At 46.6% G+C, this 69,220-nt stretch overlaps 5 protein-coding genes across 6 annotated transcripts; all 5 read left to right on the forward strand.

The window, feature by feature from the left end:
* Window positions 1–2,383: 2,383 nt before the first annotated feature.
* IL36G (interleukin 36 gamma) lies at window positions 2,384–10,022 on the forward strand. Of its 2 annotated transcripts, XM_010985664.3 has the most exons (5): window positions 2,384–2,698; window positions 3,117–3,184; window positions 3,655–3,762; window positions 4,477–4,616; window positions 7,143–10,022. In XM_010985664.3, exons 1-5 carry the CDS (start codon window positions 2,679–2,681, stop codon window positions 7,374–7,376), a joined length of 570 nt encoding a protein of 189 aa, XP_010983966.1. In that variant the 5' UTR covers window positions 2,384–2,678; the 3' UTR covers window positions 7,377–10,022. The 2 variants fall into 2 exon arrangements, with proteins under 2 accessions (XP_010983966.1, XP_064337996.1); XM_064481926.1 differs by lacking the exon at window positions 2,384–2,698 and having other exon boundaries at window positions 2,870–3,184.
* A 10,022-nt stretch (window positions 10,023–20,044) lies between these two features.
* Window positions 20,045–24,484, forward strand: LOC105093768 (interleukin 36 alpha). The gene is made up of 5 exons (XM_064481711.1): window positions 20,045–20,185; window positions 21,352–21,432; window positions 21,763–21,844; window positions 22,352–22,491; window positions 24,272–24,484. The coding sequence occupies exons 1-5, from the start codon at window positions 20,045–20,047 to the stop codon at window positions 24,482–24,484; spliced, it is 657 nt and encodes a 218-aa protein (XP_064337781.1).
* Window positions 24,485–28,163: 3,679 nt separating this feature from the next.
* IL36B (interleukin 36 beta) lies at window positions 28,164–32,786 on the forward strand. Its single transcript, XM_010985688.3, has 4 exons — window positions 28,164–28,179; window positions 28,773–28,880; window positions 31,538–31,677; window positions 32,439–32,786. The coding sequence occupies exons 1-4, from the start codon at window positions 28,164–28,166 to the stop codon at window positions 32,649–32,651; spliced, it is 477 nt and encodes a 158-aa protein (XP_010983990.2). The 3' UTR covers window positions 32,652–32,786.
* Window positions 32,787–47,220: 14,434 nt separating this feature from the next.
* Window positions 47,221–51,066, forward strand: IL36RN (interleukin 36 receptor antagonist). The gene is made up of 5 exons (XM_031441264.2): window positions 47,221–47,249; window positions 47,417–47,473; window positions 48,849–48,934; window positions 49,940–50,067; window positions 50,254–51,066. The coding sequence occupies exons 2-5, from the start codon at window positions 47,445–47,447 to the stop codon at window positions 50,476–50,478; spliced, it is 468 nt and encodes a 155-aa protein (XP_031297124.1). The 5' UTR covers window positions 47,221–47,249; window positions 47,417–47,444; the 3' UTR covers window positions 50,479–51,066.
* Window positions 51,067–60,507: 9,441 nt separating this feature from the next.
* On the forward strand, window positions 60,508–63,056 carry IL1F10 (interleukin 1 family member 10). The gene is made up of 4 exons (XM_064481712.1): window positions 60,508–60,520; window positions 61,505–61,747; window positions 61,989–62,116; window positions 62,408–63,056. Exons 1-4 carry the CDS (start codon window positions 60,508–60,510, stop codon window positions 62,618–62,620), a joined length of 597 nt encoding a protein of 198 aa, XP_064337782.1. The 3' UTR covers window positions 62,621–63,056.
* Window positions 63,057–69,220: the final 6,164 nt, after the last annotated feature.

Raw genomic sequence — 69,220 nt, forward strand, 5'->3', positions numbered from 1 at the left:
ATAGGCATATTAAGTGAGCAAACGGGCAGGACTTGGTACCAAGCAAGCGTGGATGCTGACACCTTAGAGCTTGGAAATTGGAATCTGGACTTAGTGATCTCAAAAATATTTGCATGTCTCAGATGTTTGGCTTTATGAACACTTACTCGAATTCAGTTCCAGTCGCACTGAACCGTGTGCATAACTTTCGTTGTTCCAGGTGACAGTGAAACATTCATGGAAAGAATCTGGCAAACTGGGTTATGTTCACATAGCAGAACTGCCTTCTTTACTTTTTATGACCGGCACGAAAATTGATAGTCTGCTCAAATATAGCTGAGGTATCATGTAATCGTCCATTCTGCTCCAAGACAAGTTCTGGTCTCTTTCTTCAGTCGGTGGGCTCTCTGCTCTGCAATTATCCACCCCAATGGGTCAGTTCTTCCTTCTTACCACCGTCACTCCTATTCCTTCTAATTTCTCTGATCCTCATTCACACCAGAGTTTAAACTGGGGACTTCAGAATGGATGCTGCTTGCTGAGAATTCTGGGACTGCTGGATCCTCTGAATGTTGGGAAGCTGGGAAAGGTCAGGGTCAAGTGGAACAAGAGGCTGAGGCTAAGCAGGACACACGTCACCATGACACGTGGGGTTTTCAAGCCTTCACCTGGGCATGGAAGATTCAAGCTATACCCTAAGGCTTTTGAGTCAATGAAAATATAGCTCTCTGGGTGGTGTTCCTTGGGCCCTCTGAACATCACTGGGGCTGACCCCTCATCTCCACCTTCGTGGTTCATGCACCCAGCAGACTACACTCTCTTTTCAGAATCTGGAAATCAAGTTTGGGAGAGGAACGCCTCCTGCGTTCGAAGCGTCGGTCCTCCAAACTTCCTCCTTTGAGCTCCTAGGTTCTTTTGTCCCCTCTTGACTCCTTCCTGCATTTGGTACTATCTGGGGTACTTCGGCAGCTCCTTTTGACTCTTTGACCTTCTAACATGAGTGTAACCCGTTTCTTGTGTTCAGTTCCCTTTGTTTGCAATTCCTTGTGTGTGTTCTGCTTTCCAGACTGGATCCTGATTGGAACAGAGACCTAGGGAATTGGGGGGCCAGATGGTGAGGACTTTTAGATGCTGTATTGTGGTAAGCATCCCAAGAAAGGGGATATGTTGACTGATGGAGAAACTCTTCAACCGGGTAGAGGGGACTCAAGAGGTAACGCTGGCTGACCCTAGCTTTGAACAGAAGTGTGTCTGAATTCATGACCACACTCTCTCTCCTAGGATAGCAGATAAACTGGAAACCCAAAGTGATGGGATTGGGGTCTCAACAGGAAAAGATCATGTTCCTCTAACTCCCAAAAGGAGATGGGGGTGAGAGGTTGAGCAAGGAGACTCTTTTCAAGGGTGGGAAGAGGGGCTCATGGAGCTGCTTGCCTAGAAGCTTCTGTCATATTCTTTGCACTTTTTCTTTTCCAGCTAGATAGATGACTTTGAAGCTGTAGGCTGCTAGTCTGTTTTCTTTCTTTTTTTTAAATGTCTTTTTTCCAACAGTAATTATTTTAAAATTTTTAAATTAATTAATTAATTTTGGGGGGGTAATTAGGTGTACTTTTTTTGCCATGGGAGCACTGGGGATTGAACCCAGGACCTCGTGCATGTTAGGCATGTGCTCTACCACTGAGCTGTCTTCTGAAATTCACTTTAGTCAAGTTAACCTGTGTCCCGGAAAAATTTTTTGTGTGACCTCAACAGATAGGACTGGTGTGTGTGTGTGTGTGTGTGTGTGTGTAACAAACACGCAGAAAAATAACTGTTACCATTTATTAAGAACCTACGAATGTCCTGCATTACCAGAGCAGAGGATGAAGGATGGGCTGGCATCCAGGGCTCAGTTTTTAGAGAAATCACTGCCTACCTCTTTAGTCCTCAGGCAGCTCTGGGGTCCACTGTATTTTGGGGGCACCAGGGACCAAGGTGGCCTCAGTTACAGGTGTGCTGCCCAATATCTGCAGCTTCCAAGGAGATGGAGTGCATCTCTGAGGGGCCGAAAGAGTGTGTGTGTGTGGGGGTGGGGGCTTCTAGCCTAACCCTCCGTTCGAGGGTGACCGGAGATGGAAGTGCTGGGTGGGCAGGAATGCCCTTTGGCTCCTGCCTGAGCACACAGCTAATTTTGCAGTCCCAGGACTCTCTTAGTGGGACTGCAGCGGGCAAATTCCTGGCCCCGGAGGATGGATTCCCTTCGCTTAGATCTTGCATTTCCATTCTTAGCCTCAGAGTGACATGGCAGGAGAACTGAGTCCTGGGGAAGTCCCTCAGTCTCCCCTTCCTGAAAAACCCAGGGTTTGTTATTAACCGTGTCGGTGAGACTTGACTTGGCACTTACGTCTCAGAGAGCCCAGGCAGGTCACACTCATGCTGATGCTGCAGTTTCTTTATCTGAGCCTCCCGGAATCTCCCAGAAGGAAGACCTGGCAATTTTTTCAGGTCATAAGATTGTCACGCCCCATTGAGGAAGCTAGCACCTCCCTGTGATCTCAGATAAATACCGTCCGCTCTGGAGCCGTCAGCGCTCTTGGTTGCTGCTGGAGCTGTGATTCGGTTCCTTGCACTTTTGATAAAAGTCCTTGACAGCTGATAGCCGGACGGTCCTCGACTCTCAAGCCTGCTGTCTTTTTCATGCTCCGCGGCTTAGTGGAAGGATGAAGCCACGCCGGGCTGGGTCCGTGTCCTGTCCTGTGTGGGGCTGCTGCTTCTTACTGGGGAGTTCCTGGGATCCTGGCTCTGCTGCCCTGGCACGGATCCCTCCCCTGCTTCCAGGCAGAAGAATTTGCCAGCAGGAGTGGGGAGGGCTGCTGGGAGAAGGGGACACAGGCATCAGGGAGCTGGGGGCTATGTGAGGTCAAAAGTCATCCGGGGGGACACTGTCCCCGGCTGGAGCTCTGGGTGGAGGAAAATTCTGCTTGATATCCTCTCCCTAAGGTTGGTTGCCTTGAAGTTTTGCCCCAGGTCTTCTGACTAGGGCTTGGCATCAGGCCAGACTTCAGCTCCCCGTCCAGAATAAGGACCTTAGGAACCGGTCCTGGGAAGGGTTTGGAAATGTCTCCTGAGGCTCAGATCTTCTATCCCTGTCCCCACAGGTACCAAGACAACCCCCTTAGGGTAGGCAATTGGAAAGGCTCTACCCATGGAGGACACCATACAGCAGGTAATGTTGGGATCTGGAGGCTGGGGACACCTGCACTCAATGCCTGTCTCTTTGGACGTCCATCTTCTCTGTCCCTCCCTATATGGCACTTACCACCCAGTGCTGTCCATCTTCCACTGGACATGAGCTTTTGAGGGTGGGGACCATGGCTTGTTCACTGCTCGAGCTCCAGACCCAACCTTGGGTCAAGCACAGCATGGGCATCAGGGAGAGTGGCTGGACCTTGACACACGTGAGCTCGTGGGGCTGCTGGGTGACTGTCTTAGACCAGTTACGGCCCCAGGCCTCTGCACCAGAGCCCACAGCTTTACGGAAAGAGAGGCTGGGTTGATAGGTCACGTGAGACCTACTGGTTTTGGTGTGTAAACCCTGGACCATCCTTCCTGAAAGGCCTGGATTAGATCTGTCTTCTAGCATCTGCTGAAGCAGCCTTGCTCATTTTTTCTTCGTATTCTTTTCTATTTAAACAGCAGTGGATAAACCTCAGACTGTGGACATCTCTGACTTGAGTCAGCAGATGTGGGTCCTTCAGGGTCAGAGCCTCGTGACCGTCCCACGGAATAACAGGGTGGCTTCAGGTGAGAGGTTGTCGGGCAGCTGCTCCCTCGGAGGCAGCCCCTTACATTCGTGCAGCTGGAATGTTGGGACGCTGGGACGCTGGGAGGTTGGGACACTGGCGCCTGCCTTCTTGTTAAAGTGTGGCATTACAACAGGGCCCCCCTTGAGGGGGAAGAATTCCACACCCGCCTGAGAATGGGTGTCTCCAATCAGGACAAAGAAAGCAGAGAGCGTGGAGCACCATCCTGTCCCCAGGACAGAGAGCTGCTCTCAGTGACCTGAAGGCCTGTCCTCAGGAAGAGGCGGGCTTGTTCTTCCGAATTCTGGTGTCCTAAGAGGACTAGTTGGTTGGATCCCAGAGGAAGGCAGATTTCACCATCACATTAGGCAAAAGGTGCTGATGAGCTGAGCTCTCCAAGGATCAGAGGGGTTGCTTGGGGTTGGGGCTTCCCTCCTCCAGATGTTCAGACAGACGTGTGAGAATCTCAGGGGTAGGCTCTGCCCTCTGTTTAAGGCTTCGCGTTTGCTCCATTTCCTAGGGAGGTGATTGGCGCTTGGTGTGAACAAACGAACGAACGAACGAATGAATGAATGAATGAATATGGGGCTGGCTGTGTGGTAGGTCTGGACTAGCGGCAATTATACTCTCAAGGTCTCTTCTGGACCTACTGGAAGATTCTGGTCTTTCCTGACTTGCAAAGGACACTGACACCATCTCCCCTCTTATCCAATAGTCACTGCCACTATTGTCCCATGCAAGTATCCAGAGGCCCTTGAGCAAGGCAAAGGGACTCCCATTTACGTGGGAATAGAGAATCCAGAAATGTGTCTGTGTTGTGAGGACATCGGAGGACAGCCCACCCTGCAGCTGAAGGTGAGTGACTAAAAAACATAATGTGGGAAAACCCCAGTTTTTTTCCTAAGAAGCTGATTTGTTAGGAAATCTAATTTTATAGTCAAAAAAGAAATCGTCTCCTGTTCTTAAGCATGTTTATTTCTAGCTCCTTTAGAGTCACGTGCGTGCAACAGGCTTTTCTTTGATTTGTCCTGCCCCTCGCTAGTTGAGGGCTTTTGTCTTTCTTGAATATTGAGAAGAGATATTCTCAGCCATTGTTTAAGTACATTCTCTCCTTCCTTCTGCTTTATCTCCCCTTTTGGAATTCCTATTCATCTGTCATTGGAACTTTCAGATCTCACTTTAATATCTCACCTAATTTGTCATACTTTCTGTCCTTGTGTGTGTGTGTGCTGCATTCTGGGAGAATTTCTTGGTTCCATCTCCCAGGCCACGATTACCTTTTATTCTCATCCTGTCTGCTCAATGATTCTCTTGTGTTTTCTGAACTTTTGATCTTTGCTGTGTTACTTCTCAAGCTCTCCAGTTGGTTTTATTTTTCTCTCTCTCTTTTTTTTTTTTATAATCGCCTGTTTGAAAAAAACCTGTTTCTTACACTTGAGCTTACTTCAACCCAATTTAATTCAACCCCAGTCCAATTCAAGGCAGTAAATGTGTGTGCGCGCTTCCTGGCCCCCCTTCCCTGTTAGGGGCATTTGAGAACCATCAGTGCACAGAATGGCAAAGAGCTCTGCCCTCCTGGGGCTTGGATTCTGATGGGAGAAGAGACGTGGTCACAATAAGCATACAGATAGGTTGACTTGTGATGAGTTGAAGGGCGTTCTGTCTCCTGGGAACGAACAAATAGAGCAGGATGGAGAGACTGGTGGTGCCAGGAACAGCTGGGGTCCGGCTGGCTGCCCCTGTAGAGTGCGGTGGGCGTTCTTGTGAAGGTGAGATTTTTACAGAGGGTAGAAGGGGCCAGGGAGTTAGCCAGCAGGGGATACGGGAGAGCAAGTTCAAGGTCTAGTGAAGAAACTGATGTGGAGGAGTGAACTGAACGGGGAGGAGGAGTTCAGGGAGAGGAAGGCAGACCATGAAGGGCATTGCCCACCTTTGTGAGCATTTTCTCTTTCAGTCGGGGTGAAATGGGAAATTATTAGAGTGTCTCGAATAGAAGAGTGACATGAATGGAGAAAGGTTTAAAAGGGATTATTTTGGCTGCTCCTTGAGAGCAGAGTATGAAGGTTGAAGGCGAAAGTCTGACCAGCGGAGGCTGTGAGGTGACCCAGATGTGATCTGATGGAGGAGGGGGAAGCAGGGAGGTAGAAAGAAAATGGTCAGATTCCAGATATATTTTGAATTGAGGCCACGAGATTTGCTGATAGAGTGAATGCGGCGTGTAATTAAGATGAGGACTAAAAAGTACATTTTCAGCCACGCAGGCAAGAGCTGTTGGGTGTAGATCCTGCGGGCTCTGTTAGAGATTTTGGATTTTATTATTATTACAAGGAAATCATTCAATACATTTCAGCCAGGAGGGAACACGATCTTATGTATTCAGTTATTTCAGTTTGCAGTCCACTCAACTGCTTGGTGGGAAATGGATGGTAGGAAAGGAGCAGGAGATGGACTGGGGTTAGCTGTGTGTGGGGGAGGGTGTGCGAAGCGACTCAGTTCAGGAAATATTTTGGAAATACTGCTCCTGGGCTGTGCTGCTGGCTTAGAAGTTGAGAGATCAAAGAAAGCGGTTATCAGGATGACGCCTATATTTCTGGCTGCCCGAGAATTGGATAGACTAACTGGAAGTTATTAACTGAATAAAGCGATCGTATGGGAGAACTCCCCCGACTTAGGGTGGGATGTGGCTGAATCATAGGCCATTCCTGTGTGTCTCTCTGGAGATCCTGGACATACGTAATTGACTTAGAAACATTTCTCTTACCTAAATATAACAATATGTGAATATACAAATCTATACACATACAAATATACTTCTATGTACAATATAGAAGACCTTTCCTGATTGATCTATATATTTTGTTCTTTGGGTGCAAGTCCTTTGATCTGTTAGACCATCTTGTGTCTTCTTCATGTCACTGAACTTTCTAATCTGTTTGGGATTGATCAGAGACCCATATACCTCTGACTGGGTGGCCCTTTGTCGGAGGTCGGAGGTCAGAGGTCGGAGCAGTGGTTCCTGCAGGATGGTGCCCTCCCTGATGCAGTTTTGGTGAGGGGGGTCCTCGGCTTCCTGCTGCAAATGAGCATCTCCTTCATTTCCCTTGGGGGTGCCCTTAGCCTTTTGTGTGAGGAGAGTTCCAGTTTGTCGTTCAAGTGTGGCCACTGGTTTATTGGCCCTGTGTCACCTCCGCGCCATCTCTGGATTTGAGAGTGGGGGCTGGGAAGGTGAGATCTGCTGTTCCTTTGGAATGTGTTTTTTCTAGGCTTGCTCTGAGTTGGATAGGGTTTCTCAAACTTTGGGACATTTACTGACCATGTACAAGGACGCTTGAACCACTCAAACAGACTCTCCTTCTTCTGGTGTCTTCTGTCCCTTTTCAGGAGCAGAAGATCATGGATCTGTACAACCAAGCCAAGCCTGTGAAGCCCTACCTCTTCTACCACACCAGGATGGGCAGGACCTCAACCTTCGAGTCCGTGGCCTTCCCTGGCTGGTTCATCGCCTCCTCCGAGAAAGGCCAGCCCATCATCCTCACATCGGACCTGGGGACAACGCACAATACTGCCTTCAATTTAGATTTCAAGACTCAAACTCAACCTAGAGGTGGCAACTAGGTCTTAAAATATCTAGTTCTCAGCGTGTTTTCATCTATCTTATCTCAGTGTCATTGCCCATCCGTGCTGAGGTGGGCTCGACTCTGTTCTCATCTTATCTTATGAGTGGAGAAGAAGTGATGACTTCGTGGCAACCAAGGAGTAGAACGTGGGCTCAGAAGCAGGAGGGAGGGGGTGATGTGAGGATCCCCTTTCAAGCCTGAGCTCTCCACCCCACAAGCCGCCTGTACAAGGACGTCAGGACCGAAAAACAACACAGTGCCCTCCTGGGGATAGTTCTGAAGACACCACAGAGCTCGTGAACCTCACCCGAGATCCTGGGACTAGCGTGGAGCTCATCCTTGTTCTTGTTTTGTTCTGTTTTCTTCCCTAACGGGATGACGTCTTCCACATTCTTTCTATGTTGCGGGTATATTGCAAGATGTGTGATACATCCTTTTAAGGGTCAGGAACTTGTAAAGAAGAATAATTCTTAATTAAATTAAATTATTTTTGTCTAATTCTAATGTGTTAGCATAAAGCCAGATATAGAGTCCATGTGTTTAAATAATTAAAAAAAAAAAGCCAAAATAGATATAAAATGAAATAGGAAACAAAGAGTAAGTTGAAATTAGCGAGAGTCATTGAATGAGGACACCACGGTGGGTGAGCCTGGGACTGGGGCTTAGCTCTGGGGAGAAGGGCCAGTGCTGAGAGGGTGGGGTGGGGGGTTATGCACGTAAAAGGGCACTGTTTGAGCACTTTCTCTATAGTCTCATAGCCAGGCTTGCTTTTCCTCTTAGACATGCTGACTAGCCACGTACTCCCTTTAAAAATTGCAGTAAAGTGGAGTCTTCTTGGAACAGAGAGCCCAGCTTTCCCCCCAGCCGTGCTTCAGATGATACACTCTGATGAAATGAAATAACTGACTGTGGGTGTAACTGTGAAAAGATGTTGCTGAGATCTGGTCCTGTGTATAACGGATTTCTTATTTCGACACATGCTGCAAATGTAGAAAATTATGTTTGCTTAAATACAATCAACACAATTGCACCAGTAACAATATATATATATATTTAACTTTTGGACAATCTCTACTAGGCGTGCTAGTCAGCAATCAGTAAGCACCAATTTAATACAGTGTGTCTTAATTTTTAAAAGTTTTCTTCTTCAATTAAGCATCTTTTGAGCATGCAGTTTTATAAAAACCAACATTAAAGTGGGCACTAAGCTAATTAGTTCTGGAATATCAAATCGAAGAGTTAGCATTGGATATTTAGTGCTATACCCACTGCTAATAAATGGTGACAGGTTGTTACGTCTGCTGGTTGGTATTGTTACATTGTCACATTGTCAATTGTTACATTTGACAGTTGGGATCTGATGACACATTTGCTTGGGACATGATGATGGTTCTGAGTGCTGCAGTATCTCCACCCTACCAGGCTGTGGGATGATTCAGCTCCCCCATCTCCTTTCTCTACTGTGAATTCTTTGTTCATGTAGGCACTCTGCCACCCTGGAATGTCATTTATCTGGGGTGGGAGCTTACAGACAAAAGCTCAGATATGAGTCCTGATGTCATTCTGGCAGTCCAGAAGGGTTCTGAGAGCATATTTAGAGCGTTCTCAAAAAGAAAACCCAATAATCTCACAGTTTGTGGAACTGGGAGAAAGACTTCCATGGACCCCTGCCTTACACATCACGTTTGAGAACTACCACACACAACATGGAACAGTGTGTGAAATCCTGGAAGGCCCCTGTGAGGAGGAGCACTCTCATGTTTGGGTAATGGCCTGGTGTATACCTGCTTTTCACATATTTGGGAATTAAGCATCTTGCCACCCCAAATCACAATTACAGAGAAGACAGTTGACTGGGCTGTTTTCCTGTCCAGCTGCTTTGGGGCTCACATCTCCTGGCACCAGGACTGCTTAAGAGCAAACAAAGGCTATTTCCTGAAGACTCTGCCTTTGACTCATGAGCTCCTGGGCACGGGGACTAAAGTTGCTGCCCCAAGACCTCGAGAACAGTGGTTGTTAATAATTCTTCATGTCAATACATTAATTTTTATTTGTTAGACTTCAGAAAGTTGTCTAAAGGACAGTTCTTACTGAAATAATACAAATCTGTGGTTAAAAGCAATACTCTCCTGCCTCAGTCCTGTTTCTGAGCCAACTGCTTTCTGTTTCATGAGGCAAACGCTAAGTCCTGCAGCTCCTTTCCTGTTTCCCTCTGTGTGTCTAGTAGGACGCTTTTACTTGTCTCTTGAATGACAAACTTCATACGTTATCTTTTCTATCAGACTGATGTCATTTGCATATCTCTTGGACAAAAATCATACGCTCTTTATTTCCTACAAGTTAACAGTAAGTAGTAAGCCAAACAAAGCTGTGTTTATAGAGAGTGAGATGACCCTTGGGTGAGCCTGTTAGATGATGTTCTAGAGTGACACCGAAAAGCCACACGGGGGGAGGATGTAGCTCAGTGGTAGCATGCACGAGGTCCTGGGTTCAATCCTCAGTCCCTCCATTAAAAAAAAAAAATGAAATAAGTAAGTAAAACCTAATTACCCCCTCCCCCAAAAAAGTTAAAAAAGGAAAAAATATATTTGTATGTGTATGTATAACTGAATCACTTTGCTGTACACCTGAAATTAATATTGTAAATGAACTACACTTCAATAAAATTTTTTTTTTAAAAGGAATGAAAGCATATGTCTGCTTAAAGACTTTTCAGGAATGTTCATAGCAGCATTATTCATAATGCAAAAAACGGTGGGGTGGGGGAGGGTATAGCTCAGTGGTAGAGCGCATGCCTAGCATGCACGAGGTCCTGGGTTCAATCCCCAGCACCTCCATTAAATAAATCAATCAATAAACCTAATTACCTCCCCCCCTTCCAAAAAAGAAAAGAATAATCTTTTTTGCCCCATCCTCTCCCGCTCCCACCAAGAACTGGATAATTCTTCTGAATGACATCATCTCCCTCAGCCTTTTCATTTTATGGGTGAGGAAAGGGAGGTCCACAGAGTGGATGTGACTCACCGAGGGTGGCACTGACATTCGCTCTTTGACCTGGAAATGATGACACTTTTAATTTTGGGTCTTTTAATTTCTGTCTCCCGGAGTTGAGTTATTATGAAACGCTGTCCAAGAGATCAGCAGTAATGATGCAGAGCAAGACAGCAACAGCTGAGCCACCTCACTGCCGCCGCTGGGGCTGTCTCACCCAGCAGGGTGTCAGCAGATGATCCGCCCAGGGTGGGGCACTCCTGGCTAGCGAAACATCCTGAGGTAATGACATAAGTGCTGAACTGTACTGTGCACGTTTCTCAAAGTTGAAGCAGCAGCAGAAGCACCTGGGGGTATAAACTGAAGGCCCAGGTGTTTGGGCTAACTTAGACCTTGTACTTAAATCCATTTCCCTCAGATTTCCAACTTACTAGGTTTAGAGCAGGGCCTAAGATGGAAGAGAGGCACATGGCAAGATATGGAGACAGAGTACAGGGCTCCCATGATCTCTGAGGGTGCCAGTCTCTGCAAAACTCCCCATTTCCACCAACCCAGAAGTTCTCCAAACCCATCTTTTTTGGGCTTTTGCACAGGCTTCATTACATAGATATGATTGATTAAATCATTGGCCATTGGCGATTGATTCAGCCTTTAGCCCGTCTTCCCTCCCTGGAGGTCAGGAGTGGGTGGAACTGAAAGTTTCAACCCTCTAATCAAATGATTGGTTTTCCTGGCAATCAGCAAAAGTCACCTCATTAACAGACAAAAGACATCTTTATTGTTGTGAGCATCTTGGAAATTCCAAGGGTTTTAGGAACTCTGTGATGGAAATGGGGGACAAAGGCCAGATACGTATTTCTCGTTAGAGATCACAACACAGTTCCATATTGCCTGGGCTGTGTCTTGAAGAGGCAAAACAATATTTAGCTGAGTGCATGAACTGTCAGGAGGCAAGGTTCCACGTACGGGCTTTTTTCCTTGTCACTCTGAAATCTCTCTTGGTCCTATGGGTTGGTAACCAAATCTCATGCCCAGGCTGCAGGGGAACAGGCATGTGCTATCTGCAGGGATCAGGGCGGAGTGCGGGTGGGTCGGGGAGGACAGAAAGGCCAGCTCATACCAGCATTATAGTGGTGAGCCACGCCCTCCCCACATGGTTGCGTTAAGTCAGCTCATACAATTGGGTCATCATTGTTGGTGGGACCCCTTCCTAGGAGCTGGTAAGGCCTGGAGATACATTGGCTATATTGAAGCAAAACTTTTGTTTTTGGAAGGAGAAAGGTCAGAGGTAACAGCATTGGTGAGCAATTTTATTTTTCAATGTGGAAAACTCAGGTTGTTTTCATGGCCTTCTAACAATGATGCTTTCCAGTACATCATCAGCTGTCTAACCTTTAACATTTGAATTTAAAATCATTTTCCTTCGTCAGTAGCTCTTTTTCTGTTTTAAGCAAATTGTGATTGTTAATTTTTCCAACGGGCCTGGAGCCACAGACCTTCTTTTTCTCCCTCTGGGAAGATGCACCATCTCTCTGCCTGCAGGACCTTGCCTTGAAGTTGCCTAGATTATTGCCCAAGTCTATGACGAGAGATGAGGCTAAATGATCTCATTCTTCATGGGGCCATATTTGGAGGGACTGCAATATCTGGATATTTATACTTACAACTTTCATAAATGATTTTTTCCCTCTTTGTAAAATTTAGATAAAAGAACGACTGCCTTTTCCATATGACTGAATTTATTTTTTATCTTTTTTTCTTTTACTGGTTTATTTCTACCTTGTAATTAATATTTTATTTTTTTTTATTTTACACATGGCTTTTAAAATAATTGTTCTATATGGCTTTTAAGAAATTGTTATGAGGATTTAATGAAGGAATGAAATGATGGTAAACAGTACCTGATAGATTTTGTTATATTATTCCTATTTTCAGAAAATTCAGGAAATCTCTTTGGGACCCACTTTCTATTTTCAAAATAAATATTGAGTACAAATATTTATAACAAATATATCCAAGATATAAATAAAAGGGATCCACAGGAACTCATCACTCAGCTAAAGAAACAGCAGACCTTTAGGACCGCCTGTGTGTTCACTTTCCATCCTGTTCCCTTCCCTTCCTTCCCTCGGATGTGACTGTGAACCTAAATCTGATGATTGTTATTCCCTTGCATTTTGTTACAGTTTTACCGCGTACAAATACGTGCCTAAAATAGATGTTAATTAGTTTTCTATGCTTTTAAACTTTATGTAAGTGGAATTATACCACTTCTATTCTCTTACAAGCCTCCGGTTCCTGAGCTTCACTCATGGTCACGTCAGTCAATTTGGGTGCTCTGACGAGACGATGCCAAAGTGAAGTGAGACATGCAGTAAGTTTATTTGGAGAAATGCACCTGAGAGATATCCGGGGGGAGGGGTCAGGAGTAGGCAGGCAGAGCCTTGAGGTCATAATGCAAGACTGACAGCAATGATAGGAAAGAGGGAAGAAAGAGTGAGCAGGGGGAGACTCAGACTGTTGGGGGGCGGCTGTGAAAACGCTCAGGAAGTCTTGGCCAGACTGAGGAGGAACCCCAGAGCAGAGCTGACCTGTGGAGGCTTCCCCGCCCCAAGGAAAGGCTGGGCTCCGGTCCCCCTGCTGCTCTCAGCCATTGGCTGGGAGCAGCCCAGGCAGAGAGCAGCCTTGGCAAGAAGACTGCCGTGGATCTGCAGTGGCGGCAGCCTGAGGCTGCCTGCCAGCTAGTCTCCTTATAACAGGGCCTCTTAAAAGGGGACCCGAGAGGCCCACCTCTGAGGCCACCACACTTACGAGTCTTTGTATTTCTGTAGTATCCGTTGCCACGTCTCCTCTTTCATTTGGTTTTATTTATTTACGCCCTTCCCCTTTTTTTCTTGCTGAGGATTGAGTCTTGCTAAAGGTTTGTCCACTTTGTTTATCTTTTCAAGGAACCAGCTCTTAGATTCATTGATCTTTCTTATTGTCTTTTGAGTCTCTATTTCATTCATATCCACTTTGATCTTTGTTATTTTCTTCCTTCTGCTAACTTTGGGCTTTGTTCTTTTCCAGTTCATTTAGGTATTGTGAACGAAAAATACTGCAGACCACATCAGTAAACAAAGAATGCTGAAACCATCAAGTCACCTGAGGCTGCCCCCCCCCCCCCCCAGGGAAGACCAGCCTGCAGCCAGGCCTCTGCAGCCAATCGCATTGGTGCCCTATGAGGGGACTCAGAACAAGAAAGGACAGGTCACTGGCCCTAGGCAGCTAGGTGCTTTTCAAAGAAATGAATTCAGTGAGCCCAAATGTTTGCTTCCTCCCATACATAGAAAAGCACTAAATTCTTTAACTTGAGATGCCTGGTTTTCTTTAGATAACAAGTCATCTTTTATTGTTCCAACTACCTGGTCTTTGTTGTAAAGCTCCTATATGTCGTAGCTCCTCCCCTACCTCCTTGGACCAGTCCCTCAGAGCAATCTGAGAGGCTGTCATCCCGGCTGGAGTCCTCCCGCCAAGTAAAACATAACTCTCAACTTTTAGGCTGAGCATTTATTTCAGTCGACAGTATGAAATTAGATCACTTATTTAAGAATTTTCTTGCTTCTTGAGGTAGGACTATATTGCTAATAACTTTCCTCTGAAAACTGCTTATATTGCATTCCACAGATTTTTGGGTTGTTATATCTCCATTTTAATTTGTCTCAAATTATGTTTTGATTTTACCATTGAACCTTGATTGTTCAGTAGTATCTTGTTTAACCTTCACATATTTCCTGCATGGGTTTTCCAGTTTCCTGCCTGTAATTGACTTCTAGTTTCATACCATTGTGGTAGGAAGAGATGCTTATACAATTTCAGTCTTCTTAAATTTATTAGGGCTTGTTTTGTGGCTAAATTACAATCTGTTCTGGAAAATGTTTCACGTGCACTTGAGAAGAATGCGTATTCTGATGCCTTTGGATGGAATGCTTTGTATATATCTCTTAATTCTATGTGGTCTAATGTGTTGTTTAAGGCTGATATTTCCTTATTGAATTTGCGTCTGGGCAATCTATTCATTAGTGTAAGTGGGGTATTAAAGTCCTCTGCTGTTACTGCATTGTTGTTAATTTCTCTCTTTAGCTCTCTTAATATTTGTTTTACATAGTTAGGTGCTCCTGTGTTGCATAAATATTTACAAATGTTGTATGTTGTCACTAGACTGACTCCTTTATTGTTATGCAATGCCCTTCTTTATCTTGCATTACAGTCTTTGTTCTGAGGTCTTTCTTGTCTGATGTGAGTATAGCTACCCCAGCTTTCTTTTGTTTCTATTTGTATAGAATATCTTTTTCCATCCCTTCACTTTCAGTCTGTGTGTGTCCTTAGCTCTGAAGTGAGTCTTTTGTAGACAACATATAGTCGTATTTCATGACTTTTATCCGTTAAGCCAGTCTATGTCTTTTGATTGAAGATTTTAGCCCATTTATATTTAAAGTAATCATTGACAGGTATGTATTTATTGCCATATTGTTAATTGTTCTCTGATGGTTTTTGTAGTTCCTCTCTGCCCTTTTTTTTTCCTTCTCTTGCTTTCTTTCCTTGTGGTTTGGGGCCTTTCTTTAGTGTAATGTTTAGTTTTCTTTCTTATTGTTTTTTGTGTATTTATTGTAGGTTTTTGCTTTATAGTTACTATAAAGTTTACAGACACATATATATAGCACCTTAAGTTTGAACACATTCTAAAAACTCTACATTTGTATCCCGTACTCCATGTTATGTTTTTGATGTCATATTTTATATATTATAGTTTGTGTGTCCCTTAACTAATTATTGTAGTCATAGTTAATTTTTGCTACTTGACTTTTATCTTTTAACCTTCATAGTAGCTTTTTAATAGGTTATACTCACAAATAATGGTTAATCTACGTTTACTATATATTTACCTTTACTAGTGAGATTGTTATCTTCATATATTTTCTTGTTCTAGTCAGTACCTTTCCTTTTCTGCTTAAGGGAGTCCCTTCAGCATTTCTGGTAGGACTGTTTTAGTGGTGACAAACTCCTTTTGCTTATCTGGAAATCTCTTAATCTTTCCTTTAATTTTGAATGATAATATTGCCAGGTAAGTACTCTTGGTTGGAAGTTTTTTTTTTTTTTTTTCTTTTTAGCACTTTGAATATATCATGCCACTCCCTTCTGGCCTGCAACATTTCTGCTGAAAAGTCAGCTGATAGTCTTATGGGAGTTTCCTTTCATGTGACAAGTCATTTTTCTCTTGCTGTTTTTAAGATTATCTCCTTAACTTTTGACATTTTAATTATAACATGTCTCGGTGTGGATCTCTTTGGGTTCAACTTATTTGGAACTCTCTGTACTTCCATGACCTGGATGTCTGCTTCCTTCCCCAGGTTAGAGGTTTTCAGCCATTATTTCTTCAAATAAGTTTTCTGCCCCTTTCTTTCTTCTTCTGGGACCACTACAATGTGGATGTTTTCCCACTTATTGCCGCATAGGTCTCTTAAACTATATTTACTTTTTAAAATTCTATTTTCTTTTTGCTGCTCTGCTTAAGTTATTTCCTGTGCTGTGTCTTCCAGGTTGCTGCTCTAATCTTCTGCCTCATCTAGTTTGCTTTTAACCACCTCTGATGTGTTTTTTCAGTTCAGCTATTGCATTCTTCAGCTCTGTATCATGTCTTCTTATATCTTCTATCTCTTTGTTGAAGTTCTTACTATGTTCATCTATTCTTCTCTCAAGTTTCTTAAGCGTCTTTATGGCCATTACTTTGAACTCTTTATTAGGTAGATTACTTATCTCTGTTTTGTTAAGGTCTTTTTCTGAGGTTTTATCTTGTTCTATCATTTGGAACATATTCCCTTGTCTCCTCATTTTTCTTGGCTCTCTGTGTTTGTTTCTGTGTGTTAGGTGACAGAGTTACCTCTCCCAGTCTTGCAAGAGTGGCCTTGTATAGAGATGACTCATGGGGCCCAGTTACGCTGTCTCCCTGGCCACCAAAGCCAGGCACTAAAGGGATATTCCTGTGTGGGCTGGGTGTGATTGCCAGCTGTAGGAGGGCTACAGCTGTTGCATGGTGGAGTAGGGTGTGCCCACTGGCTCCAGCAGATTAGAGGTGAGTGCCAAAATGGCACCCACCAGCTGACACCAGGAAGGGAGAAAGAACTCAAAGACGATGCCAACCAGGGCCTCCAACCCCAGAGAGAGTCTCAGCAGGTTCCTGCCCCTCAGAAGTCACCTCAAGACTAGCAAGTGGGTCTCTTCCACACACGGTCCATATGTGCCCTTCAACCTGCTGCTCCTTTGTCAGGTCCCAGGGCGAGTGAGTCAATGCCTGAGCCCCTTAAGAGCAGATTCTCATTTCTGTGGTTCTCCTGGATTAAAAACCCCCATGGTTTTCAAAGGTAGAAGTTTTGTGGACTTGTTGCTCTGGCAAAGGTCCCAAGGATTTGGGGGGCCTGATGTGGAGCACAAACCCTTCACTCCTTAGGGAAAACTTTATATTATTTTAAAATTAAAAAAAAATTCTTTAAAAATTTTGTTTATTTTTTATTAAATTTAAAAATATGTATATTCTTTTGAGATCTCTCTCAAAAGAGAGAGCTTATGGGTTGATCTATGGGTTCTTGGTGAGAATGAGTGTCTGCTTCTATCCTTCTCAGTGTGGCCCTTTTGTCCTTTGTCATGGATGCACTGTTCAGCTAGTTTTCATGTCTTTTTCAGAACATACTGTTGCACGTGAAGTTGTTGATTTGTTGTGCCCACGGGATATGCTGGAGTCCTTGGACATGCAGGTTGGCTCCTGGGTCAGCAGGTAGCCAGGCCTGGTGCTTGGATCCATAGCATCCGCCTTTTTGCCTGAGTTCCCTGGGGTTGACCTGGTGCCCAAGTCTGTGGTGGTGAGACGGGGCCCTGGGTCTTGGTGGATAGGCCTGGATCCTGGGTCTGTGCGGGCCAGTCAGGTGCTGGGGGCCACTGGGGAACTCCTAGCTTCTGGGCCCATAGAGCTGGCCTGGAAGCTGGGCTACCTGGGCCAGCCTGGCACCGGATGAGCCTGCTACCTAGGGCTGTGGGGGTCATCCTGTAGCCCGAAGTCACAGGAGCCACTGGGGCTAACATGGCGGTTGGATCCATGGGGACCAGTTTGAAGACTGGGGCTGTGGGGACAGCCAAATCCTGGACTGGGAGCCCATAACCATAGAAGCCTGCCAGGACCCCAGGTCCAGGGCAGCCTGCCTAACGCTTAAGGCCGTGGGGGCTCGCCTGGTTCTGGCACGGATTGGGAGCCTGGGTCCATAGGAACCTGCCTGGAGCCTGGGTCCAATGGTACCAGCCTGGCATTGGGGCAACCAAGAGTCTCATTTCATGGAAGCTCATCTGGAGCCTAGCTCTGCGGAAGCCATCCCAGTGCTGGGGCAGGCTGGAAGCCTGGGGCCATGACAGTCAGCCTGGTGCTGGGGAGGCTCAGGAGTCTACCTGGAGCCTGGGTTCCTGGGAGTCTGCCTGGTGCTGGGGTGGGCTGATAGCCGGGGTGTGTGTGAGGCTGCCAGGAACTGGTCTGGTGCTGGGGTAGGTCAAGAGTCTGGGGCCACAGGAGCTGGCTGGTTGCTGGGGTGGGCTGATGGTGGAGCCAACTGTGAAATCTGAGGTCCTTACTTCACCTCCTTCTCCCAAAGGTTGGATGTCTCTTTCTGGGCTGGGCTGCCCTGTCTTGGGGGAGGGGTAATGAGAGTAATATGAAACTGTCTTTCTTACTTTCTTCAATGCATCTTTTCTTGTTTATGTACTCCACTCAAATGTAACTGCTTACATGAAAGACTTGGCTCTGGTAAAGGTATTTTTGTGCATAGATGGTTGTTCAAATTGATGTTTCTGGGAGGGGAAAAGTGCTAGAAATTCCTAAACCACCACCTTGCTGACGTCACTAATTCTTCTGCAATGTGCTGTCTGTTACCAAATATAAATATTGGTTTATTTTACCTTTTTTATTGTATTTTATAGTTCTAGAAATGCTGTTTGACTCTTCCAAATTTGCCACTTTTCATAGTTTGCCAGTCTAGAAAATGATTCTTATTTTTGTCACTTGTTTCCTGAACATGTTTAGGACAGTTGTTTTATGCTTTGTGTATAATACTTACAAAATCTGATGTCTGTGTGGTTTTGTTTCTTTCTCCTCCCCCTCCTCCCCTTCTTCTCCTTCCCCTTCCCCTCCTCCTCCTCCTTCTTCCTTCTTTGTTTTGTGATCTTATTTGCCTGTATGCCTGGTAATTGTTAACTACTTATGACTTGTCTTTGTAAAATTATTTGAATGTCTCTGCCTTCCTTTTAAAGAGGATTTCTCTTTGCTTTGGTAGATAGTGTTCGGCCTGTATTGAACCAAAAACAATTTGAGAGTTCCTGGCTCAATTAAAGTGTAAGCACTCAAAGTGAAAATCCTTGTGAGGGTCTGTCCATGGCCCCAGTCTTCCAGGAATAACTTTGTTTTTTTAAGGGGAGATAATTAGGTTTATCTACTAACGTATTTGTTTATTTCAGTGGAGGGACTGGGGATTGAACCCAGGACCTCAGGCATGCTAAGCATGTGCTCTACCACAGAGCTCCATCTTCCCCCCTCCAGGAATGACTTCTTTTCTTTACTACTCTCATCGCGTCCCCTTTCTTCAGTGCTGAGACAGCCTACCTCATGGGCCTCGGAGACTGAGAAAAGGTGAAGGTGGGGCTAGACCTGGTTGTCTCGTCCCCTCCCCAGTCACAAGCAGACCCTGAATCCTGACTTCTTTTCCTGTGCGCTGATGTGACGACTGGCGTGGGTGTGTTCCATATCGGCACAGAACAAGGAGCGGGTTTAATGCCCCTTCATTTCAGACCCTGGTTCTGTCATCCTGGGGTTGAGCCTGAGATTCTGCATTTCTAACACACTTCTGGGCGATGCCAGTGCCGCTGCTCCACACACCACGCTCTGAACGTCAAGGATGTACAGAACAAGGACAGCGCCACGTAACGGCGTGGCAACGTGTGAACGACAGCCAAGACAAATGGTGGGAATCATGCTCTGGGGGTTGGGAAGGATTCGTGAGGCTGAGGTGACTATACTCGACCTTGACCTGAGTAGTGAAGCGTAGATATGGCTGGACAAAGGAATTAACCCCCAAGGCAGATTCAGTTCCGGCAGCTGACGAGAGAAGGGAGACTATATCTCTAAATCCCTATGGAGTTCTTTTCTTGCAGAGAGATGTTTCCTTCATCATATTTCACTCAGTGTCCCTTCTCAGGAGCATCCACCCCCTTGGCTGTAAAGGATGTCACCTCTAGACTAAGGGGAGAGATGTGAAGGTCTTGGGTTATCTGGTGTCACCAAAGCCCCATCACCTCCACTAATGGCACTGCGGGCTAAATTCCTAGCCATATAGAGCTCTATGTATTTACAGGATAAAGTAAGGAACCTGAAAGGACCCGTATCTTATCAGCTGTGGTCGTGAATGAGTTTCCATTAGTATACGCAGCATTTACACCAACGTGTCCTGGATGTGTGCTGCTTTGTCCCTCATGGCAGGACACTGAGCCCCTCCCCTTAAGATATCCAAGTGGGTCCAGTCCTGCCTAAGGAGCCTGGGGGTGATGTCATAAGCGCTAGGCTTTTTTCTTAGAGCTTGGAAATCAACTTACGCTAAGGGGTACATGGGGCAGCACGTCTTTGTAGACTCAGCTTGGTTCTGCATCCCAGTTTTGACTCAAAGAGACCTGCTGCACATGGACGCGTGGGTGCTTCATGATTCCATACTCCTGCGGGGACAGCTGTGGCGCTACCCAGACGAGGCTGTAAGGGCCTTTTATGTCCCACCTTGAAGCGAGAATCCCTTGGACGGGTATAGGTTGCGAACATGAGGGTGTCTTTATGCGGCCAGACAGGCTAGTGAGGTAGCTAGGAACCCTACAAGAAACTTTAGCATTGTCTCACCAGAGGCTGAAGATGGTGGGACATTTATCCACCAATCCCTTCGCCCCAGTTGGCTGAGGTTGCTCTTGAGATGCAAACCCTTGAGGTGTGGAGCTGACAGGTTCTGGAAACCACCATGGGGAGAGTAAACTCAGATGGCCTGAGGGGATGGGGCAGTCTCGACCGCATTGCCCCAGTTTCCCTTCGTGGACGTCTGTGTGCACGTCTGCTAGCTCAGGGCACTGGAGCAGCTGGGAGCCAGGCTTCCCCACTAACCTAGAGTCCATGAGGGGCAGGGCGCGCAGGAGCTGGCCTTGCCCTTTAGGCTCCTTTGAGTGAAGACGTAGCATACTCACTGGCTCTGAGAAGTTAGAGGAGCTTATACCGGAATTTTTTTTTTTTTAGTTTATTTTTCTTTTTAAATGGAGGGACTGGGGATTGAACCTAAGACCCTGTGCATGCTAAGCATGCATTCTGCCACTGAGTTATCCCCCCTCCTTTTTTTGGTCTGTTTCCTGACTGGCAGGGGATGTGACAACTGGACCAGGACTGGTTAGAAACTACATGGATTTTAGGAGACCCATCCCTTCCTCAGTCTACCTTGCATCTACTGGGGGTTTCCGCTCTGAGGAATAAAATTACAGTGTGTCATTTTGTGGCATCAAAGTATTAGTCATGGGGCTGCCCCACTATGCTTCTTTTCTCAAACTCAGTGTTGATGACTACATTTCCTGGTGGCTGCTCTTAAAGGCTTAGCATGCCCTCCTTTTTCAGAGTGCTGGGACAGCTCACCATCATGCCCTTGTTTACATTCCTTTACATAAAGCCTCACTGACTCCTCTGGCACCAGGAGCCAACAAATACCCAGGGAGGGTGGGTATTTAGATTGAAGGCTTGCACCCTGCTGGAGTCCATCGGAGCATCTGAGAACAGAGGAAGCCATAGTCCACACTGGTAGGGTACAGGGTCCTCTGTAGCTGCAAAATCTGCTGATCTTTGATCTCTTCTTTTTCTGGGCTCCTGGCCTTGGCATTCCTGTCTTCTCAAGGCTCTGGATCTAGGCCTGAGCGAGATTCATAGGTACAGCTGCCTCTGCTGGAAGGGAGGCCACATCCAAGAAGGCGAGCAGGTGAGAGAGGAGGGTGAGTTCTGGGAGTGTAGATTCTGACCAGCGTCACTGCTGGGCTGGTCACCAGCTCCTCTTCTGGCTCAGGGTCAAACTGTGGCTTGGGACTGACTCAGGTCCTCTCGTGGGATCAGCCTGTGCATAAAGGTCCTCACATCTTGGCAGTTTTGAGACCTCATCACGCAGGATGAATGATAAAGGTAAGGATTCAGGTCAGGCTCCACCTGGAAGGGCAAAAAATTGGACTGGGTGGGGTACTCTATCCCTCATCCTGACACTTGCATTTTGACTTTCTTTGCAGTGTTATCCAGTCCATATCCCGTTTTGTGGCAGATTCAGGATGTCAATCATCAGGTGTGGGTCCTTCAAGGCCGGACCCTCAAAGCAGTCCCAAGGAAGGACCACCTGGTTCCAGGTGAGTGGCCAAGGTCTGTCATAGGCAGTCCCTTTGGCCAGGGGACTCTTGTGTGCTGTGTGCTCAGCTTTTTAGTTCACTGTTAACAGGCTTGTCACCTGGGCTTGTCTCACAGGCAATAATGAGCTGGAGGGTGATCATGGGGTTGTTCTGTGACCATGGTCATGAAAAATGAGAGAAGAGAGTGAGGAATTAAGGGAGAATGAATGGTTGGCCGAGGCAAATGGCAGAAGACTTTTTATGTGATCCCTGCAAGGAGTGAGACTAGGACAAGCGAGGGGGATTCTAAAGGCAGATCAATGTTTGAATCCATGAAAGGCTGACTTTTCTAAAGGAAGGAGTTCTCAGAGATGGGGATGGGTGTCTGGGTTAGGTCATAGGAGGCAGGGTGCCCACTCTAGGGGTGTCTGTTAGCAGATTCCAACCTCTATGTCCCTTATAACCCTGGTTCAGTGGTACCATCTTGGAAGCGGCCACTGAAAGCCGTTTTCCATGTTGCGTTTCCAGTCACTGTTACCTTAATCTCCTGCCAACACATGGAGACTCTTGAGAAAGACAGAGGGAATCCCATCTACCTGGGAGTGAAGGAGCCCGAGCTCTGCCTATTTTGCACCGAGGTCCAGGGGCAGCCCACGCTGCAGCTTAAGGTGAGTACGGAAGATAAGGGTCTTGTCAATGCCCGGCTAGGAGGGAAGGGCTCATTTATTTCTCATTTGATGGAAACTCTAGTTTTTTAGAATCTTTTAAAGGACAATTTATTTATTATCCTTACATATATTTATTTTTGGTTCTTTGGGAGTTCCATGTTTTATACAAGAGTAAGAAAAAAATCACAGGAGTATTTTGAAACTAATCTGCTAAAATAACTTTACTTTACTTAAAAAAATAGTTCAGCAAAGAGGAAGGCTTTTAGATTTATTCCTAATTCCAATATAATATATGTAGATAGATACAAAACATATAGTAGAATACATATGTGTGTGTGCACACACATACAGAGTTGTCCCTTGGTATCCGTGGGGGATTTGTTGCAGGACCCCTCCTCCTCCCCATGGATACTAAAGTGGATACTCAAGTTTCTTATATACCAATAAAACCACATAACCTATGCACACCCTGCTGTATACTTGAAATCGTCTCTAGATTGCTTATAATACTTAATACAATGTAAATGCTATGTAAATAGTTGCCAGCACACAGCAAGTTCAAGTTTTGCTTTTTGGAAGTTTCTGGAATTTTTTTTTCCCCCAAATATTTTTGTTCTACAATTGGTTGATTCCAGGGCTGTGGAATCTGCTGATATGGGGGGCTAGCTGTGTATGTGAGGCTGAAATCAGCAATGACGTTTTCAGCAGTCAGTTATCACAAGACAGATGAGCATATTAGAACCTCTTCTTTGGGCAGGGAGGGATAAATTGGGAGTTTGGAATTAGCAGATACAAACTACTATATACAGAATAGGTAAACAACAAAGTATAGCACAGGGAACTTTATTCAATAACTTGTAAAAACTTATAATGAACAGGAATATGAAAAAGAATATATGTATGTAACCGAATCACCATGCTGTATGCCAGAAACTTAACACAACGTTGTAAATCAACGATATGTCAAAAAAAAAAAAGACATCTTTTTGACAAAGGATAGTTTTCAACTTTAAGTGAACAAACACAATTTTCTGTAACAAACATGTTAATAATTACTGTTCTCCATTATTTAAAAACATTTTAAATTATAGGAAAAGCACAAATCAGCCCTCTGTGTAGTTTAGGAAATCTCTTGACATTTTTCAGCCAACAAGCGTAGGCAGACACTCAATTTGATGACCAAGATATAAAACAGTGGTTTTCAACCAAGGGTAATTTTGCTCCCCTAGAAATTTGCCAGTGTCTGGAGACACTTTCAGTTGCCACTGCTGGAGATTGGGGGATAGGCTACTGAAGTCCGGTGGGCAGAGGCCAGGGGTGCTGCTAAACCTCCCACCGTACGCAAGACAGCCTCTGACAACAAAGAATTACCCAGCTCAGAATGCCAGTGGTTCTGAGGTTGGAGACACCTGACATGGAACAACTCTGTTTTAATTCAAAATTTATGATAACTGTTATATAAATATTCCTTGGTTTCCTCCATGTCTAATGGCTAAACCTGTGCTTTGGATTCTGCAAAATTTTTATGTCAACACTGTTGTCCTTCAAAGCCTCACATTAAGATCCACTGACATTTGTGGCCTAAGGTTTCAACCCTAAGCTTAACACCTATAAACTGGTTGGGGCTTATAATTTTTAATGGTGTCATATGACACAGAGGTGCCCAGGCCTGCTTTAATGAATGGAGAAGGCGATCTCGGACAGGAACTATTAGCGTATAAAGAATGTGGAGCAGTTCAGACAGTTATGCTTCTCCTGGGGCCTCCTCCTTGCCTTCCAGGAACAGAACATAATGGAGCTGTACCGCCAGCCCCAGCCCATGAAACCCTTTCTCTTCTACCACGACCGAAGCGGCAGGACCTCGACCTTCGAGTCTGTGGCCTTCCCGGGCTGGTTCATCGCCTCCTGCTCCGATGGAGGCTGTCCTCTCATTATCACCCAGGACGTGGGGAAGGCCTACACCACTGACTTCGGGTTCACTGTACTGTCTTAAGGTTGGTCTGGAGTCGGACGTGGCTCTCCTCCATTCCAGCTCTCATTCAACGAGGGAAGGCAGATTTGCCAGAATCAAGTCCGATTTTCAAAAGTACAAACCAGGTTAAAAGGGGGGTTAGCAGTCCAGTCTTAGTCTACAATAGGAAGGAAGAATCTGTGGCTGGGCTTTTCCCACAGGGGTGTTTAGCTGTCCCCAGCGCATCCATGCAATGACCTAAGTGTTGCGCCAGAGAGGACCAGACCCCTCTCCCAGTGGCCACATGGAACACAGTCTGGGGAACTTGAAGGGTTTTGCTGTGGCCATGTAGCGTAATTATGACATCTTTACAGAAATAATAAAGAAAACCCTACTTTACATACTTGCTAATGATGCTTCAGTTAAGAAATGAGGGTGGTGGGACTTTCATTTGAATTCCAGATCTCTGGATTTTCAGGTATGTTCACGGCATTGTATCAAGATATTTTGGATCCAGATGGGAAGAAGCGGGCATAGAAATTCCATAAAAGAAAAAACCAGAAAGAAAGCTCAGCCCTTCCTGGTCATGGCTTGTGTCTCAGTGAAGCTATATATCCTGCTGGTTTGAATGAAGAATGAGGGTTGTTTATGAAACTTTTACCAAAGACCCTATTACTGGATCTCATGAAGGATTAAATTTGTGAAATAAAATTTTACCCTCTCAGTTGCCCTGTTGTGATTGGAATGACTTTAGTGGAACACCATGGCCATAATATTGGTTCCTTGCATTCATAAGGAGTTTTATAGTTTGTCAAGCAGTTTTTCATGAAGTCTTCCATTTCGTAGAAGAACCCAGTAGGGTTATTGGGGAAAGTGGTATCTTCCCAAATTCAGGTTTTCCCAGACCTCACTGTGGGGGTGGGTGGTACAAATAAAGCATCATTAATAGAAATCTGACTCCATATTTCAGTGCACAGAGCTGGTGTGCAACTGACTGAAAAGATCCCCTCTTGCCATCCTGGCAAGAGTTTCTGAGAGTCCCCGTGGGCTTCTCCTGTGAACTCAGCCATAATCTGACAGGGCTCCCTTTCATTTAGAGCATACTTATTACAAGGACTAATTTCTTCTTCTGCCTTTTTATGAAATGAAGTTTCTTCCCACATAAATGAAGTTTCCTCCCACATAACATCAGTAAACTTCATTCTCGGTGATCCGGTCATTTCTAATCCAGGTAGTCTTGTTGTGACTTTTTTACTTTCCATCACATGTTTACTTGTCTCCAAGATCTGGAGAAAGATGTGGGGATACTGTTTCTCCCAACACACCGATGACCTCCAGGGCCTCGCCGCCATTGCCCCAACCTCCTCATCCCGTTCTAGTATCTTCTGCCTTTCTGCATTTGAGTGGCCACACTGCTGTCAGAGATTAGATTTCTTCCTGGTGATAGTGCATCCCTGAGCTTTCCTGTGTCGTGGCTCCTGCAGAAAGGTAGACCTGTTTCTCCTCTGCTTTTCCATGTTCAAATAATTTCCCTAGAGCTGTGAGATGGCCAAGATACTTAAAGTGAGAGGGGCTCCATTAAGAATTACACTGGGACATTGTGCTGGACACCAGAAACTGACACACTGTAACTGACTATGCTTCAATTAAAAAAGAAAGAAAGATAAAAGCCGACAACATAATGCCTTTTGCAGCAACATGGATGCTTCTGGAGAATGTCACTCTTAGTGAAGTAAGCCAGAAAGAGAAAGAAAAATGCCATATGAGATCGCTCATATGTGGAATCTAAAAAACAAAAACAAAAACAAACAAAGCACAAATACAAAACAGAAATAGACTCATAGACATAGAGTACAAACTTGTGGTTGCCAAGGGGGCGGAGGGTGGTAAGGGATAGACTGGGATTTCAAAATTGTAGAACAGATAAACAAGATTATACTGTGTAGCACAGGGAAATATATACAAGATCTTATAGTAGCTCACAGAGAAAAAAATGTGACAATGAATATTTGTATGTTCATGTAAAACTGAAAAATTGTGCTCTGCACTGGAATTTGACACAACATTGTAAAATGATTATAAATCAATAAAAAATGTTAAAAAAAAAAAGAAAGAAAGAGAGAAAGAAGGAAGGAAGGAAGGAAGGAAGGAAGGACGGAAGGAAGAAGAAGAAAGATAGACAGACCTGGCTTTTAACTTAGCTAAATTTCTTAGTAGCTACATGATTTGGGGTAAGATTTGCCACCTCTCAGGGCTTGTTTTCTTACATAAGAAATAAAGATTAATGGCCCCTAGAGAGGTGTTGTGAGGATGAAAATATTAACCAAGCAAATCTCTTACAACTTTGTCAGATACAGAATGAGCTCTCAATACTGATTATGCAAAACTCCAAAAGAAGGACTATGAGTTGCCCCAGATCAGCTGTGACTAAGGCTGTGTGGCTCACCCAGTGAAGAGAGCCACACCTCTGCCTCCAAGTCGCTCCGGGAGGAAGTTTTCCTTCTTAACTCAGCATCTGGCCTTTTCAGTCTTTCCTCATTGTGGTTTCCTGGCATTGCCTCTGGTCTGGTTTCTCCAGGACCCCATCCCAGCCACGCCACGTTCCCTCCCAGTGACCCATGGAAGCCTCACGGGATCTCCATGCCAGACCAGCTTTCTTGCCAAAGTGGGCACACCCAGATCCAGGAAATAACCCTCCTTCCTTGTTAATTTAAAGGTGTGGAAGTCCTGGACAGCTGTCCCGGGCTCCTGGATGCAGGTAGAGCCTTAACACTGAGCTTGAGGACAAGACCATCTCTTTGGACAAAGGTAACTCCTGCTGCTCAGAAGCCTTATGTGGAGAACCTTCTTTTCACTCTCTAAGTCCAGCCTCTAGGAGCTTCTGGGGCCCTTAGTCTGAAACACGGGATGTCAGAGAGGCAGGGACTGCTTCCAACAGTGCAGGTGATGGTTTGCTTACTTCTCCAGGGAAAACTATGGAATCAGGTGCTGTGGATCCTGAGGCAGATGGGGATGTGAACACCTGGTTCTCATTGTGGGGAGTTGGCGGTCTTCTTGGGGAACTGTCCTGGGGCTCTAACCAGAAGCCCAGAGACAGATGTCCCCTACTTAAAGGGGGCCCAGGGATGTCCCTGAGCAAGATCTTTAGAAATGCCTCTTTGGAACAGGGAGTTGGTGGCGGGGTGGTGCTTACCAGCTGTGTGGAGGGTTAGATGGAGATAGGCACACACTTTCCCTTCCTTCTTCTAAATCCAGAGACTCACTGCACTAGAAGTTTCCTGGGCTGAAGCCCTGGAGCCACACAACCCTAGGTGTGATGGATGGAGGGCGTCCCGCGGGCCAGGACCACCTGGCCACGACATGATGGGAGCTTCCATTTGGGGTTTTATGGGCCTTGGAACATGCTTTCCCACTCTTAGTCTCAAATGTGCATCTAGGATCTCATTTCTTCTTCTTTTTTAAAAAAATTATCTTTTTTTTTTTTTTAAATGGAGAAACTGGGGATTGAACCCAGAACCTCATGCATGCTAAGCATGTGCTGTTTCCCTCCACTCCAGGGCAGCTTTCTCAAAACAATTTTAACACAGAATTCCAGGGGTGAAGGGAGAGAAATGGATAACATGTTTTTCTTTCCTCCTTCTTCCACAAGACCGACTGCTGACAACAACCTCTCCATCATCTGATCTACCTTGTCCTCTTCACAGAAAGCCCTGAGGTCAGCATGCAGCAACACGAATGTAAGCAGTAAATCACAAACCAGCCTGGAGATACCTCCACCTGGCCCCTCGGAGGAAATAGGGCACAAGGGCGCCTGTCATTTGCTCAAGCTAGAAGTGCATTTGCTCTTGCTAAAATACTCAGATCACAAAACCTGCATTTGAAAATCTTATTTAGCCATTTTCTTATTGTGTGTATTTAGAATTGCTTATTTATGTTGATAAAGAGGATAAAGAAGAAACGAACAACATTCTGGTGACCAGTTCGAATATTTTGGGTTTTGTTTTACTACCCAGAGACTATTAATCAGAAAAAAGACAAGTCACTAGATAACCTTAGGGGAAAAACAAACAAACAAAACAAAAAACAATAAAAAATGTGGTGAATCTTGAAAATCTCTTGCAACCACGAATGTATGTAGATCCTCTTTTCAGGTGCTTTGATTCACACATCAGCCCCTGTCTTATTTCCCCTCCCTTCCTCCTCAACCCACTCTTTGTCAGAGCAGTAACTCTACTCCTAGGAATTCAAAAGCCATTATTACCAGGACGCAGCCGGAGTCCTGAAGTTTATAATAACCTTGTGTATTTTGTGCTTCTCTGTCATCTGGCAGCGCTGAGATATCCCAGTCACCGTCTTATTCGCGACTCTCAGCAGATGGTGTGGATCCTAAAAGGAAAATCTTTAATAGCAGTTCCTTTTAGCGACAACATCAGACCTGGTGAGTAACAATCGAAGCCCCTGTTGCCTCTTAAAATGATGCCAGCTCCACTGGGGATGGGGCTGAGCTCACGTGAGCCCGGCCTTGGGCCTCTCCTACTTCTGGGAACCAGGTCACTGCCCACAAGAAGGGCAGAGGGTTCCCCCACACAGAGGAAGCCCTGCACCCAGAAATGAGGGTGTGAGGGATTGGCAGCTTTCCTTACCGAAACAAGGCACCTTAGATAAGAAGGGATTGTCCATTCAACCATCAGCTGACTTTTTTCCTAGGTGTTTCTCTTATAAATTTCAACCATCACTGCATATGTCCTCAGATTCAAACTCCCTCATCTTTTCATGATCGTTCCTCCTCTTTTCCAACTTGGCATCCTCTCCTCTAACAATGGAGGAATATTCCTTCCTCCTGTCAATCTATTGCATGCCAATTACACTCCAATAAAGCTGAGAAAAATCAGTCCAATCCAAGTCAGCTTCTTTCTCTTTCTTGTTTATTCCTTCAGTGTTTCATTTTATTGCTCTCTCCCCAGCATATTACACTTTCGTCTGTCTGCTGGATTCCTTCTATCACTGATAGACATGCTCTAATTTCACATTTCCCAGCTTAATAAGAAAAACCTCCTCTTGATTTGCACATTTCATTTCTACAACCATTCTATTTTCCTATATAGCAATCTACAAACTGTTCTATATACAGTCATAGTCTAACTTCATGGAAGAGTGGGCTACACAGTGTGTCTCCATTTCACCTGCTGTTCATGCTTACATCAGGCAACAAAACCCCTCAACTATCTCTTGACACCCCCCCCCCCCCGCCACCGGCTTCTCTTTCCAAGGTCACCAAATCCGCTTCTCCGCTCTCACGTTGGGTTCCTCAGTGGCAGTCAGCATAACTGATAACTTTCTTTCTGAACGCTGTCCATCTTCTTCTTCTGGAAGAACATTCTCTGTGGTTTGCTGGCTTCTCTTTTGCATTCTCCTTTCTGACTCCACTTTCTTTATAAAAATCTCTAAATGCTGCGGATTTTCACAACTCAGTCTGCAATCATCCTACCACCCCTCTGAAGGGACTGTGAGTTGGTCTCTTAGATTGATGTATCACCTCTTCATTCTGGTGTTGATGCTTCTAACCCAGATGTCTCCTCTGAAAATGTCACCCATGTCCTTTTGGTGTCCTCTCAAAGTCCATAAATTCATCTACCCGACATGAAACTATGGATATGACTCCTCAAAACTGTTCACGGACCCAATCTTCCCCATCTCCATCAATGGTACTACCATCACCCTGTTTGCTGGAGCCAGAAATACAGGAAACATCTTTATTTCCTCCTTTTCCTCAATCTCCATTTAATCCATCAGCAGAGACTGATAAGTCTGTGTACAAAACGTGCTTTATTCCTAAGATAATACCATCTTTCTCCTGGACCACTTTTATCACTTCTTCGCTGCCATCCCTCCCACTTCATTTGTGCAGCTTCCCATTCAGCCTCCACAAAGCATCCTTCTTACTATGTTAATCGAAGAATCTCATCCCCCCGTGTTTGTGTTTGGGGGGAAAGGGGCAGTGGGAGATCTCGGGTACACTAGTCTTCTTTCACAGCCTTGGACTCAGCAAGCTCTTTTCCACGTGAAAGCCTTAACATTTCCTTTCCCTGTTAACACCCTTCGTCCAAACCCTGCCCCCAGCCCTATTCCTGTTTCTTCATATACTAGCTTCCTCTTAGCTTTAAGGTCTTGGTTTGAACTCCACCTCTGCAGAGAGGTCTTTCTTGATTCCTCTGTCTCAGTTTGGTTTCTCTCCTACTGTCCCAGACTTTGGTCACTTTCCCCAAAGCAGGTGCTGCCATTTATGGCGGTTCTGATCTTTTCTCTGCTAATATTGTTAAGTCTCGTTTTCTGTGGCGGCAACGACAATGTCTCTCTTGTTCTCGGCTTAATCTCCAGTGTCTTGCTTTGAGTGGGCTTTCAAACAAAGAGTGTTGGGTGGATAAATTCCCTGCCCCTTGATGGAAGGATAGATGCAGAACACCCAGGCTCCTGGGAATCTCCTGCTGAATTAGTTGGGAATTAAATTCAACTGATAGTGACAGAAAGCTCACACAACTGGGACTTAGAGAGAAGTTTCTTTGTTTCTCATGGAAAGGAAGCCTGAGAAGGCGGTCTGAGGCCAGTGTGGTGCCTCTGTCATGCCACTGGAGTCCAAGATTCTAACTTCTGCTTCACCAACTTCAAGGTCACCTCCACCATCGTCTAAGTATGGAGACCTGGTATGGAAAAAAGCTCCTCCCAGCCGAGTCAACTCCTTTTAAAAAACATTCTTAGAAGTCCCACACAACACTCTCACTTCCATCTCATGGGCTACAAATTAAGCATACGGTCAAAGTTAGCTGGTCGGAAATTTATTTTTATTTTGGGGAAGTCATGTGCCCTGGTGACAACTGGGATTCTGGTATTAAGGAGGAAAAAGGAAATGGGTTGCAGACAACGATGAAAGTTCTCTGCCACATAGCTTGTGGGAGGAGCCTTCTTGTGGGTGGGAGCGCCGGTGAGGGGTGCCCAGCATCCGCCTGGCTGGGGATGTCACTGAGCATCAGGCCAGAAGGACTGGCCTGTCCACTGCTTGGAGCCTGACACCTGTCTCCATTTTCCCTGTGTTTCCAGTCTCTCTTGCCATAATAGCATGTCGAGACACAGAATTCTACAGTGAAGGAAAAGGTACTCCGTTTTACCTGGGAATCAAGGACCAAAATCTTTGTCTCTGCTGCACAGAAATTCAGGGCATTCCTACCTTGCAGCTTCAGGTGAGTGGCTGTGCCCCTAATGAGAGACGGGCTATGAGATGAACTTTTAATTTCCTTGAAGACGTTACTGAATAAAAGTAGCAGGTTTTCAATCCTGGACATTCAGTGTAAAGAAGGAAATCTGGCTGGTCCCCAAGTCAGTACAAGCTACCTTTGGAACAGATGGAATATTTCTTAATGTCAGTGCATTCTCGGCGGGACAGAGTACACCCACAGAAAGGCCAAGGGTGGTGGTTTCTCCATCCATTCTCAGTTGTCTTCAGCTGCTTCCCAGAAATCCTCTGAGGAGATGGAATGGTCCCTCTTAGGAAAAGGCTACTGCACGGCAGTGGAGACTAGAGAGGGGATTTGGATTAATCTAGATTTTGTGGATTACATGCTTATGGTCCCCCTCCTGAAAGCAAGATTTGTAGTTACAAAGCTAATCTTTCTGCTTATGATGGAAGCTGTAATTTGTAAACCCACTTGGAGGCTGGGGAGCTCATGAGACTGGCCTGAACCATCAGATGGGTACAACTCCGTCTGTTCTCAGGGAACACAGTGCTGCCTCAATGAATCAGAAGCACCTTGTGTTGTGGGATCTTGAGGGGGAGCCAAGCACCTGGGAACCAGTCGGTTGCTCATCTTGAAAGCTGGTTTCACCTGCCTGGGTCTCTGGCCTCTGTCCCTCCCTTTTGGAAAGGGAGACACTCCCAGGGCTGAGTTAGTTTAGCTTCTTCCTCCCAGTAATCCTTTCTAACAAGCCTCTTTCCTACCCCCAGGAGAGAAATATCATGGACCTGTACTGGGAGACCAAAGGGCAGGAGTCGTTCCTCTTTTTCTCCAGCGAAGAGGGGTCCACCTTCGTCTTCCAGTCAGTCTCCTGCCCTGGCTGGTTCATAGCTACCTCCTCCGTGGTGGGGCAGCCCGTCACCCTCACCAAGGAGAGGGGCAAAACTGAAAACACCAACTTCTATTTAGATGGTGAGAACTGAATCCTGCCTGGGCTTTGGTGCCTGAGTCCAGGATAGAGGATCAGGTAGTCGGAGATTCTTCTGATTGAAAACACAACGGGTCGTCTTAAAAGACCACTGTGCACTGATGCCCATCCATAGCCCACCTTATTCCATCACCTAAAAACCATTTCTTCCTCTAGACAGCGTCTAGATTCACCATATCCCCAACTTGAACATCCTCCCAGTGTGAAACCTGAGTCACTTTTTGTTCTTTCTTGATCACAACAGTGCCATTATTCCTGTTGTAGATGAATTAGAGAAATAAGAGGTGCCTTCTAGTCCCCGCCTCAAACTTTAGAGCTTAACCTGTGTCCATCAACTCTGCTTTCCTAGTCTCAAGCCACTGTGATGATCTGCTACGTGCTAGAAGAACCAAGAGAGGAAGGCAGAGGGCTAAGCTCCCAGCTGCTCCGGGCAGCCTCGGGGTGGGGTCGGTCCTCTTACCCACTGCTCCGTGGTGGTCAGGGACTAGTAGGGTCTTGCTGATCAGAAGACTTTCTTCTCTTCCCCTGGGAGGAGCCTTTGAGGAGCTCACAATGTCTGCTTATCAACTACTTCCCTCACAAGCTGTTCGCTCTTTCCATGTTAAAAATACTAATTTTCAACTATTATTAATACATGGCTGCATTCTCCTTGTAAATAAAAAAAAGTAAAAACATAACTGATAAATGCAAATTCTTTCCCCCAAATCCCAGGTCCTGCCTCCACATCCCAATGGTAACCACTGTTACGTGTTGGCATTATTCTGGTCCATTACTTATGCATTTACATACTCGTATGTACTTATTGGAAACATACTGTGCTGGGGTGTGTGTGTGTGTGTGTGTGTGTGTGTATCTTTAACGGGTATAATACAATACATATTTTTCCAACATTTTTTCTCTCACTCAACAATACGTTCAAGTAGCACCTATGCTAGTATGGCTGGATCTCATTCTTTTCAACTGTTGCAGTTTCCAGTATATAGAGAATAACATCTCATTGTTACTTTAATTCAATACTAAGTCCTAAATACTAATTACTATTAAGCTGTTTGCTATTTAGCACATTCTAAAGCCAGACCTCTGATTTCTGACTTCTCCACCAAAATCTTTCTTTTGAGCATCACCAGGGATGTCTCTGTTGCCAGATCCAGGGGACACTCTGCCGCCCTCATCTTAACTGACATTGGACACAGCCTGCTGTTCCCTCCTCATCTTTGCCCTCAGGGCTGGGGTTCTGCAGCAAGTCACTCCTGGTTTTTCCCCAACCTCACTGGCTTTTCCTTCTCACTCCCCTTTACTGGGTCCTCCTCACATGACTTCTAAAGGTTCAAGTTCCACAGGGCTCGTCCCTGAGTCCTCTTCTCCTCTTTATACTGTTTCACTGGATGATATTACTTGTTACGCATTTAAATTCCAGGTGAATGTTGACAATTTGAGCTGACCCAGAACTCTTAGAACTCCGGATTTGCACTTGCAGCTACCAATTTGGGTTGTTTCAGGACTTTAAAATTGAATGTGTCCTCCGATGCTTGCCCAACATGCCCATCTCCACACCCAGTTTTTTCCATCTGTTACTCAAGACAGAAACCTAGGAGTCATCCTTGATTCCTCCCTTCCCTAAAGACCTACATCTAACCTATCAAGTCCATCCACCAGGAAGTCTACCTTCAAAATATATCTCAAATCCACCCATCTCTCTCCAACTTCTCTGCCACACATCATTGGCATACCTGGCAACCACCATAACCCACCAGTCCTGTAAGTCAGCCTCCAGACTGGTGAAGTCCATCTGCTGCTCCATCTATTTGTTAAATCCATTCTCTGTGAGCCAGCCAGGATTATCTCCATAGATGGAAATTCAACTATGTCATTCCAATGTTTAGATTCCCTTGATGCTTCCATTTGCAATTGAAATGAAATGCAAATTCTCTACCATAGTTGACAGGTTTGCCTGGATGGTCTGGCCTCCTGTTTCCAACCCTTTTTTCCAGATCACTCTTTCTCTCCATTGCCATCTTCAGTTATGCTAATCTTTCAGTTCTTTGAACATGCCACCAAGTTCTTTAAAACCCCAGGACCTTTGCATATGCTATGCTCATGTGTACATTCCTGTTACCTATACTGCTTTATTCTCATTCTTTTCCTTTCTGGCTCCTTCAAGTCATCTTCTAAGATATCCACCTCCTCGAGAGGTCTCCCCTACCAAGCATGTCTGAAGTAAACTGCTTCTCCTACCTCCTGAAATTTCTACCTCCGGTTTTTGATTGTTTCCTTCACACAATTTGTGGTGACTTTATTTGCCTTTGTCTTTCTTTACTTCCTTCCTTGCAATATAAAGTCCTCGACTGCAGGGAAATAGTGTCTGTCTGGTTTAACCATTGCATCCCCAGGCCCTAGCACAGTGTCTGCGTTTAGTAAAGAGATGTTGAATAAATAAATAATTAACAAATTGCTAAGTGAATAAATGCATGAGGGGCTGACCTTCTCCCCAGGCAGCCCACCCTCCTTAGCAAGACTTGCCTCATTCAGAATAAAACCTCCCTTCCTGTTCCTAAGCCTTGATATCACGGAGAAGGAGCTCCCACATCCACACAAATCCTTCAGCTTTGTGAAGGCAGCTCTGTGGTCCTCTTTAATCTCCTTTCCCCTCTGATATAGCCACCAAAGCGGGAGAGCAGTTCTTCCTCAATCCTGGTGTTTCCTTCCATGATACCCCTGGGCTCCCCCCAACCCCCCTCCCCTACATGTCCTTTCGTGACACTCCTGGGCTCCCCCCCACCCCCACCCCACACTCACGCTACTCAGGTGGAGGGAGGACCATGCACCCCGATGCACACCTACTGTCCTGGTGTAATTGCTGATACCACTTTCTTCCATTCTCAAAAGTGCCACATTATAGGATAAATTACAGGGTCACCTTGTTAGAAACTGGGATTGTGGGACGCAGCTGCTAGTTTATTTAACCTACTTTCCATTGGGAACCAACTGAATTGAAGAAAGCATCCTTTCTGCTCTGCTCCTTTATAATTCACATTTTTATGTACTTATTTAATTTAAATTTTTTATTTGCAGGGGGAGGGGGAGGAAATTAGGCTTATTTGTTTATTTCTTAATGGAGGTACTGGGCATGGAACCCAGGACCCTGTGCATGCTAAGCTCTGTGCTCTACCACTTAGCTCTACCCTTCTCCATGGCTGACATTTTTATGTGGCAGTCCAGAGCTGCCTGCGGCTGGGTGTGACTGTGATTCTCATGGTCTTCCTCTGTGCTTCATTTGTTTGCAGAAAAGAATCTGCACCCTCCCATGTCAGCTTCATCAACAAGACACTTATCAGTAAGGAAAAGGTTGGACTTTGTCTTAATTCTCAGTTAGTTCATAACTCAAGTAGGAAAGGGGGATGCTGTCTATTACCCCTCCCCTCCGACTACCAGCAATTAACATGGCAAGAACGCAATTCTTACCTCACTGCTATGGTCATCGGTGTCAATGGGTGGGTCCCCCTCCAGACAGACCTAATATTTGGGTTCAGCCTGAAAAGACACTAAGCAAAGTGGCGGGGCAGTGCTGGTGAGGAGGGTGGGGCTGGCACAGAAATCAGGGAAGCAATGCACATGTTAGTCACTCATCTCGAATATCGTGATGTGTGCTTGGAGCTGCCATCGGAAAAACCCATGCCTGATTGTCACATGTCCCCATCAGCCTAACACCACCGGGAACAACTCAGTAGCCCGACAGGATCACGTTAATCGACTCATTGCAATAAGAGAGACTGCCCACCAGGAGCGGTGGGCCATCTCACCAAACAAAGGACGTGAGAGAGTTATTGTAAGAGTTGGGGCAAGGGTGGTGCTTAGGCAAAACTGAAGCGAAGCAGTGTTTGATGGGCCCAAAGCAAAAGGACTGCGTGGAAAGGGCTCAACCTCAGGTCGGGAGGGTAAAAGGGATACAGGGCCTGTGTCTTTTGCAAGAACAAAGGCTGAAACAGATACAGAATGTCTATGGGAAGCTCTGGGTCCTGGTTGGAGATGGAGGCTGCTTCTCTGTGTCAAAGTGACTTATATCCTTCAGGCAAAAGTGGATGTTTCAGTCTTGCTGATACAATGCTTTTCATGGCTGAGTAGTATTCCATTGTATATATACATACACACCACCTCTTCTTTATCCATTCATCTGCTGATGGACGCTTAGTTTGCTTCCATATCTCAGCAATTGTAAATAGCGCTGCTATGAACATTGGGATGCGTGTATCTTTTCAATTAGTGGGGTTTTTTTTTTTTTTGGATATACACCCAGGAATGGAAATGCTGAGTCATATGGTAGTTCTATTTTTAGTTTTTTGAGAGACCTCCATACTGTTTTCCACAGTGGCTCAAACAGCCACATTTCTGATAGTCCGTGATTTTAAAGAACAGCGTCTCAGAGAGTGACAAAGTGCGAGTCACTCAGAGAAGGGGAGGTTATGCCGCTTGACAGCCGTGGCACATTTCTGTTAAGGCCCAGCTGGCTTGGTCTGGGTCCTGTTGGTTCAGCCTGATGAGTGACTGGGCTGTTTCACTCTCACTATCACAGTGTCTTCCCAGCGGAGGTCACTTCTCTTTTTATTCCTGAATAGAAGGATGATGCTTAAGACAACCTGTGAGGCCTCAGAGTTAAAAACTCACGGGAAGTAGACTTGTCAGCAGTGCGTGGGGCTTGCGTTCTCAGAGCCTGTGAGGACAGGGAAGGACCCAGAGGCCTCCCCAACCCACTAGCTCCTCTGAGCCTCGGCTGAGGGGGTGGAGGACTATATTGAGATGGGCCAGGAGGTGAGCATCACAGAAGGTAAGGAGGTTCACCTGCTTAGAACTCACATCTCCTGGCTCAGGATCACATCCCCTCCCTGTCCCACGTTGGGATGGCAAGAAGCAAGTAGGGGGAAGGGCCTTGTCCCTTCTTAGAGATCAAGTCTCCAGGCCTGTCTGCTTCCTGAGGGTCCAAGGCTAGGTCAGGGCCAAACTCCTTCAATGCCCTCTTTCTCTGTCTCCGGTCCTGCCCTTTGCCAGCCCTGTTGTGAGGAGCATGGTCCCACCAACTCACTGCCAACAAGAAGCATCTCTGATTCCTGCAGAGGATAAGGCCCTTGTCTGTGGCCACCACATGCCAGAGGCACAGCCTTGAGCGTGCGGTCAGGGGCCAACAGCTTCCGGGCACAAGCTGGGCTCAGGGGCTGGACACCAGTGCAGATCAGGTTCTCTGTGTTTGCATGGACACAGTGTCTCTTCCAGCCCCCTGTTCTCTGACAGAATCAGGACTGGCTTCTGGGCTTTTAGCCAGAGAAGCATGTGGAGGCTTCTCTCTCTAGGAAGCTGCTCACTGGTGAGGCTTAGGGTGGGGACGTGACAAGGCCGCCGAGGTCAGACTGCTCAGAGCTGCTCCAGGAAAGGAGGCAGAGGAAATCCCCAAAGCAGTAAAAGCAAAGACATGAAATGACAGGAACATTCTGTGCGACTGTCCTGAGTCAGGTGCCTGGACCCTGTTCCATTCAAACATGGGCGCTCCGTGGGGTCGGGGAGAGCATTTCTAGGGCTGAATGAAGGGGTTCTGCTGAAAAGCACATCCACCTGAAGGGTCTCCAGCTCCTCCAAGCCCAGGCCAGGCCACCTGTGAGCATCCTGGTCCCTGAAGACGGACTCAAAATCCCTCCATCAGGATCCAGAACAGAGAGCCATGCCCTCCAGGCCTGAAGCTCTGACTCCTGGTGCCCTTTTCCCAATTCCCAATGCCTGGAAAGTGTAGGATATGGTAGAGATTTATGAAGACAGAAGACTCTCTAGCATTTTCTATGCCACCAGAGTTTAAAGAGACTGTGGGGCAACATCTTGGTGTTGATGAAAAATTAGTCAATAATTAATCTAAGAAAAGAAATAGAAAATTTTATTTGAGCCAAACTGAGGATTTTCACTTGGGAGACAGTCTCTTAGTGAGCTCTGAGGACTTTTCTGAAGAGGACAAGCATTTATGTGATGTTGGCAAAGAGGTACATGCAACCAGGCACTCATCTTGGTAGAAGGTCACAGTTATTCGTGAAGAACAGACATCTTAGTTAGTGGTTTCAGTGCTTTCCTAAGTATGGGAAGATGCAAGAAGCTGGGCTCATAGAATGTTCTCCTGGAAATATCTAGCTGAGGACCAGTTCTATAGGTTTTCCCGGAGCACAAAGTGCCTCATCCTGATCTTTGCCCTGAATTCCTTTCAGGGTGTCTTGTAGGTCAGTGATTGCCGTGGCTAATAACTTGATTCTTGTAGAACTGGTTGGTGGGCAATGTTCTTTATTTTACAGTCTCTTCCCTTTTGGTCTTAATTTTGACCAAAGTTTGAGAGGCATTTGGTGACCTATTTGTCCCATGTCATCATTGGGAAGCAGTTGGTGGAAACTCCCACCCCAACGCAGAAGCTGGAGATACTTGGAGGGGGAGGGGTGGGTAGAAGACCATCCCAGAGGTTCTCATGATGACATGAAGAAGCCTGAGGTTGGCAGAAGGCCTGGAACCATGGGGGTTTTCTCCAAGGGACCAGTGCGTCAAGTGGTGGGATGCCCAACTCTGAAAAGAGTTTGAGTCTGGAAACTATACAGGTCCCTCTGAAGGTGCCTAATGATGGGGAGAAGCAGGATGATGTTGATGGTCACACAACAGCTACACATATACCACTGCAGGGAAGGAAAACTGGCCACCCCAAAATATGTCTCTTTGGCATGAGGATTATTTTAGGCTGACTATTTTTAAGAAACAGAAGACTCAGAAAGTTTTTCTTTTTACCCCCCCCCAACTGCCTAAAGAATTTAGATAAAGGGCTTGTTCTAGGAATAGAGCTACCACCAGAGATATCTGGAAAGAATGAGGTAGGTGTGGTGGGGGAACTCGGCAGGGCCTAGAGATCAGAGCCCACGTTGTGTCCCATTGTCTCTGCCTGACTCAGCAAGCATTTGTTTCCCCCAAATTTGCTTTTCCATCTCCATGTCAATTGCCTTTCTCCCCTTTGAAGTCCTAAAACACTAGCCTCAACATTCTCTTTTGTCTTTGGCCGAAGATGGTATTTAAGGTAAGGGTGTTGTTCATTTTGGCAAGTCATTCAGTTTTCCTGGGTCTTTCCCAGATTCACATGTTACTAAACTCTGATTTTCTCCTATTAATGTCTCATGTCAATTCAATTCTTAGGCCAGCCAGAAGAACCTAGAAGGATAGAGGAAAATTTCCTCCTCCTACACCACCTACTAAAATCAGATGAAATCAGGCTGCATCAGAGAGCGTGGGAACACTTCCCCTTGAAAGCCTGAAGCCGATGCCACAAGAACTTGCATTTCTACTCTTGCTCTGCCCACAATGTCTGGGCATTAGGCCTGGTTAAAAAAAAAGGGGGGAACAGCTTCCTGAGAGGATGAGCCAAAGCATCATCTCTGCATTCCTCTCACCTTTTGAAGCAAGATGACAAGAAAGTTATGGCACCTTGACTGGGATGTCATTAGAGGACCTGATACACACTGGGAAAGATGGAGTGAATACAGTAAAATCTAAAGTCATCATTGCAGAGAAGGAAAAGAAAGAAATGTTTTGATGTTTATACCTAGATGATTTGATGACCCTTCATAAATGGGTTAGAAAGGGAAATAGACTAAGAAGGAGGAAGGCCCAGGAGACAGGTGTGGGGATGCCTGGGATGGTCCTGTCTCAGTGTAGAGAGTACCTATCCTGACGATTGGGCTAAAAGAAGAAAAATGGATGCCTCAGGGCAGTAGAAATTGGGGGAAAGGTGTGGGCAGAGCTCAGTTGTTTGCAGTTATGCACCTTTTAATTCTATCTGACTTTTAAGGAAATATGTGTGTATTACTATGGTAATATTTAAAATGAATTAAAATATAGTATAATTCTGGGTCCTTGTTTTACTCATCTGGAAACGTCTTTCTCTTTTTCACCAGGATAGATAGAGCCTGAGGCCCCTTTAAGGAGATATAAAAATACAAGGAGTCCAGGAAGGTTTATTCAAATAACAAACAAAGGCAGCTTTCCTCTTTCCTCTTAGAGAAGAAAACCAAACCTCTGAAGAATGCACGTGAAGGCATCCAGCACATTTTTCACGCTCAGGCTGGAGATTCTGCCTCCATCCTTGCCCTCCCTGGTGACAAAGTCAGTGACGAGCTGGAGCGCACATTTCCTGCTCCCAGAAGAGTATATTTCTGTGATGCTCAAATAGCTCAATTCCTGGAGAGGTCACTCTCGGGCTTTCAGAGGCCCTTGAGCCACGAATGACTAAGCACTTGGTCCTGCCCAGAGCGCCTCATCCTGATTTCTCACAGCTGAAAACCCAGAAGAGGTTCCTTTTCTGGTTGAGAAGGAGGTGGGTAATGTTGGAGGCCCAGCCTTGGTGATTCAGTCCATCAAAGGAGGCTACATCTGAGCCAGACACTGCCCCAGGCAGACTGCCCGCCCCACCTGCACGCCACCTGCGGAAAGTTTGCCCTTCCCCAAGTCCCTCCAGTCTGGAATAGAATCACCGTCACTGTAGCAAGATTATTGCTAAGATTAAAGCTGACTCCTTAGGATTGGGGAAACCCTGTCCCACTTTCCTCGCCCTGACCCTTAGTGTGTTTAGAAGTGCTTGAGAACCAGATGGCATCTCCTTCTGCCACTTCTCATGATGCACATGGATATCTGGGTGGATCTGTGACTACGGATGGAGGTCATAGCTCAACCTCCAACAGGGAGTGTGTCCACTGAAGGAGGGCAAAATTTGCCACCCCAAAATGTGTTTCTTTAATGAGGATTAATTTAGGCTGATTATTTTTGAGAACAGAAGATTCAGGAAGGGTTTTTTGTTTGTTTATTTGTTTGTTTGTTTGTTTGTTTGTTTGTTTTCCTCCCCATTGCTGCCTAAAGAATGTAGACAGAAGACCATTCCAGGAAGGGCGCTATGACCATAGATAACTATTATTGTGAACTAGGTGTGTAGACAGGGAGGAACCTAGCAAAGTCTGTTTGTTAAAATTCCTCTCTGTATCCCATTGTCTCCACCTGGGCCAGCAGTTGTTTGTTTACCAAAAATTTGCTTTTCCATCTTCATGTGATTGCCTTTCTCCCCTTTGAAGTCCCAAACCACTACCCTCAACACCCTCTTTTGTCTTTAGTTGAAGATGGTTTTGGCTGTTTTGGTAAGTTAGCTTTCCGTGGTCTCTCTCACGTGTACAGATTATTAAGCTTTCATTTGATTATCTCCTGTTAAACTGTCTCATGTCAATTTAATTTTTATACCAGCCAAAAGAATCTAAAAGGGCAGAAAAAAATTTCTTCCTCTCCAGCATCATCATATCCAAGTCCTTCTCTGTCATGGACCCTCGTGGACGTTCCAACATCCAGACATTTTGCTATTTCTAGGAGTTCCCTTGGGACTCAGGTGTAGATTCTCTTAACAGACTGGAGAGTACAAATTTGTGTTCTTTTGGAAGACTTAGCTCCTACAGAGGACCCAACTAGTCCATACTTTGTTTTTGTACACTCTTCGATTCATTGTATGAATGATGAGATTTTTCTATATACTTACAGCTTTTTAAATAAATATTTTATCTAGTTTTGAACACTTGTAAGTATCCTTTTATGCTTTAGAGGTAAATTCTCATCAAAATTATATAGTAAATTTTATGTGCTGATTTGACCCTAGGTCAGATCAATGAAAGGAGTAGATGTTACTAAATTTGCATGAGTAATTCTGTGTTTCTTAGTCCAGTTTAATTTATGCATCATAATTAGGGTCGATCTGCAATGAGAGAACCTTCCTGGGCATTCCCCTCCTGGAGAATGACTCACAGGAGTTTTGATGAGCCTTTGATGATGACATGTGAAGTCCAGACATCCTGCTCCTCCTCAGGTAAATGACAGCTTGAGAAGTCTTCCCTCCCCTCCACTACAAAGCCTTACGTGGGGCTGAGGTATTCCCAGAGGACAGATTGTATTGATCCTGGGCCAGGAGACACCTAAGGATCTGTGCTTTGTACTTCCCCAAACAGGAAAGACGCTTTTCTTCTTGCTACAAGATAGCAGAGGGGAGGCCATCAGAGAACAGAGTCGCCAGATCAGATGCACAATCCCAACCTCAGGCTTCTCCTTGCTGTAATTGCGTGTAAAGTGAACTGACGAAAATGGCCAAACTGGTCTCTAATTCATTTGCTGTCCTCTGCTAGAGGAAGTGCTAGATTACAATGACTGTTTAAGACTTTGCTTTCTTGTTTTATGTCTGCTAACCAAGATAATTATAAAATGATGTGGCATCTCAAAAAAAAAAAAATTGGGTACTCAGGGACCTACCCAATGCTTACTATGGCCATTCTGTACCAGACTGACCTGTGGTACTTTTATTTCTTTGACGATAGAGGGGCTTTCATACTGGGAAGTCTGAAATGATCTGGGCATGCATATACTCTCAGTAAATCTCTGCCCCAGGCATCTTCTCTAGAAGGTCCAATTCCTATAAGAAAGGGGATTTCCTGGTAGAAGATATCAAACCCAGCTGTGACCTCTAGCTTCTCCACTATTGTAGCTCATATAGCGTGAGGTGTGTGGTACCAGGTGATAGTCCCGAATCTCCGTCCAGATGGTGACAAGTTGAGGGGGGTTGGCTGGTGTAGAACAGGGCTGACTTCAAGCCTAGGGCTCAGATGAGCGGCTTTGGGATGGGTTATTTGGAGAGGGCATGATCCCAGATCGCAGGGAGAAAAGATAAGCTTTATGACTTCAAGGACCAGTGGTGGGAGAGCAAGACCAAAAGACAGAGATGAGGACAGAAGATTGAGCAGCAGAGAGTCTGTGGATGCAGGGACGGTAGAAAGAGCTCATTATCTCAGCTGCTCCATCTCCACATATATTTGCGTCTCAGGTGAAGAACTCGGCAATGAGAGTGACTCCGTGGGAAACTGTCTATTCCAGACCACATAAACCACGTCCTCTTGTGACCTACTCCCGTTACCCTAGACTGAAGGCAAATAAACTTGGATCCTGTCCTTCAAGTTCAAGGGCTGGGGAGGAAGGAATGGTGGATGGACTTGGATTTCTGCATATAGCCTCCTGTCTCTAGGTTGGATACCAACTAGGCCAGATTGGTCCCTGATGCATGATTCACTCCAGGCACCTTGTGCATCCAAGGACATAGTCAGCCTTTGCTTTGTTGGATGAGGCAGGCACCAACTTTGAATTCTGCTCTTGCTTGGTCTCTCAATGACACCGTTACAAGCCAAATGGTAGAGAATCCTACTCTGTCCTCATCACAAAACTCAGGGAACCCTCAGGGAGGGAAAAATCAGACACTCCCAAGCAGTAGTCACCATGCTACCCTATGGCCACCCTCACCATGACACTGCTCCCCAGTAAAAATCAGAATTAACTTTGTATTTAGTTAAGAAAGATTGCTAAAATGTGCAACTTCCAAACTTGAAAAGAAGATGAATAAAGGAAAAACAAACAAAGCCACCACACTCCATCCAATCGAAGTCACTAGAGGAAGGCAAAAAAGAAACAAAAGAGACATCAGAAGGAAAACAAACAAAAAAATGGAAGAATGGTTGAAGTAAACGGACATATTTCAGAAATCAGGTAGTTTAAATTAACTAAATTCTCCAGATGAAAGAAGATTACAAGATTAGGGGAGAACGCTGCAATGTGCTACTAATGAAAGGTATTCTTAAAATAAAGATGAGTTTCTCTTGGTGTCTCAAGTAGGCTTCTACTGGACCAAAACTTTCAGAAAAATAACGAAAAGATCTGGTGGGGAGGGAACCTGAATGCATTGGCGTGTGAGAACAAGAAAACACATGCAGGCAGATTCTGGAGGGAAGTAGTCACTTAGAAAAAATGATCTGCCAAGGTCAAGTTCCTATTTTCACAGTTTTGACTGAAAGCAAACTAAAATTGCACAGTATGATACAACTGAAACTAATAGAAGACTCTACGGTCTTCTGTGAAGAACCAGGGGACAGATTTGGGGACAACCACAGCCAGTGGAGAGTGGAGAAGTAATCTTGGAGTGAGGCAGTAAGGGAGAGCCACACAAATTCTGTGTAAAAGCTGCCTAAATTTCTGGCTGATCCTTGAGCCATGCCTAGAAATCCAACTAAATTTTAATTTTTTTAAACTGAAGTATAGTTTACAATGTTGTGTCAGTTTCTGGTGTACAGCACAATGTTTCAGTCATACAAACACAAACATATATTTGTTTTCATGTTCTTTTTCATCATAGGTCACTACAAGATAGTGAATATAGTTCCGTGTGCTATATAGCAGAAACTTGTTTATCTCTTTTATTTATAGTAGTTAGTATCTGCAAATCAAGAACTCCCAATTTATCCCTTCCCACCCCCTTCCCCCTGCTGGTAACCATAAGTTTGTTTTCTATGTCTGTGAGTCTGTTTTTGTTTTATAAGTAAGTTCATTTGTGTCTTTTTTTTTTTTTAAAGTTCCACATATGAGTGATATCACATGGTATTTTTCTTTCTCTTTCTGGCTAACTTCACTTAGAATGACCATCTCCAGGTCCATCCATCTTGCTGCAAATGGCATTATTTTATTCTTTTTTTATTGCTGAGTAATATTCTATTGTATAAATATACCACAACTTCTTTATCCAGTCATCTGTGGATGGACATTTAGGTTGCTTCAATGTCTTGACCTATTGTAAATAGTGCTGCTAGGAACACTGGGGTGTGTGTATGTTTTGGAGAACTTTTCTTAACACAAGTTTGTTTTATTTTTCTTACTTTCACCTTCTTGGCTAATCTATTCATTGCTCCATCCATCCATCCATTCTGTATCCATCCCCTGTTATGCACATCACAGAGTAGACGGAGCTGGTGGAGACATCTCCCTGTACCTTCAGCATCTCAGGGGCAGGGGGGCCATGGACTGGCTTAACCCTTTATTAGCAGAATGAGGAAAGAGCTTGATGAAGGCCCATCGCATTGTCCTGCGGACACACAGGGGCAATTCCCTGGGATCAGGGAATCACAGAAGGCAGCCCAGGCAGATGGCATTTTACCTTTTTAGGGGAAACAATACCTACTTTTCTATAGTCACTTTGCAAATGAAAGCTTGTTTGCTTAAAGCCACTTTGCCTATTGGTCAACTCCTTCTGGAGTTGCTTTTCTGTTTTGTTCTTTTTTACAACTATTTGCACCAATAGCGTCATTTCTATTTGGTCAACTTACGGTCGATTCAATAATTTTGCATAAGCCTTTTCTGAAAGGTGTTTATCACTTTAGTGGCATTATGAGCGATGAGTTATTTTTCTATTCTTTGAGCAACTTGATGCTTTATTTAATTTTAAACACTTCAAGGACATTTTAGCCCATAAGCTTGAACACAATTTCTTTAAAACTTATGCCTTAACAATAAATGGTTATCAGTAGTGTATAAGATGTAATTAAGTTGTTTCTTATTATGCAATGACCTTTATCTTTCATTTGGATCCATCACAGAGAGTGTATGGATGGATTAAAACTACATGGATTGTTAGACCATCACAGATTATTTCACCAGTTAGGGACTGAAGGAAGAGCTCTTACAGATGGCCTGAGTTAGGTTTTATTTCCTAAGGAAATAATCAACCACATGAGCAAAGATACTGATACAAAGATGTTTGTCCCAACATGATTTTCAATAGCAAATAAAAATAACAGGACTAACCATAATAATAAGGACTAATAATAACTGATTGCTATAAATAAATTATGTTGCATCTTTAGAACAAAATACGATACAGCTATTCAATGGTATGATATCATTATACTTGGCGTGGAAAGAGGTTCTGCTATCTGACTACATGAAAAGAGCAGGTTGAGAAGAGTGTAGGTCTGGGGTGCAGATGTGTGTAAAGCTGGTGCGTGGTGGTGACGTGTATACGTGTGCCGAGGAAACACTGCTGTCCTTGGTTTGCTAATGGTGCATCCCCTGGAAACAAGTTTTCATGTTTTTTTCTTTTTGGTCGATCTGGATTTTCAGGTTTTTCTACAATGAATAGATAGACTTCACATTCCCTAATCAGGAGAGCTCCGCCTCCAGCATTTCCCTGGCAAAGGCAGGAAGGAAAGAAGGAATGGAGGGAGGTAAGGAGGGAGAGAGGAAGGAAGGAAAAAGAAAGAAGAAAGGAAGGAGGAAAAGACAGGAAGGAAAGAGGGAGGGAACAATCAAAAGAAGGAAGGAGGGGAGGGAGGAGGGAAGAAAGGGGGCTGTTCTAACACCTGCTTTCCCTGGACTGCTCTCTGCACGCATGCCCTTGGGTCCGGAAGGGCCGGATGCCCAGGGGCTGAGTACTCACGAAGGATCGGAAAGCCCCAGGAAGGGCTTCAGGGCTGCTGGAAGAACACTGTCTCCAGAAGCTTTCCTTCTCGAGAGAGATCATGAGCAGTGGGTGTTTCTGGAAGCTTAAGGTGATGTGAAATTACTCTGGAAACCCTGCTCCTCCGGAGGCTGAGGCAGTTTCAGGGGCCCCTCCCTAGTGCGTTATTAAAAGGGCTGAGGCATCCTCGAGGAGCAGGCAGACGCCACGGACTCCGCCAGGAGAAAGGCGCATTCTGAGGTGTCCTCTGGGGAGCTGGGTGTCATCCTCTCCAGATCGCTGCCCTAGAACCCCCTTATCTGCGGGGGCTGTTCCCATGCTGAGGGGCTCAGGAGGCTGGTTGCTCCCCAGGCCCCTGCCAGCTCAGCCTCCATCTCCACCTAAGATTTTCTGTTATTTCAAAACAGGAGAGTCTGCACACCTGTGAAGCTCAAGATGGTCCTGAGTGGGGCATTGTGCTTCCGGTGAGTACCTGAGCCTTTGATTTGGCTGCATCCTCTGGGGAAACCGAGTTCCAGGTCGACCAGTTGTCTAGCCTTTCCGGGGTGGGAGGGGCTGTGACTGTCCTGAGCTGGGTGGGGCTCTCGCAGGTGGCGTGGGTGGCCAGGAGGGTGTGAACAGCACCGCGCTGCTCTTAGAGAAATTCTTCCAGCCTCTCCAGACTGGGGCTGGCCCCCTCCCTGATGGGAGGGTTGTTCACGAGACTCACCCTGTATAGAGCTGTGGCCTCATCCATCCTAATGAGAACAGGAGCTAGGAGGTTCAGCTTGGAGCCCTGCGGTTACCACCCACTGCAGTGAGTTGATGCCAGTCCAGCCACTACCTCCCTGCTGCCTTTTTAGACAAAACAACGACAAAACTCTCCCATCAGTCAGTCTGTCTGTCCACTGGTGTGTGCTGAGCCAGACGCTCTGCTATACTCTGGACTTCTGCAACAGTAAAGGAGAAGGTCTTGCTCTCCTGAACTCAGAGTCTACTATAGCTTTTCCCAAAGCATGTTCTTGGGAACCCGAATTCTATGAGTGGCTTTATACAGTGGCACTTCTTGGTCAAGCAAACGTGGGAAATATTGCTTTCTAGGTCTTCTTAAAAGAGAACCGTAGCGCAACTCAGTGTATCAGTCACTTTGAAGCAGAGGTTTGTTTAATTGTGTTTCGCCAATGTTAAACCAGTTTGTACACAGCATACTCTTTTCCACATTAACATCTGGAGGAACCCCCTTTAGAACACACCTTTCACCTCACAGGATGTCAGAAAATTGACTGAGATTGTAGATGTGAAATAAATTTGAAAAGTAAAATGAATGAATTTTAAATTTAAAGAAATCCCTCCCTTCGTAGGAATTTCCTGCCTAGGAGTGGCCAAGTGAAAGTCAGTGCACCAAGCAGAAGTAAAGGCGAAAGTAAATCAAGGCTCATATTAATCTGGAAGAGGCCTGGGAAATAGCTAACCCATCTTCTTAGTTTAGCAACGGAGAGACTCAGGCCCAGAGAGGGTGAGCAACTTGTTGGTTGTGACTCAGCGGTGATGGTGGCAGAACTGGGAGGAGAAGCCAGGACTCTGACTCACAGTCTTTTCCAACATAACACACGGAAGAGTTTGGTTAGTGTAGAAAAGATCGAAAAGGGAAGGAGCAAATCCAGACTCAAATGGGAGGCGGGGGGTCGTCCCGTTGGCAGACGGGAGCCCAGCAGGGCTGGGAGCGAAGGTTGTGCCCTTACTTCTGGTGCAGCGGGCAGAGAGGGGAGCAACGCCTGAGGCTGGGGGACCCTCTAGAGCCCAGGCAAGCTGGAGCACCCCTCTCCCCTCACTGAGTGCAACCCCGCCCTGATGTTTCAGAATGAAGGATGCGGCACTGAAGGTGCTTTATCTGCACAATAACCAGCTCCTAGCCGGCGGGCTGCAAGCAGGGAAGGTCATAAAAGGTTGGTGGCAAAACATGACCCTATTTCCCTAGATCTCTCTAAGCTCTGAGGGATGGAAGCCCAAAGAGAGCTTAGAGCAGCCATGCAAATTGGTACAAACCCTACAAACTCTGGGCATCACAAAACCAGGCTGAGGGCAACGACGAATAAAATGCTACCCCTCCCAGCAGGGCACCACGCCCCAGTCCCCCCGGGAGCATCTGTGCAGAGGTGGGAATGTTCTCCACGATGAAAGCTCTGTCATTTCCTCGTAGGTGGACTTAAGTCAGCCATGCGTTTTCCTGGGGGCCGGCGCTGCAGAGGGCGCTGAAGCAGCTGCCTTTGACTTTGCTCCCATGTGGGAGCGGGCGTCTGCCCCATCACCCTGGGTCCCCTCGGCTCCCTGAGGGTTGGAGTGGTGGGACCCAGAGGAGCAGGTGGCCCCATCTGCCCACAGGTGACAGCGTGACAGGTCCTTCTTTCTAAAGCATCGCACACCTGCCCACGTGGAACGCTCTTAGTGGGCGCTGGGGCCAGGCAGAGCCCTCGGTGAGGTTGTGTGTGTGTGTGTGTGTGTGTGTGTGTGTGTGTGTGTGTGGCACAGGAGGGGATTGTACAAAGAGGCATGAGAACCTCTTCTGTTCCTGGGAGTCTCAGAGGGAGGAGAAAGATGTCCAGATAACTCTAATGAGAGGCTTATAAAGACAAGTTTCAGAAAAGGAGCTGGAGGGCCGAGGGGCATTTAAAGAGGTGGCCAAACCTCCCTTGGGGCTGGGAGAAGACTTGAAGATTTGACCCTGGACAAGGGGGTGGGCGTGGGGATGGGAGGTGGTACCGTGTGCTTCTGTGCCTTGATGTCCACTGGGCCAGCTGCCGGGAAACCACCCTTCTGTACATGACAGCTGCTCCGAGGCTTCTCTTCTTTCCAGCCTGGGGACAGGACGCATCATGGAGCCCACAGCGGGGGGGGGGAGAGGGGGGCAGGGAAGGGCAGCCCAGGCCCCTGCGTCTGCTTCCTTTCTCTAGGTGAGGAGATCAGCGTGGTCCCCAACCGGTCTCTGGATGCCAAGCTTTCTCCAGTCATCCTGGGCGTCCAGGGCGGGAGCCAGTGCCTGTCGTGTGGGACGGGGCAGGAACCGACTCTGAAACTAGAGGTGGGTCCTGCTGGGGCAGCCTCACCACGTGGCTTCACTGAGACAGGGATGCTGACCCCACTGCGGCCTGGGCTCCTCTCCCTCGCAGGGCTCTGTTGCTCGCAGCTCTGCCTCCCCGAGCCCTCGGCCCGGCTCTCCTCGCTGTCCCCGCCCCTGCCCCTCACCTGCGGCGCCCTCTGCTCGCAGCCGGTGAGCGTCATGGAGATTTACCACGGTGCTGCGGAGTCTAAGAGCTTCACCTTCTACCGGCGGGACACGGGGCTCACCTCCAGCTTCGAGTCAGCTGCCTACCCAGGCTGGTTTCTCTGCACTGTGCTCGAAGCGGACCAGCCTGTCCAGCTCACCCAGCTCCCGAAGGATGCCAGCTGGGACGACCCCATCACCGACTTCTACTTCCAGCAGTGCGACTAGGGCACTGTGCCCCCAGGGCTCCCAGGGCCAGGCCAGCTCGGGCAGGGGCGGGAGGTGACCACCCCACCTTCGCTCACGGGGCTGCACCTGGGATGCACCGGGTACATGGCCGCTCTTCCCCCACCTATTTCCCTAGTTTAGGTAAATCCTGCTGAGATCTGGGGCTTAGTCCAACATTTGCTTCCCTGATAAACGGCACTACTGGGGTAAAACCTGGCAAAAACCATATGAGATAACCCCCTAAGGGGTCAGGGCTGGGGGAGAGGTGGAAATCCTTCATACTTTGTGGTAACTGCCCCGTGGCCCTGAGCACCCCAGGCCAGCTCATCCCCAGTTTCACCTATGAAGGCTCAGCTGCCCGCATGATGTCCCCACTGTGTGTGAGAGGGACAGTGGCCATAGTGTTAAGGCCAACACCCAGCCTCCTCTCCCTTCTCTCTAATTCAGCTGCCGCCATACGCTGCCTCTTCCATCTCTACCCTCCTGCTCTGGCCGTGGGCAGGAGAGGCTGGAGGTGTCCAAGGAAATGGCTTGAGCTCAGAAGACCTAAGATAGACATGCCACACTTTTTGAAACCCGAGGTACAATTAAAACCGCAGATGCTGGTGTCTGTTTGCCTGAAAAGATGCTCATGACATATTGGGTGAGAAGAACAAGTTACAAGGTGGCATATCTTGTAATCTTATTTTAATGCAAAAAAAAATCTATCTATATATTTCTGCCCAGAAAACAAATCTGAAAGTATTAATGCCAATTTTAGCAACGTCAGGGTGGTGGTATTATAAGTGATTTTTCTTTTTCTTTTTTAAAATTTGTCTGTATTGTCTAATTGTTTTACCATGAAGATGGAGGACTCATGTAATAATGAGAAAAATTAAGTTTGAGGTCAGCAGTGTGGACATTATTTCTGATTGTCCTCAGCTTCCCCTCCCCTGGAATGAAATCTGAAGGGAATCGAGCTTTGCTGCTCTGGCTGGTAGCAGCAGGGATCAACAAACAGGTCTCAGCCAAGCTGTGAAGCAGGAGATTGTGATGGGTTAGTGTGGCTGGAGTCTCCTGGGGGAGGAATTTATAGAAAGAAAAATCCTGGACTTTGACCCGGCGTGGTCACAGTCTTCTGAGATTCCAAGGGGGTGGGATCCAGCCTCCAAGGGGTCTCCAAGGGCTGGCTGAATAGTGTTCCCCACAATTTGTGTCTTTCTGGGATCCTCAGACCATGACCTTGTTGGGAGGGAAGGACTTGGCAGATGCAGTTAGTCAAGAGGTCATGATGTATGAGGGTGGACCCTAAATCCGATATGACTGGTGTCCCTGTAAGAAGAAGAGCGGAACCCAGAGAAGAAGGCCTTGAGAAGACGGAGGCCAAGGTTACAGTCCTGGTGCCTCCAGGCAAGACATGCCACTGACTGAGACACCGTCCGAAGCCAGCAGGAGGCAAGAATTCTTCCCCGGAGCCTCTGGAGGGAGTATGGCTTTGTAATCTGAACAGTGAGAGAATGAATTTCCGTTGTTTTAAGCCACCAACTCCATGGTACTTGGGAATGGCAGCCCTAGGGGATGAAGACAGCTGCCAGTGACCCCCGTTTCTTGGTACTCACACCCGGTGTGTGCCCCCTCCCCTCCCACATTGTACCGCACTAACCAATAGAATACGGCAGAAGTAACATCATGCTGCTTCTGAGATCAGGTTACAGAAGACACTGTGCCTTCTCTCTTGGCCTCTCTGTTTCTTCTTTCACTCATGCCTGTGGGAGCCAGCGGCGCTGTGTGATCAGCCCTATAAAGAGACCCAGTGGTTGAAAAATGAAGCCTCCTGCCAGCTGGGACACGGATGAGCTTGGAAACCGCTCCTCCTGCCCAGGCAGGCTTTCGGATGCAGCCCTGACCGACTGCAACCTAAGGAGAGACTCTGAAGCAGAGTCACCCAGCTCAGCTGCTCTGGAGTCCCGACCCTCCGAAACTGTGGGAGACAATGAGTGTTCTTGCTTTAAGTTGCTAAGTTTTGGTGGGAGCTGGGGGTGGGGGTGGCGGTGAGTCATTTGTTACACAGCAATAGAGAACTAACACGCAGGGAAAGAGAAATAAATATATTTATTTTATTATGGTTGCAATTTTCTCCAGCACTTTCATTTTCCTTCTCAAAATAAACATCAGTCCTTTTATTTCCCCAAATGTCCTATTTAAAAGCTGATTATACCAAATTGATTGAAGACTCTCTGTTCCTACAAGGTTAGATCTTCCTTGACCATCTTTGCACATCCAGACATATGTGCCAGGGGCACGCAGCTCCAGTGTCCCTACCTAAACCCTGGGGAATGGGAGCAGAAGCCAGAGGCGGGTGCTGGGTGTCCCATCTGCACCTCAGCCGTCAGACCAGCCTGGCAGGTTCAGATTCTGCTAAGGGACCAGCAGGAGAGTGGCCAGGCCAGGCGCATCTGCTCCTGTGGACCTCAGTGGTCCCAGCTTCCCCAGGCTTCTCAGGGCTGCCGAGAACAGACCCGGTTCACACACTCTCTGCCTACACGCCCAGCCATCACCTCCTCCGAGAAACCTTTGCTGGGTTGAGATCCCCTGCTCTGATAGTGCTTTGTGCTCACCTCTATGCTAACTTCCCCTCCTTGCAATAAATTGACTTGGGGGTCTGCAGCCCTGAAAATGACCTCAAGGTCAAAGCTGTATCAGTTTGTTTCCAAGCGCCTCGAATTGTGTTTGGTAAATAATTGGAATCCAGTGAGAGCAGCATGTGGAAACCGTTCCTCCACCCTGGGATAGTCTCTCTCTCTCACTTCCACCCAGTCTAAATGGACCTGCCCATCTAAATGGACCCGCCCATCTAAATGGACCCACCCTTCAGCACGCTCTCGGGATTCCACCTCATTCTTGAAGCTTTCTCCAGCCCAACGTCATTGCTTCATCATTTGTAGGATGATAGAATTCAAAAGGGCTTTCGCAGGGATGAGCAGTTGGAAAAAGCGGAAAGTAAAATGCTACATTTAGGAATGTGTGGGCTGGGCTCACCAGGGCTGTCCAAGTGAGGGAGGTAGGGTGGTTTCAGAGGTCTTCAGTTTCAGTGTAAGCCCTCAGGCGAGGCCTGTATTTACAGCAGTGTAATACCCATGTCACGTGGAGTGTGTTCCAGTTGTAGGCACTGGGGACTTAACAGTGCCCTGAAGAACAGGAGGGTCCCAAGACCAAGTCATAAGGCAAGAGGCTAAGGAGCTGAGGGTCTTTATCCTGAAGCAGCAACACTCAGGGAGCCCCCTCACCCTGACCCCTGCCTTCAGGTAGAAGAATAGCCTTGTTCTGTGTAATTCCAGAAAGCACAAGTAGGACCAAGGAGCGGAAATTCTGTGTGACGCCCCAGATTTTAACCGTAAGGACCACACACACTGCTAGGGTTTCTTCAGGTTGTGAGGTCCTTGGCTCTGCTGGGGGCTGAAGCATCTTTCTCTCTCAGGGATGCTGAAGCACAGATTCTCCACGTGCAGCCCATCTGCATCGCCAAGGCCCTTTCAGTTCTGGGAATTTACCTTTTTACTGAAGGAGGTTCTCTGCCTCTGTTGTCTCCAATATTCTCTTGGCTCACAGATTAGAGAGTCTGGTCTTATTAATTATCTTTTCAAGTGTTTATGACTTAGCTCCCCAGCCAGACTGGAGAGCTACTTAACGACCGGGACCACGTGTTGTAGGCCTTTGTCGCACAGCCTTGTAAATGCTTAGTCAACGTTCATGGGTTGCCTGGTATGATACCCCTTGCTTTGACCTTTTCTACTGAGGGGACAAGAGATTGGGAGAGGGGGTGAAGAATGGTCTCTGGCCTTAGAAAACAGAAATCTGTTCCCATCTCTGCCAGTCTTTTCTTTTTAAATTGAAGGATAGTCAGTTACAATGTGTCAGTTTCTGGTGTACAGCATCATGTTTCAGTCATTCATATACATACATATACTCATTTTCATACTTTTTTTCATTCTAGGTTACTACAAGATATTGAATATAGTTCCCTGTGCTACACAGCAGAAACTTGTTGTTTATCTATTTTATATTTTGTAGTTAATATTTGCAAATGTTGAACTCCCAATTTATTTCTTCCTACCCTCTTCCCCCCACCCCAGGTAACCATATGCTTGTTTACTCTGTCTGTGAGTCTGTTTCTGTTTTGTAGATAAGTTCATTAGTGTCTTCTTTTTTTTTCTTTTTTCAGATTCCACATATAAGTGATATCATATGGTATTTTTCTTTCTCTTTTTGGCTTACTTTACTTAGAATGATGATCTCCAGGTCTATCCATGTTGCTGCAAATGGCATTATTTTATTCTTTCTTATGGCTGAGTAGTATTCCATTGTATAAATGTACCACAGCTTCTGTATCCAGTCATCTTTTGGTGGACATTTAGGTTGTTTCCATGTCTTGGCTATTATAAATAGTACTTTTATGAGCATTGGGGTATATGTATCTTTTTGAATTAGAGTTCCTTCCAGATATATGCCAGGAGTGGGATTGCTGGATCATGGGGTAAGTGTATTTTTAATTTTTTGAGGAATCTCCATACTTGTTTCTGTAATGGCTGCACCAAATTGCATTCCCACCAACAGTGTAGGAGGGTTCCCTTTTCTCCACACTCTCTCCAGCATTTGTCATTTGTGGACTTTTTAATCATGGCCATTCTGACTAGTGTGAGGTGATACCTCATTGCAGTTTTGATCTGCATTTCTCTGATGCCCATCTTTTCTCATCTCTGCAGACTTCTAGGTTTTGGACTGACTCCTCCCGCTTCCTCATCAAGCCCTTTACGGAATTTTGCAAATGACCTATGAGGGAGAATTACATTAAGGCCATTGGTCCCCAGAAAATACTATGTCCAAGTGCCTCTGCCCCTTATGAACAGGCAGATGAATGGATGTATGGATGAATGAGTAGATGGACTGATGGATAGATGGATGGATGGATAGATGGACTGAATTAAGTAATGTCAGTGAGAGGCCTGAATGTTCTTTATCCTTGCCCTGCTCACAATCTGTCAGGTGCCCTCATAGTCCAGGGCATGGATACTGCTCTGTCCCAGGATGAATCTAAGGTCAATGTCCTAATCTGCAGGTGGGATTCCTTAGACATTCCATTTCGTCAAGCTGGTACCAACTAATAGAACCTATTGAAAAACAGAGACTTTCTTCTCATCTTCCTAAACAGGACCACACTCACAATGCCATCAGCCCCCGTTCTCATGTTGCCTCACTGGCTATAGCCTGGCTACAGACAAAAGTCTGTCCTTTGGCCCTTCAGACACATTCACTCCTGTCTCTTCTGCCTCTCTAAGCCTAGGATAGAGCCCCATGGCCCCATGGGGCACCAAAAGGAAGGTGATATAAAGACGTCTGACCCCAGCATTGTTTATCTGGCTGCCAAAACCACCAATGACAGTACCAATGACAGTAGCTATGAGCAGAGCCCCAGTGCCTGGCTTCTGCCGAGGCTTTATGGGTGACTCTCTCCCCTTTGAACAAACACTCATTTATGCCCCCACCTTCTTATTATCTGTACTGTGCTGAAGATATTGTGAAATCCCTGGGCCTTTCTTCCCCATCCTGGAGCCAATTATAAAGATTGCTACAGGCCTGACCCACCCAGTCCAGACAGTATAAATTCAGAGCAGGTGCCCTGGAGAAATCAGTTGGAGGTTCCAGGCACCCAGGATCTGCAGGTCAGTGGTGGACAGGCAGTATCTTTCTCTCTTTCTCTCTTTTCCCTCCCTTCTGTCAAAATCTCTGACATGCCATCTCCTTTTAACTCCTCCTGGCAAGCTCTCTAGTTATCAAGCTATCCCTGCCATGGAACACGATGGCACGCTAAATAAATCTAGGGGCACAAAGGAGCAATTGGAGGGGAGGGTATAGGTTAAACCAAATCAAGATTTTAAAATATTTAGGACCATGGATTTTATAAAATAATTTCAGAAGAAATCATCTAAGCCAGTGGTATTCCACAATGTTTGGTGAACTCGGGGGTTCCTCAGAGATGCCCCATGTCTGTCTCAGTCATCAGTGCTAGCTGGGTGCTGGTGTCTCCATCACCCCCTGCTTCAGTAAAAGCAGGTGTCTTTTACCCATTTAACTTTCATTAGGTTCCTGGGTAAAGTGTCCTTCTGAAACTTAAAGTAGTTTTGAAAAATATTGACCTTGCCCAAATCTCTGTTCCAAATGATAATAAATTGGAGGTGTAGGGACAAAAAAACGGGACTCCCCAAGGTGGCAAGACAAAATTGGTAGCCGAGCTAAGCCTAGAACCAACCTTACCATGCAAATCTGCTGTGTGTGTTTCTATGTCCTGCTCTTAAGCACTGATGTGTCTCCATTGGGGTGGTTGCAGAGAGCTACAAGGGATGCTTTGTGCCTTCAGGATCTTGTTAGCTTTTATAAGGGAAACAAATATCCGTATATAGAACAATAAACAATCCAGTGAAATGTGATAAGAGTTCAAAGTAGGTCTGCAATAGTAAAAGAGAGATTCATTAAACTCTGAGTCATGGAATCATTGATAGTTTGATCTGGAAAGAATCTTAATAACCACATACTCTAATGCCATAATTTTATCGATGCCAAAGCTGAAGATTGGAGGTTAAGTGACCTGACCTTGCATGTCTGAGCTATTACTCTGAGCTGATCATTAACTTGGCAGAATTAGATACTCAACCCACAGGTAATAATACCATGTCCAGTGGCCCTAATGCCAATAGATCTGCATGGACAACGACGTGGACAGCTGGCTTTCGAGGCAGGGAAACCAAAGCTAACCGAGTGTGCACATTAAGAAGACAAGAAAGAAGTCATGTTGTCAAAGGGGTGGTTTAGCGTCCACAGAGCAGTGAGATACACTTAGATATGTGCTTCGTACAGCGGGAAGCCAGAGTAGGCTCTAGAGCTGGGCGGGGATGAGATGAAAGCACTGCTTAGAATATGAGTCCAGGGAACTCAGATAGGGCGGGCTGGACTGAAGGCAGAGACACCAGGATTGTGGGCACAGCGCTAATCGTTACCAAGAAACCAAAGTTTGGAAGAAGTAACTTACTGAGACTTGTTTAGAAATCTGACACGGAGTCAGGAAAAGTGGGAGGAACGCTCATCAGCTCTCAGTGGGCTTGCGTCAAGGTCATGATGCCGTCAGCCGATCAGGGCTGGGGAGATCTTCCGGTCCTTTGCTGCTCAAAGGGTGGTCCAGGGACCAGCAGCATTAATATCATTAGGTCCCACCCCAGACCTAGGGAATCAGGACCTGTATTTTTAACAAGAGCTGAAGGTGATTTATGTGTTTATTAGGGAGTAAGAAGAACTGAGCTCATGTGTCAGTTCCCAAGCCTGGCTGATCACGGAGTCACTTCCAGAATCTTCAGCCCAGGAAACAGCACTTCTCAAGAGTCCCCCAGGTGATTCAATGGTCAGGCCCGTGCTGGGAGCCAATGACTTTAACTGAACACTTCATTTTTTAAAATTTAAAATTTACTTTATACTACAAAGGAAATTTATATAAGATAAGGAAAAATGTTGAGATGTTAAAAAAAAAATTAAAGATCACCCATAATCCTGTCAGCCATCGGTAGGTCCTATGACCATACTGACACTCTTTGTTTCTAGGTATGCATGTGGATTTAAATGGAATCATTGTGCACATGTTATCTATGACCAGCACTTTTCACTGAATATATTTGACTTTTGATCTTTTTATATCATAAAATGTTTTTCTACGTCATCTTTGATGAACACAGACTTTCTTGTTTACTAAGTTTGCCATAATTTTTTTTAAACAATCACTCTTATTGGGCATTTAGGTTATTTCCAATTTCTTGCTATTATAAAAAAATGATGCAGTGAACATCTTTATTGCTAAAACTTCAGGCAATGCATTATTTTCCCTGAGAATAAGGGCAAGAAATGAAATGACAAAGTACGTAGAATGCTTTAAGAGTTTGATTCACATCACCAACACCCATCCAGGATTTGTACTCTTATTGGTGTCCTGTGATCCTTTGCTTTCAACAACCCTTAAGACTCCCACTGCAAAGCCCAGGGATAGGAAAGGACGTGTCTAAGGTGATTGAGTGGCAGATCCAATGCTAAAAGCCACCTGGGCTACAGCCCTTCTCCTAACACCCAGGCCATGCTGCTCGGGGCTGCTGAGGTGGCCGGAAGTCCTGCCATCAGCATCAACCTCTTCCTCCTTACCTGCTTCCCAAAACATCCCACAGGGTCCCTCTCAGGGCCCTCCTCCTTTATTTCCACCTTTCTCCCATTTCCTCTAATTTTCTGTTTTATTCTCTTTTCTCTTCTCCCTCCCTTCTTGCACGGTGAGAGAATCAGGTTTACTCTGTAAACCTCAGCCCTAGCCATTCTTGGATTTACTTTTCTGGGCTATTTTCCAACCACTCTCATGCCCTGATTGGCTCTGAGCTTCTTTCCATGCTGGATTCTGGAATGGTCTTTCTGAGGTGGTCATTTTGGGGAGAATCTCTGGGGCAGGATGGTCCCACCGGAAGGAGCGGAGCCGTGTGAAGGGCTGTGCTCTGGGGTTTGTATGGGGACGCTGGCTTCAGTTCACATCATTTCTCCTCAGAAACACAAGTCTGTATATCTCAAGCCTGTCCTGTTTTCCATCTGGAATAAGTGGGGGTTTGGATGGTCTCTCACAGTCCTGGCAAAGCCATCCAGTCCCTGGAATGATGCTTCCTAATTCTGCAGGGAGACCCTGCCCGCCCCACCCGCAGGCACTGTTCCTCCCTCTTTGCTGGGCCCTAAGCCCCTGCTAGGGCGAAGAAGGTGGGAATGTGGTGAGTCTAAGGCCAGGCTGAGGAGTGGGACAAGACTGGAGTCAGGTTCATCCTCAAACTGTGAGGCTGGAGCCCAGTCCAGCCCAGTCTCAGCCCTGGGGAGGGCTCCTGGCTGAACTCTTTGGGAGAACCTGTTCACTGGCTTCCCAGAGCGAGGACCAGTGCACAGTCACAGCTCATCCCTCTGCCAGCTCGGTGTGTGGGGACGGCCCCGAATGAGGGAGATGCATTGCTGCCTGGAGCTCACTGGGCTGGGTAGACCTTGGTGGATTCTGGCAGGCCGATGAGACCTTTCTGCCCTCTGATTGGGCGATTTGGGCCCTCGGGGCATCTGCCCCGCGCCCCCACAGCTCCACTGCCCTCCTTCCCTGACAACCCTTTTCTTCTTCCCTGCCAGCAAGGACCCAGTCACCCCTGACCACAGCAATGTGCTCCCTCCCCATGGCAAGATACTACATGTAAGTCTTCCTGGAGCCCTCCCTTTCCTAATCGGGGGTCTGGAGATAAAAGAGGAAGCGGGAAGGAAGGCTGAGTCAGAGGAAGAGGCTCCTTCTCACCCCAGAAATCTCAAGTGCCCCATAATTAAGCTTAATCACCATCATAAACACAGTAGCTTTCTTTCCTGAACCTCTGCAAGATGCCAGCCATCCTGCTGCCTTGCCTCCATCCTGAGGAATCCACAAGGCGAGCATTACTAAGCCCATTTTATAGATCTGGAAACTGAGGCTCAGAAGAGGTTATAAAGTACCTGGTGTCACACAGGGCCAGGATGCAGACTCCATATTCCCTCTGCTGCTCCAGCCTCCTCTCTCTAAAAGCTCAGAGATAATTTTGCATCCCAGTGATAGGGTCTTTATATGTTAGCCTCTGTGGCCTTGACTCCCAGGCTGGGCTTCCAACTTTTACTTGGATTTCATCTCATTTGACATTTGAGTCTTTACTTAAGAGTTTACCACTTTATTGCCTATGATTCTTGTTGTTAAACTCTCTCAAGCCCTTCAAGGAATGAGTTAAGGTCTCATAAAAATAAAATAAGACTGACTTCTGGGATGCATTTCTTTAGCTCCTTCACAGGCCTGTTGTATCCTAGACCTGGGGGACTGGTCAGGGCCTCCAGGAAGTTACAATGTGGCCGGGAAGGCAAGACATGCAACTGACAAAACAGATGTCAGCTCTCTGGGGCATCTAGTCTGGGTTCTGGTCCCTGAGCAGAATGTTGCTGGCAGGTGAGTTTCCCACAATTCCTGGTTGTCCAGGATGCAGGGAGCATGCCAGCCAGCAAACCCAGGTTCTTTTCAGATCTTCGTCTTTATTGTGCAAGTGAACCTGCCGTAAACACATCCAGTCATTAGCTAAGGGTATTATCATGAGCTCTTATTGCAAGAGAGGAATCTCCTGGAGGTGGTGTTGGCCCAGAGGTTCTGGCCTCGAAGGTAAGGAGGGCTCCCAGACTGATAACCACCTCTGAAACCAGCCAGCAATGGGCTGACAGCATGGGCATGACTTTGATATTGCAAAGACTCACTGCGGTTCCCTCCAGGCTTCCCAGCACGTGTTTCCCCTCCCAGGCTGATCATTAGAACCACAGCCAACCCCCATGCCTGTACCAGGCCCTGCTCCAGTTCACTGACCCCCTGTATTTGGCACCCACGGCACAGCCCAACCCACCCCACCCCACCCTTCATACACTTGCAACACTCACCAGAGCAGGGTGACCAGGCTGGCACACTTACCATTACATAGGATTTTTCCCCTCATTTGAGGATTTTCTTCTATAAAAAGTCTTTTGGGGCCGGGGGACAGGTATAGCTCAGTGGTACAGCGTGGGTTTAGCATGCATGAGGTCCTGCATTCAATCCCCAGTAACTTCATTAAAAATTTTTTTTGAAGTCTTTAAGATATCTGAAAAACAAATTACACTTTATTATACAATAAATTAATGTCTTTACTAGAAAAAATCAGGTGGGCCCAGAAAATCGGGGATAAGGCTCACTGTGTCCCAGAGACATTGGAACCTCATTAGGAAATTTCTCAGGAGGGGCGTGGAAAAGAGGAAAACTCTCTACCCCTCAGTGAGAAGACACAGGTGCCCGTCACGGCTGTGACGGCCCGACAGGGGCCAAGCCTGGTGAAAAGAGAGGGGCACAGCCTCGGGAAGTCACGGGCCCCGGAAGGCCTTCCCTGGCCTGAGGCTGGCCTGGTCTTGACAGGCTCTGGGGCGGAGCAGTGCCCCACTCCTCACCTGCAGGAGGAGAAGGACCCCCTAGTGCTCAGAGTGGCCAGTCAGAGCGGGGGTGGGAGGGCTGTGGGCCTGAGCGGAGCGGGGCCTGAGCGGGGCAGGCCCTCAGTCCTGCCGTCCTGTTGCAGAATTAAGGACGCGGATCAGAAGGCGCTGTACGTGAGAGACAGCCAGCTCCTGGTGGGAGACCCCGATGCAGACAACCGTTGTGCAGGTGCGCGCCTGTGGCTCAGGCCCCTCTTCCCTCCTGCCTCCAGTCACGGCCAGAGGAGCGGCAGGGAGCTTCCGAGGACTTCTCGTAGTGAGGGGTCAGGACCCCTGCAGGGATCCCAGCTCGCCCTGCAGCCTGATGCGGAGGCCAGGCCAGCTGTGCCCTGGCCCAGTGCCTTCCTGCCAGAGCCTTAGATGGGGTCCCCTCATCTCCTGGCTCTCTCCTCTCCTCTTCTCCCTCCCAGAGAAGATCTGCATACTCCCCAACCGAGGCCTGGACCGCACCAACTTCCCCATCTTCCTGGGGATCCAGGGAGGCAGTCGTTGCCTGGCATGTGTGGAGACTGGAGACGGGCCCTCCCTGCAGCTGGAGGTGAGAGACCGTGCCCCATTCTGGGGGCCGCCGTAGACCTGGCCTGGCCTCCAGGATGCTCTGGCATCTCTGCGCCCATCTGTGGATTTCCGGCCAGGTCCACACGTCCCTCTCATGCAGGTTTCCACCATCTCTCTCTGCACCCAGCACCCAGACCCTCCCCTCCAAAACCTGCAGAGGGCAGTTCCCTAGAGAAGGACTCACCCTGTCTGGTCCCTTGTTGGTCAAGCCCCAGAGGGGCTGACATTCAATCTGCAGCCTCATCCAGAAGCCACCGCCTTGTCCCCGCAGGATGTGAACATCGAGGACCTGTACAAGAATGGTGAGCAGGCCACACGCTTCACCTTCTTCCAGAGAAGCCTGGGCCCCGCCTTCAGGCTCGAAGCTGCTGCCTGGCCTGGCTGGTTCCTCTGTGGCTCGGCTGAACCCCAGCAGCCCATCCGACTCACCAAGGAGAGTGAGCCCTCAGCCTGCACTGAGTTCTACTTTGAACAGAGTCGGTAGGGAGACCGGGTGCTGAGTTCCCAGCCTGATATCCCCAAACCAAGCTCATCCTGCCCAGGGTCTCTGGTAGGCAAAATAATGCCCCCCCCCCGCGATGTCCACATCTGGATCTCCAGAACCCGTGAGTATATTACCTTCCATGACAAAAAGGACTTTGCAAATGTGGTGAAGTTAAGGATAATTCATCCTGGATTATCCCAGTGGGCCCAACGTAGTCAATCTCAAGGATCCTCCTGTGACGGAGGCAGGAGGGTAAGAGTCGGAGAGAACTTGGAAGATGCTATGCTGCCAACTTTGAAGACAGAGGAGGGGGCTATGAGCCAGTGAATGTGGGTGGTTCCTAGAAGCTGGAAAAGGCAAGGGAATGGATTCTCCCTGGAGCTTCCAGAAAAAATGTGGCCTTGCCGACACCTTGACTTTAGTCCAGTGGAACCCATTTCAGACTTCTGACCTCCAGAGCTGTAAAAGAATAAAGTAGTGTTGTTTTAAGCCATTCAGTTTGTGATCATTTGCTGCAGCAACTGTAGGAAATAAATACAGGGCCTTGGTGGCCTCTGTGTGCGGGGTGTAATGCAAGAGGCCCCGGGTAACTCGGTGTGTTCTTGGAAGCCTGGCCACAGCTTCTTCTCCACTCCCTCTGCTTCCAGAAACCACCAAGAAGCTCCGGGCAGAACCCAGCTCTCCTGCTCTGTCCATGGACAACGCCGTGGGCTGCTGACAATTTCAGCTGTAGTTCAGGTCACAATTTTTCTATCAGATACTTCATGATGAATCAGACCCAACTGATTGACTGGTACCATTCGTTGTCTGCTGGTGTTGATGCGTGAGAAGCGAGGAGGAACAGAGTTGGAGAGGGAGTGAGTTTGGACTGGATGTCCTGAGTTTAAGGTTTACTGTGGAACTGATGAGTTACTGATGACTGGTTATAGCTGAGAATACAAGGCTAGAGCTCGACTAAGAGTTTACAGTTAGAACTGACCCTTGGGGGAGGGTATAGCTCAGTGGTACAGCATGTGCTTAGCATGCATGAAGTCCGGGTTCAATCCCCAGGACCTCCATTTAAAAAAAGAAAGAAACTGACCATCCTCCTCAGAGCCCAGATCCCTCTTCATCTCTTGGAGAATCCATGGTCAGACTCCAACCTAGAGCAAGAACCGGTGGTATCATGGCTCAGAGGAGTGGGCTGCTGGAGTACTTTCTCTTGTACAAGCACTTGGCATCTGTCCAGTGTGTACCATGGGCCAGGATGTTTAAAAACAGTGCGTCTTCACCCTCAGGATGACCCTGCAAGGCAAGTATTCATACCTGCATTTGACAGGAAAAGAGACGGGACTAAAAGAAGTGACATCCATAACTTGCTGAAGGTCACACAGGCTGTACGTGTACACGTGGCCTGGCTGACCCCCAAGTTACTCTACAAATTTGTATCCTACTCTTATTCTAGGATCAACAGAACTAAACTTCCTTGGAGCTGAAAACTGAGTGGGAGAAACACTGAACAAGCAAATAAACAAACAAGAAAACACACAAGTGCAGTTTACATGATAGAGAGTGAGGGTGGTATGTATTCAGTGGTAACACTAGAGAGGGTGGTCAGGGAAAGTGACTCTGACTTTTTGGAGGAGGTGACATTTGAGTTGAGGCTGAAGGACAGGAGGGAGTGGGACTAAGAGTGATGCAGGAGAGAAATAGCAAATGTGCATCCCTGAGACAGATGGGTTCAGTGTGCCTGGAAGGCTGGGGGGCTGGAGCCTGGAGAGTGATGAAGAGGGTTAGGAGGTGGGCAAGATCAGCAGGGGCTGGATGATGGGGGGCCTTGAAGACAAATAAGGATTTCAATGTATTTTTAAGGGCAAAAGGATGCTATGGGAAGATTTTAAGCAGAGGAGAGACATACTAGGCTTTGTGGCTCTAGTGAGTTTAGATTCTTTCCCTGCCTCCCCACGGCCTGCCGGTGTGCCATGACTGTCACATTGTAACTATGGGTCTTTGTGTTGGGACTACTCTGCTTTTTGAGAGTGTGTTCTGTTCAATTTTGGGCCACCAGTGCCCAGAGCAGCTGCTGGTACATCAGAGGTGCTGCGTAAGTGCAAAGCCTTGAACGAATTAGTGGATGATTACTTGGTTCTTATTGGATGTTCAGGACACAGCGTGAGGACAACCATGGCAACAAGGTTAATGGATGCCACTGCCGTGTGGAGGTGCTGCCAGCAGAGGGGGTTGGACAGGACTTGCTAAAGGAAAGGGTGTTTAATCTGGGCCTTCAAGAAAAAGTAGTTTCCAGGCAAAGAATGTGGGGATGGGTTTTCCTAGGCTGAGGGAACAGCTCCGGAAGGTGTGAAGGAGGAGAACTCCCAGCACATTTGGAGCGTGATGAATCATCTGTGTGCCGGGACCCAGGGCTTATGGCTGAGGAGCTGCCAAAAATTAAGACGGGGAGATAGGTGGGGCCTGGTTGTGGATGCCTGGCAAAGGAGGTTAGACTTTATGCAGGAGGCCTGGAGGAATCATCCAAGTATTACAGTATGGCCCGGATTTTAAGCCGGGGCCCCTGAGGTCACCCCTGGACCACCTAGCTGCTACTAGGGCTTCAGATCATCTCAGCCTCCTTGTTGCTCTGCCTCTCACCCCACCTGCCTTCAGTTTGGCCCTGCCCTGGGATCACCTTTGTTGCTGTGAGTCCAAGGTTGGCCTGACACCTGCTTCATCTTCCCATATCAGCTCGTCTCCTTCACCAGCTCAGCTTGACCCAACTTGGAGCAGGGCCAGGAGTGGGAGGAGGTCTGGGGATGCTGCAGATGCATAGATCACAAGAGAAGGGCCAGCAAAGTTGAGCTGGATCAAGTTCTCTGTTTAAGTAAAAAAAAATATTTGGAGCATCTAACAGATGTCTGTTCCGTATTAGCGCCTGGGAGAGGAAGAGGATTCAAGAGGCGTAGAAGACACGGTCCCAACCCTTTAAAGACACGCTGCGTAGCGGGGGAGACCAGATGTTACGACTAAAAATCAACATCAATTGAATGCTTTCTGTGGAATGACTAGAAACACTCCACACTGCACTCAGGGAGCTTTGAGTTGAAATTCTGCAGGGCTCGGGCAGAAATAATAATGAGAGCTTCTGGTTCTGGAAATTTAAGAGTAAGAAATGGAAGAAGCTTCTGATGGGCACAGTTCAGAGATGCTAAGAATACACTCTTCTCCCTCCTCCCAAAGCTCATCCCTTTAATTCTTCCTCTTTCCTGGTGACTACACCAACAGCTTCATTCCACCACCAGTTAGAGCTGTTATTATGTAAATTCCTGGGAGAGACCCACTTGAGGTCTTATCCACTATTTACATCTGAGAGTGAACTGCAGGGGCAGGTCCTGAGCCAGAAGCTAGTACACAGGTGATTAGAACACAGTGTGGTGACCTCTCGTTCAGGCAGCACCAGGGAGCTGGGCTACTGTGGAGGGTAGGTGGTTCCATCCTACGGGGTCAGGAAAGGATGTAGAGGAGATGAGGCCTGCCTGGGGGCCAGCCAGGTGAAGGGCAGTAGGAAGTGTGGAGGCAGGGAGAAGAGATAGCCACATGGAGGCTTGCAGGAGGCCCTGAGTGTAGCTGTGTGTGTTAATGCAAGCATGCACGCACGTGCACATTCTTGTGTGCACATGTGTGTATGATGTGCATGTATGCCTGCACGAACCTGTGCCTGCACGAACCTGTGCCTGCATGTGTGCATATGTGTGCTGTGTGTGTGCATGAGTGCCTGGGTGTGCGTGTGTGCTGTGTGTGCGTCTACAAGAAGCTTCAGACATTGGCAGTGGCCGATGCATAGAGGACTTTGTTCTTAGGAGCTCTGGAGTAACTTTATACAAGAGGGTGTTGTGTTCAGGGTCGCCTATAACCTGTGTGTCCTAAGTCATACGTATTGAAAATCTATCACACTTCCTTTGTGACCCAGTTTTTCATCTTGTGATCCCCTGCCTACACTACAGCCACCGTATCGTTTTGGCCTTTATGAGTGGGTTCTGAAACCAACTCACACAGAACCCCACAGCTTACACAATGCAGGGCAAAACCCAGATTTAGGGAGAAAGAACTAAAAGTGAAGAAGAAAATTCTAATGAAAACCAGACTTTCCTGGATACCATTGGATCCGCTTGCCCGTGTGCAATAAAGCCAACTGACTGACAGTAAGTTGCGGTGAAGGAAAGCACAGCGTTTATTGCTGGACGCCAAGCAAGGAGTCCAGGCAGCTAGTGCTCAGAAGACCTGAACTCCATGATGGTTTTCAGGGAAAGGTTCTTAAAGACCGGCTGAAGGAGAGGGGTTATGGGGTCCATGATCAGCTTGTGGACATTCTTCTGACTGGTTGGTGGTGAGGTGACCAGGAGTCAACATTGTCAACCTTCTGGTTCCAACCGTTCTGGGGTCTATGTGCTTGTAGGCGGCATGCAGTTAACTTCTTCCACCAGGTGGGGGTTTCAGTATCTGAAAAGCAGCACAAAGGACATGACTCAGATTATTACCCATAGTCCTAGAGGAGGAAATAAAGGTCCTTGACTCTGTTTAATGGCTAAACTATTATTATTTTGTCTTGCTTGACTCTTTTTCTTCGTTTCTGCATTTTTTCCTCTTCTCTGATTAAATATATTCTTGGAACTAGGGGAAAGCCTAGGAAGCTAAAGTTTTTCTACAAACAAGAGGCAGGCAGAGGACATGGGGAGCAGGCATCTGTGCTGGGAAGGCCTCATAGGGTCCTGGCCAGTTACCCCATTCTGCTGAAATATGCAACCACTTCATAAATGAACATGACAGAAAGGGACATGATGATGATACACAGAAAAGTTAACGTCTTAGAAGCACTGGCATTTGAATTATTTGACTGTATTTCCGGTTGGATTTTACATTTACATAATTAAAAGGGTCTCCAAATGATTTTACCAAAACAAAAAGTCTATGTATGTCCCCTTAACCGACACAGACTCCCTGCAATCCAGGATCCATATCTCACGGGTCCATTTCTGAGGCCGAGAGCCTGCAGTGAGAATTTTGGGCTACAGGTGGCGACAAAGATCAACTTCGGGGCCGCCTTTCTGAGCTGGAGCTACAAGAGCAATTAAATTAATCTCTCCCGTATTTAGTACCCACCAAGTGTCAGCCCTCTCCCTGTGACAGAGACCCTGCAGTGAATCATCCTTTCCCGCACTCATCCCCTCTGACTCCCTTGGGACATCTTTGCCCAGGCTCTTGTCATAGGATTAGAGTGACAGAGGAGGCTGGCAGCCTGGAGTTTCGTCACAATTTCTGCTACCCTGGAGCATTTCCTACAGATATTTTTGAGGGCCCCAAGTCATAGGACCCAAGACACACGAAATAGCAGTCACGTGAGCCTGTCTGCTCGCAGGACTGCAGACTTGATACCTCTGAGCTAAGGATTTTCCATCCTGGTTCTGGGGAACACGATTCTAATGAATGTGCATGTGTTTATGAGGAAAATGGATTATTGTAATGATTAATTTTTTAAATTGTTTGCTTTTTAATTTTTATTTTGTTTTTTAACTTGGAGTACAGTCAGTTACAATGTGTCAATTTCTGGTGTACAGCACAATGTCCCGGTTGTGATGGTTAATTTTACATGTCAACTTGACTGCGTTAATGATGCCCAGAGAGCTGGTAGAACATTATTTCTTGGTGTATCTGTAAGAGTGTTTCTGGAAGAGATTAGCATTTGAATCAGTGGGCTGAATAAAGGAGATGGCTGTCACCAACGGGAGTGGGCACCAGCCAATGCACTGAAGCATGGATGGAACAAAAAGGTGGAGGAAGGGCGAATTTGCTCTCTCTGTTCTTGAACTGGGATGTCCATCTTCTCCTGCCCTTGGACATTGGAGCTCTTGATTCTAGGGTCTTTGGAGTCCAGGACCTATACCAGCAATGCCTCCTCCTGCCCCCAGCCCCCCTGATTCTCAGGCCTTTGGACTCAAACTGAATTATACCACCAGCTTTCCTGGTCCTCCAGCAGACTGTGGGGCTTCTTGGCTTCCATAATTGTTTGAGCCAATTCATATACATCTCCTACTGTTTCTCTGGAGGACCCTAATACAGTTATCTCTGACCTAGTCTCGAACAGGCCTCTCCCCGTTTACTCTGCTTCAGCCACGTCATAATCCTGACTATTTTCCAGAGACAAATGCTCCAAGCTGGAAGCCACCCCATGGCCTTTGCACTAGCCTTCTGTCTGAAAGTCTCACTTCCTCAATGAAGGCTCCTCTGATCACTTCATTTAAAGCTGCAACACATACCTTTCTCCAAATCTCAGCACTCCTGAGTCCCCTGGGGTACTATCTATCACATTCTAACACAACCTATGATTTATAATTTATTTATTGTTCTGTCAACAGAAAAATTAATCAATAGTTGATCTAAGGAAGAAATGGAAAATTTCATTCACGCCAACCTCAGGATTCTAACCTGGGTGACAGTCATTCAGAAAGCTCTGAGGACTTTTCCACCCGCTGATCAGAGATCAAATCATGGTGATACACATTTTTGAGATAAAGAGTTACAGTCAAATGACAGACTGACAGTTTACACAACCCCGCTCTCCAGATTTTC

The sequence above is a fragment of the Camelus dromedarius genome, chromosome 33 (assembly GCF_036321535.1).
Source record: "Camelus dromedarius isolate mCamDro1 chromosome 33, mCamDro1.pat, whole genome shotgun sequence".
NCBI lineage: Eukaryota > Metazoa > Chordata > Mammalia > Artiodactyla > Camelidae > Camelus > Camelus dromedarius.

Bases quoted from the DNA above. Each gene is read 5' to 3' on its own strand.
- LOC105093768 (XM_064481711.1), top strand. From the start codon at position 20,045: ATGGGGCAGCACGTCTTTGTAGACTCAGCTTGGTTCTGCATCCCAGTT. The intron at 21,433-21,762 runs GTGAGAGAGGAG...GTTTTGTGGCAG, and splicing joins ACATCCAAGAAGGCGAGCAG to ATTCAGGATGTCAATCATCA. The intron at 21,845-22,351 runs GTGAGTGGCCAA...TTGCGTTTCCAG, and splicing joins GAAGGACCACCTGGTTCCAG to TCACTGTTACCTTAATCTCC.
- IL36B (XM_010985688.3), top strand. The intron at 28,881-31,537 runs GTGAGTAACAAT...CTGTGTTTCCAG, and splicing joins TAGCGACAACATCAGACCTG to TCTCTCTTGCCATAATAGCA. The intron at 31,678-32,438 runs GTGAGTGGCTGT...TCCTACCCCCAG, and splicing joins TTCCTACCTTGCAGCTTCAG to GAGAGAAATATCATGGACCT.
- IL36G (XM_064481926.1), top strand. From the start codon at position 3,076: ATGTCTCCTGAGGCTCAGATCTTCTATCCCTGTCCCCACAGGTACCAA. The intron at 3,763-4,476 runs GTGAGAGGTTGT...CTTATCCAATAG, and splicing joins GAATAACAGGGTGGCTTCAG to TCACTGCCACTATTGTCCCA. The intron at 4,617-7,142 runs GTGAGTGACTAA...GTCCCTTTTCAG, and splicing joins AGCCCACCCTGCAGCTGAAG to GAGCAGAAGATCATGGATCT.
- IL36RN (XM_031441264.2), top strand. From the start codon at position 47,445: ATGGTCCTGAGTGGGGCATTGTGCTTCCG. The intron at 47,474-48,848 runs GTGAGTACCTGA...CTGATGTTTCAG, and splicing joins AGTGGGGCATTGTGCTTCCG to AATGAAGGATGCGGCACTGA. The intron at 48,935-49,939 runs GTTGGTGGCAAA...TCCTTTCTCTAG, and splicing joins AGCAGGGAAGGTCATAAAAG to GTGAGGAGATCAGCGTGGTC.
- IL1F10 (XM_064481712.1), top strand. The intron at 61,748-61,988 runs GTGCGCGCCTGT...TCTCCCTCCCAG, and splicing joins TGCAGACAACCGTTGTGCAG to AGAAGATCTGCATACTCCCC. The intron at 62,117-62,407 runs GTGAGAGACCGT...TTGTCCCCGCAG, and splicing joins GGCCCTCCCTGCAGCTGGAG to GATGTGAACATCGAGGACCT.